At 47.6% G+C, this 70,259-nt stretch overlaps 5 protein-coding genes across 10 annotated transcripts; 3 read left to right on the top strand and 2 right to left on the bottom strand.

The window, feature by feature from the left end:
- Positions 1–24,274: 24,274 nt before the first annotated feature.
- On the bottom strand, positions 24,275–25,487 carry LOC131210217 (regucalcin-like). The gene is made up of 4 exons (XM_058203429.1): positions 25,325–25,487; positions 24,826–25,251; positions 24,620–24,758; positions 24,275–24,542 (listed from the first exon to the last, which is right to left on the bottom strand). The coding sequence occupies exons 1-4, from the start codon at positions 25,485–25,487 to the stop codon at positions 24,338–24,340; spliced, it is 933 nt and encodes a 310-aa protein (XP_058059412.1). The 3' UTR covers positions 24,275–24,337.
- Positions 25,488–26,025: 538 nt separating this feature from the next.
- Positions 26,026–27,480, top strand: LOC131210855 (regucalcin-like). The gene is made up of 4 exons (XM_058204161.1): positions 26,026–26,188; positions 26,274–26,702; positions 26,765–26,903; positions 27,244–27,480. Exons 1-4 carry the CDS (start codon positions 26,026–26,028, stop codon positions 27,470–27,472), a joined length of 960 nt encoding a protein of 319 aa, XP_058060144.1. The 3' UTR covers positions 27,473–27,480.
- Positions 27,481–37,685: 10,205 nt separating this feature from the next.
- On the top strand, positions 37,686–40,346 carry LOC131209286 (uncharacterized). 3 transcript variants are annotated; one of them, XM_058202319.1, is made up of 5 exons: positions 37,686–38,452; positions 38,646–38,912; positions 39,016–39,210; positions 39,429–39,612; positions 39,745–40,346. In XM_058202319.1, the coding sequence occupies exons 1-5, from the start codon at positions 37,732–37,734 to the stop codon at positions 40,118–40,120; spliced, it is 1,743 nt and encodes a 580-aa protein (XP_058058302.1). In that variant the 5' UTR covers positions 37,686–37,731; the 3' UTR covers positions 40,121–40,346. The 3 variants fall into 3 exon arrangements, with proteins under 3 accessions (XP_058058302.1, XP_058058301.1, XP_058058303.1); XM_058202318.1 differs by having other exon boundaries at positions 39,016–39,237; positions 39,745–40,345; XM_058202320.1 differs by having other exon boundaries at positions 39,016–39,237; positions 39,429–39,607; positions 39,745–40,075.
- An 890-nt stretch (positions 40,347–41,236) lies between these two features.
- On the bottom strand, positions 41,237–46,124 carry LOC131212760 (endothelin-converting enzyme homolog). Of its 4 annotated transcripts, XM_058206764.1 has the most exons (6): positions 44,914–45,016; positions 44,704–44,795; positions 44,341–44,617; positions 43,732–44,249; positions 43,248–43,666; positions 41,237–43,186 (listed from the first exon to the last, which is right to left on the bottom strand). In XM_058206764.1, the coding sequence occupies exons 3-6, from the start codon at positions 44,615–44,617 to the stop codon at positions 42,031–42,033; spliced, it is 2,370 nt and encodes a 789-aa protein (XP_058062747.1). In that variant the 5' UTR covers positions 44,704–44,795; positions 44,914–45,016; the 3' UTR covers positions 41,237–42,030. The 4 variants fall into 4 exon arrangements, with proteins under 4 accessions (XP_058062747.1, XP_058062745.1, XP_058062748.1 ...); XM_058206762.1 differs by lacking the exons at positions 44,704–44,795; positions 44,914–45,016 and adding an exon at positions 46,015–46,124; XM_058206765.1 differs by lacking the exons at positions 44,704–44,795; positions 44,914–45,016 and adding an exon at positions 46,015–46,124 and having other exon boundaries at positions 44,353–44,617.
- A 13,011-nt stretch (positions 46,125–59,135) lies between these two features.
- On the top strand, positions 59,136–60,650 carry LOC131207834 (putative odorant receptor 83c). The gene is made up of 6 exons (XM_058200464.1): positions 59,136–59,423; positions 59,489–60,006; positions 60,068–60,158; positions 60,216–60,320; positions 60,391–60,543; positions 60,600–60,650. Exons 1-6 carry the CDS (start codon positions 59,136–59,138, stop codon positions 60,648–60,650), a joined length of 1,206 nt encoding a protein of 401 aa, XP_058056447.1.
- The last annotated feature ends 9,609 nt before the right edge of the window (positions 60,651–70,259 follow it).

The following is a 70,259-nucleotide window of genomic DNA, read 5'->3' as shown; positions in this document are numbered from 1 at the left end:
CAGTCCGCCGAGGCTGTTGGTGTTTGTGCGCAAAGTGCTACAAATTCGCCGTCCAAACCCGGTTCCGTCCGGCTCCTCCGGTAATATCAATTACCGGGTCATAAATTCGAGCAGTGCACATTAGTGCCAGGAAAAAAACAACGGGGTGCCGCCCAGAGGGTGTAGGAAATTTGGCCACTTCCAGAAATTCAATTGCAGCATCACCGCCACCGTTTAGCTGCAGAAAAGGACCGCCCGGAGCACGGGGTAGAGTTGAAGAATTTCCCTTGGGCTCACTTCCGGCGGCTCCTTCGTGTGGAGGAGCTTTTCCTTGTGCTCCATTGTTTTTTTTGTTCGCCATCGTACCATTGTTGCAAGTCTATTCTTTTCCTCTTTTCGGGACACTTGATTGCTCGTGTCTAGAATGCTCCGGAGATGCACCTCGAATGAATGAGCAAAACCACCGAACCTCATGAATATTGCGACGGTAGCCATGCCAAACATTTAAGTCCCTTATGGGCCAAGCGAATGTCGCCTATAATAACCTCCTGCAAAAAAAAACGGCCGGCTGCCATCGGTGGGCCGTGCACCCATCTCCCTGGGTGATTGAGAATGAAGTGAAAATGCCGCTCGCATGTCGAGCGAGAACACTAGACCGGTAGCACTTTGTCGAAAGTATCCTTTAAGAGCCCTTTGCCTTTTTCCTTTGCTAGGCCGGGACCGGTCGCCAACAGCTGCTGCTGATGGTGAGTTTTGGCCCAGCACTGCCAAGACGGCCGATGCATGCACCGAAACTGCTTGCAGATGAAGAGATCGCAACCTGGACACCGAGAGGCGAGCACACTTTTTAACTTTTCGAGCACTCCCTTCTGGCCGACGAAGCCCACGCCGCTGAAGTACCTCTCTCAATTTCCCATTAACTTGCTGTCGCGGAAGAAAAAACAGGGAAGAAACTAAAACAACGGTGTTCAATCTGAGCCCCTAGAATCTCTGCTAAGCGGCTTGGGCTGGAGCCTTCGCCGTTGCCGCAACCGAGCTAAGCGTTCCGGCGAGGCGACTTTTTTCCTGTGCCGCTTCATCACGCTGCTTCCCAACGGGTAATCGGGTAAATGAGTCATTTTAGAGTAAACGACTTCTTGCCACCGTCTGGCCACCATTCGGAAAAGCAGTGGAAACCGGTTAGCGAGTGGGAAAGTTTTCAACCCTAAAAAAATAGTTGTGCGTCACGAAGCATATTAGGAGCAGAAAGTTCTCGAAAACGACTACATAACTCATGCCCACAACGACTGACTAAATGAATCCAGCGCGTGCGGCTCAGGTTTGCTGTGCTTCTTTCGGTTAACTATTGTTCTATAAATGTTGAGAAAGCAGTTGTTTTTGAAACCTTTTTTCCAAACAACTCCATTAATTGTGCTTAATCTGGACCATTCATCTATTTTTTATCACAGATGTTGGATTATGTTATTTTCGGTTGTGGTTACTATTTGATTCTATCACTACAATGCTTTTCTTTGCTACTGCCACTTGCTATCAGCTCAACATAAATTGTTACAATAGTAAAACTGGCACCATTATAAAGCATATTTAATTCAAAGGATATTCGTAACATATGGTACTAATTTTGGCCCATTTTTGCTATTTACCCCGATTTAGTGAATCTTTCTCGTCAGCATCCCTTGACGCGACTTAATTCAACGGAACAACCTAAAGAGCGATTTTGGCCGCGGAATCAAATCCAAAGCTTCTGTCCTTCTAGGTCGGAGCCGGAACAAAGAACGGCGGAAAGCTCTCCCCATAAACCAGGCTATAACGGTGGTGTACTTACACAATCATAATCGAGGCCTTGGTTGCCTCCGCGCTGTTTGCTTTAATCCGACAGGAAATCAACACCACGCTGGTCGGTGGTTTCGTCGGAAAAACGCCAACAACAAGCGTCCACTAGTCAGCGGCTGCAGGACCGCTTTGAGCACCCTGGGACTGTCGGTGGGCCTCGCCCTGCTCACGGTGCACTCGGGAGACGAACGAAAGGGAGATTTATTATCCTTGGTGGCCGCGACACCGTGTCGCTTCACCGTCGCCCCGTACCAGCCCGCGCACTATCCTCGGGCTGATGATGGCTGATGAAAGAATAATATTTTCAAGTAATCCTTTTCAGCTCTTCGCCGATCCGTTTTCTTTCTCACTGTTATTTTCTGTTTCTTTATCCGGTTTCACTGTACGAAGCGCTGCGCACTCGATGTTGCAAAAATCTGCTTCAACCATACACCCGCACACACCCCGGCACACACTTTGTAGGAAACTCTATCCGTTTCGTTTGTTTTCGTTTCAATTTTCAATTTATTCGCGGCTTCTTCTATTCACCGTTGCACTGTTTCGGCTTTTCTTTTTCGGAAAAGGGATTTAATTTTTCTTGCGAAACGAAACGCTTTCTGGTTTCTGCTGCTCGGCCACAGCACGTCGTAACGTCGTGTGGATGTGACTAAAGTTACGCGAAACACAATCCGGGGCGCGCTTGTCGCCCGGAACCGAAAACAAGGCTCACCTTAATTGCACCAAACTTAAGCCTTTTTTGGGACAAATTTTTCAACACTTGTGTGTTGGGTTGCACCACCACAAAACTGGCGTTTTAGCGTTGCCTACTAATTGAATTATGCACTTTCCAGGCGAACGGCGCCTGAAAACTACTTTGACGCGCGCACTGACAGTAGCAAACCGACACCCAGGCCGAGCAGGCTGGGCGAACCTTCTTCACCACTATGTACTGGCCGCCGGATTATCCTGTTAATTGGAGATTAGTGGGCCCACGCCGCGAACAGACAGGTCGATCGACCTTCACCGAAAAACGAAAATTCCCACGAAAACGCACGAAAACTCCTTGGGCCAGCTTACGCTTATTGGACACGGCACGGTAAATTCCTTCACTCGGCAGACACACCAACTATCGACAGCAGCGTCGGCGGTGGGACCTTGCCACCGGTCCCCAATTTAATGGTCACTGGCCACGCAACGATTTATGGAAATGGTGTCTCGCTCGGCCGCGGAAGGCCAGACTGGCGGGACCCACTTCTGAGGCTCGGGGCACCGTTAACGTTGTCTAGTTAGAGCGGCTCGCTCGGGTTATGGATGAGCCCGCGGTGCGTGCGCCGGTATCCTTTCCGTCGAGCGCCTTCTTTGTTCGCCTGCCCCCCGGCCACAATGCGTCATTCCCCGCTTCGGGGCCGACGAGTACTTCTTCGTCTTCGCCTGACGGTTGAAATCACTGCGCGTTTTAGTAATTGGATTGCAGGCAGACCCGGTTCACTTCTTGTCACGATGGCGGGCCCCACGACGAGTAGGCGATGACATTTCAATTTCTCACCACTCCGTCACACACTTCCACCCTTCTTGGGCAAACTCTCTTGTGCACCACACTGCGTAAAGCAAGGCTCTTTGCCTGTGTTTTCTTGGCTTTCCCGACGGTACGGAAACGGTTTGTAACTACCACACTGCGATTGGTTGCTGGCTGGCCGTAGACACACACGTGCACCGGTGCAGAGCTCACCGGGGACCGGAAAAAATGCCCGACAACCCGACGGTTCCGTGTTCCGCGTACGAATGCCGAGCGCCCCGTCCGAAAGTGTCCTCGGAAGCGGCTCCCGAACGGCGCCCGAAGCCGTGCGGTCCGAACCGGAACCGAGCGAACCGATGGCCGGCGAAGGGCCGAAAAAGGGGAATCACCAACTGAGCTACACAGCATAAATATGCTTATGCTGGTCGGCCTCGGGAAGAGAGCCGAATTGGAGATTTGAGCTATTTTCTCTCCCCGTAGCGCGTAGGAAGGGGAATTTTATGCTGCTTCGAGGCATGAGTTACCGCGCGACAGGCACCCAAAGATGCACTTTGAAGCCGGCAAAAGCATATGCAAGAGAGCGATAGTTATGATCGTGCAGTCGATGCAGCTGCATCCGTGCTGCGTCCTTCTTGAAAGATTTGAGCATATTTTCTGCATGTTTCGCTAGCAGATAATGGAGTTTGCCAAAGAGTTGGCAGTTTTATATTTCTTCACTGCTTTTTAAATGGCATTTCTCTTTTTTACAATTTTTCATTTTGAATTTTCGGATCATTTTGGGTTATTCTTAGATTTCTGATTTTTAAGCTATTTCGAATGATGAAACACTGTTAAATAGTAATTGGGAGAATTGGTAAAATAAATTCTGGGAATTTATAACAAAATGTTATACCAGTTCATTAAAGTGCATTAAGTAGGTTGACAGCTTGATGTTTAGCACTTCAAAGATTAACGTTTCAGCTCCAAAAATCAAACAAATTTGAGTAGAATCACAGCAATCTGCTTGATAATCGAGAGATTTTCTTGTCTTGTTCGTGACATTGGAACTATTTATCGATATTCATTGTAGCACAGGAAAGCAGGACACCTGCTCAACTGTCGTTCGGTGCAAGACTGATTAAATTCCTGTTTATGTTCTGCATCAATTTATGTACTAACCCATTCTAACCTGTTGGCCTGCCTTAGTTTGAAAATGCCAACAACTACGCGCCTCACAACAAATCGTGCAGCCAATGCACGCCGACGCGTAAAATTAAAACACAACTCACCGTCACCGTCGAAGCCGTCATCCCTTTCGGTCTTATTTTCCCCGAAACGGCTAATAAACAATCAGCATGGTAATGATGTTGGATGAGGTTTTAGCGCTGGGCCCTGCACGCTCCCCGATAAATTGTTACGATCGTCAACGGGCCAGCTGTCACCTCTCGACGACGATGGCTGCTGGCTGGCTGTGCGCGAATCGGTTTGTTGGGGTCCCGAAGCCATTGCCTCGACCCAATCAAGCAACAAATGTTCCCCGGTTGCGCCGTGATGAGGTGCATCCCCCGGATGGCCGGGCTGCCGGTCGATCCCCAGTGGAGCGAAATTTATTGAGGAGGGCGTTCGATTGCTTTTTAACCTTCCTTTTTATGTTGCATCCGTCAACCGAGGCCGCCGGTTCGTCCGCATTCGCGGTTATGTCAACCAACGGGAGGACCCGGGTTCAAAAGGGCGCATCAAAGAAGGCCCCAAGCGCCCCGCCAACATATTCTCGGCATAGCGGCGATAATTTATCGTGATCATTAATTACCGGAATATTCCGGCGAGCGCATCGGACGCTCCGAGGCGCTGGGCTGCAGCATATTTCACTCACATTGGCTAATTAATCCAAACATACGCGCCGACAGAAACATGTGGCCAAAATTTGGGCCAAACCTGTGAAAAACATACCGGGCATCGGGATTTAGGTGGTCTCTTTCCGTCACCAAGCGACGGACCAAACGGCGAACGTCAAACGCAAGCTGACAATGATGTTCCGAGCAAATGCACCGTTCGTTTGGTGGGTTATTAGAATGATTATTGATTTGTCTATCCGAAAACGAGAGCAGTGGAATGCGCTAATGCTCTAACGTTTAATAAGAACTCAATTTGGGGATCGAACGGTTTTCGATAACGAACCATACGCAAAATATTTGGTTATTATGAAAACTCTAATAACTCAATTGGAATAACTATAATGTCTCCGTTTTCTTCACTGTATGAAAGCAATTTATTGAAATAAAAGTTTCGTAATCGCAAAGGAAACATCCTACACCTCTCCATCATACCAAAGAAAGGAAGCACCTTTAACAGGATTAACTTTAACAATAATCCTGTTCTACCAAATTATGATCATTTTTAAAATACTTTTAAAGCCAGACAGTTACTTTTGTTATGGAACGGGATGTGCTACAGCTTTTTACTGGCATTTGCTAAAAAACCTCTTTCATTTCCTGTTGAAATTGGAACGAGTGAAAAATTTAAAGCATTACTTCTGGCATCAGGCAGTTTGTTCGCACGCTCTGAGAGCAGAACTGTCGTTGGCAGAACGGCCAGAAGCATTGTAAGAGCCTGTTACAAGGATTTAAAATCAATAAAAGAAGGGCACGTTGTAGTGAAATTAATGGCGGCCACTTAAATTGCCTTCGCCTTCGATCGAGCGCCGGCAAATATCCCGGAAGATGGTCGCCAAAGCCGCCAAACTTCTTAAACGGGCCCGCGCATGGTTGCATATCGCGGAACCGAAACGGAACCATAACTAGAGCAGACCTAGCCCGGCTCGCCGGTCCGCAGCGTGGGAACTTTTCGACGGATGGAAAGTTAATTTTTATTACACTCATAAATAATGGTGCAATCAGTTTGCACGAACAGCTTCACACACTTTTAGGTGTTGCAGGGAGAGACCGCCATTGCAGGTTGTCGCTGGTCGCAGGTTTTCAGGAAACAAGATGCAGAACGGAACGCTAAGGCGCCCGACGCGGGTGTGAACCGGTTCTAGAAGACCGGGCAAGTTTATAAAGTGATACTTTCAAGTGATGCTCTGTGTCTGGGGTTTTAAATCCGACGTCTTGTGAACTTCGTCCATGTTCGTTGGTTGAAAAGTTTGAGTAAGGTACAGCACCCAAGCGAACCGTTACTAGAACTGTAATTTGGAACAATCTTGGACAATAAAGAAATTTTCTAATACGACATAGAGTAAATTGCTCTTTGGGTGGATTTGATAAGACTGCTTAAAAGAAGTTCGAAGTCGTTGTGGTAGTCGAAAGATTTCAATTAAAGCCCATAAGATTTTAAGCAAAATATAGCACACACAATAAAAAAATTGAATGCAAAGCAAATTAAAACCTATAGAAACTTTTAAAAAGAAGAAAATTTTCACAATAACACAGTACAAAAATCACATTTGTGGGAAAAGGGCACTTTTCACAAATGCGTTGTATCATGAAATGGAGAACCTAAAAGTATAATTCAAAAACTAAATCAACCCACACTTTAAACCCCACAAACCAATCATACTCTGCAGAAACTGCGCGCAACATCCATTAATTGCCTGTTCCGGAAAGATAAATTGTTTTCCGCTGGTCCTTTTTTTATCAATCATACCGCAATTCCACTTCGAACCATATGGTTTTCTTTTCCTGCTTTATGTGTCGGGCGAACAAAGTGGATGGTAAACTTTCCGCTTCGTTTCGTAAGACAAACATTCTGCACAAACTTGCTGCCACGTGCTTAAGGTGCCGCGAGCCAGCGCGACGCTGAAGATAAAGTTTGGGCGCACATAAGGATGCACTTTCGTGGTGAGTGTAACGATAATTTAAAATTATTGGATTCCACGGCAGCGTATCGAAACATACGCCGTGGCCCAAAAAGTGTAAAAAAGTGAAATCAAATCTAAAACAATAAGAAAACGATCCTGTCGTTCGTTGTGCGCTGGCAGGCAATTGTCGCGAAAGAGTAGTGCGAAAAACGGTCGACTTGCAAGTACGGCCATTTATTTTATTTCTGGGAAATTCCTTTTCTAGTAGGAAATTCCCGAAACGGAGCCATTTTCCCGATGACAAGCAACCAGCAAGGAAAGTGTAATATGGCCTGTCAAAATCGGAACCAATGCCAAGGAGCAGGGAAGGCGCACAAGTAGAACGCCAGGTTAACCCACAGCACCATGTTCCGTGGGTTCTCAACAAGGGCCATTTGTTGTTCAACTTTTCTCCAAAGTTCCTTAATCATTTCTATCAATTGTCATGCTTTGTGACAGTCGCCAATTGCGCTACTCGCATTCGACAACACACTGGTCTTGACGGTAAACGACTTAATTCGCCATGTCAAGCGCTTCCTTTACCCTAAATGAAAAATAAACCGATTTCTTTCACTAGTTTCGGGAAGAGTGAAACATTACTCAAACCGTGAAAATGGTGCCACAATTCGCGCGCTTGCCCATCAAAGTCGAGACCAACAACCCGTCAAGTGCGCGGCAATAGGAACCTTGATAAACGATAAACCACAAGCGGGCCAACCACAAACCTTAACACCACGCACGTGGCTGTGGCTGTGAGTGGGAAAAGCGTGAAGCCGCCGGATTGGATCGGAATGAAAAATGGAGCTTCGAACAATGCGAACCGAAGGGCCGTTACTTGTTTCCACCCGTTCGGCCGTTCGGTCAGGAAGAATGTGGCCGAAAGAAAGAGAAAAAAAGCAACAGTAAGCAATGTTTGCGCGAAAGAGAATGAAAAACTCGTCCGAAAGATGTCTTCAGTTCGCACTTCGCAAGTTTAGAAGAAAAATAACGAAACAAAAAAAAACAAACAGGCAGGAAAAATGAAGAAGAAAATTAGAGGAAAAAGTACGTATGAAACGGGCCACCTAACGAAGGAACAAAAACTACCACGAAAGGCAACTAACGGCTGCAAAGTGATGGCGAACGGTTCCGGAAAGTGTGAGCGTGGCAATTCAGGTCGATTTTTCTGGCTCGGCTTAGTTTGGTTGTTTCCTTTTTTTCGACTTGTGTTTATTTTCATTTTACTTTGACACAGTTAGTTCTTTTTTCTTCGGTGCTCCACTGGACTCTTTTTCTCGCCCGTCCTGCTCTTAGAAGCCAGGAACGGTGAAACTAAATCATAGCCGCACACGAGCGGTGCACCCGCGCGCGAGAAGTAGATAGGAAAACTGCCATCGACGGGGCCGTGCCACACCGGGCAAGGATACGGGGCTGGGTTTCTTCTGCACAGAAGGCCCAACGCCCGATGCCAAACACCGACGCCGCTCTGCAGATGTTCCAGATTGTTGTGCCCGGATTGGACTGTCCGGTCCCGCGTACGTAACCGATTGCAATTGCAGTTGCATTTCGCTATTTTACGGGCATCGGTTGTCGAGTAATTTTAACTTCCTTCCCGTTTCGCCGCAATAGCAATAGCCGCGCATACGTCCTTTCCGGAGCACGACGTCGGTGTTGAGTAATATTTTTGGATTAATGGAGCATCATCCTGGACGCTTTCGAGCCGGTCCCTGTTTATTTTTGAGCCCCGAGGTTCTCGCGTAACGGCTGCCAGATTGGTAAACGGTGTGTCCTGATGAAAAACGGTATGTCCTCGATGCCCGGCAGGAGGACAATTAGTGGACGCTGTGTGTAAATAGGGACATGCTCCGGAAGCTCTCTATGAATAGAAGAACATCTTTCGCGTTTCGAACCGACGATATCCATTTTTTGTAGAAAATGGGACTGTGACCCTTTTATTATTTTTTAACGTTTCCAGTTTTTGCTGGATTGTGGACCATATATAGACACATATGTATTCGAATTTTCGCACAATAATCGCTTAGCAATACAATTTATGTTTTCACTTGCTGAAGGCCTCTAAGAGGTTTGGCGATAAGAACTTAGTCGGTTGGAGGACCATAATTCTACGCCTTGGCCACCAGTACGCTATTGCCTTCGTCAGCACCACTTTTGTTGCTTTTGCTGACATAAAATATTTATTCCAATCTGCCTATGAATTAAATCAACACAATAATTTTAATTGCTTTTTTCAACCACAAAAACTGTTATTTATGCAACTGAAACGAACAGCAACAATGTGTTTTTTTTCGCGTTCAATCCGAAATTTGTAAAGCATTTCTTGGCTTTAAAACTGATCAACGACTCGGATACTCGGAGGGTCGAGAATTGTTTAGCTGGCTTTAACGCTGCCATTTGTTCGTTGTTTCTTGACTTTCAAATCTTCTTGCGCAATTGCTCCTAATCAAACAAAACCCCTGACAGCGCCGCTGTCTTATCGTACGAAATCATAAAAATGCTCCCTAAACCCACGACGCACGACGATAACAAAATGGCAACATTAAAGTTACACAAAAGAAAAACAATGAAAAGTACGCAAAAGTATGTATTCCAAAACCGCCGAAAAGTACACGTCGTCCTTGGGTGAAACAGACAGGGAACTAGAAGACCGGGACTGACCGCCGCCGCCGGTGGGGTGAACATTGTGACTGAATTATGCTAATTAGCATAATTATTTCGCGCGATAACAGTCATTACGAGGTGTAATGGTAATGAAAATAAATGAAGATTTTGTGTCTCCCGTTGGTGTCCTGCCGCACGGGCGTCGCGGGCCGGTGGGTTAGGATGTAAATTCGGACCTCAAACCAGCTGCGAAGAAAGTAGGAATTATGGAAATTGAGTCCACCACGGTCGCCACGGAATTGAATAATTGCAAACGCAAGTGTGGAAGAGAATTCGGTCAAAACTTCGTCGTTTGGCTTTCTCCTCCACGAGAAAAAGAGGCAAATTTCGGCCAGAGACCCGCGAGCATGGACGTCAGCGAAGCTTGCAGCCATTATCACTGGTCGCCGCTGGTGTGTTGACACCGCCCATCGGACGTCAAACATCATCAACATCAGCGGTACGTTGCACTATCGCTGGGTGCAAGTGGTGAAGGTTGTTTGGCCCGAAACCGGGATTGGGGTGATTGGACATCCCAAATTGACAGCTTGTCAAGTGACGAAAGGCAAGGCAACGCGGAACAGAAAGCGGCCCCGATTGGCATGTGGTATGCTCGTGAAGCATAACCGTGCGCAGTGCATGCGCACCCACTATTCACCCGGACGGGCGGGCTTTATTTAATTAACTGTCGAAAGTCATTTCCGTATAATTTTACGATCAAACTTTACGATCTCTGCTCCAATCTAGCTCCCAACACGCAAGCCGGCTTATGGTCCGGTTCCCGTAGAATCTAGATTCTATTTTCCTCCTTTTATTTCTTAGAGTCCCTTCGCGTAAGAAACTACAACCAATCTTCCTCCCGGTGGAACGGCTCGGCTCGGAGTCGAGGTCGGGCCAACACGAAATCTGGAGTACGATCAATATCTGTCAACCGGATTCTCCGTATTTTTAGTCAGAATGCCGTTCTTTCCCGTTGCCTCTCGAATCGAAACACAGTTTCACAGCTCGTTTGGCACCGGTGTTGACACTGGTTGTGCACCGTAGGTACGGGGTTCTCTCATTTAACATAATCCGAGGACACAACAATGTTGCATTAGTGTTCGGCCTCAAGCCTCGTACAGCTTCGAGAAAATGATTCTTGTCCTGTTGGTTTCCAATCGGTGTTGGCACGATACGAACGGTATGTTATCAGATCCGAGACGGAAAGAGAGTGAGTCGTTGCCGACATTGTTCATTGTCAGCAATGATGTTTGGGCATCAACGTCGGGCCGTCAAGATTCAAGAAACGATCACTTTCAATTCAACAACCGAAGCTTGACACCTGACAATGAGTCAGGTGTTCCCGTGCCAGCATCGAAAGCAGCCTACAGAGCAGGAACAAAAACATTCGATTTGCTTAAATCGAAAATCATAACAGATTGTTTATGCATCCTTCCGAGCTTCTCGAGTGCTTCAGAATAATGTAGATATTGTCCCATAGCACTATTGTTTTTTTTTTTTAGTTCATCGCACTGAGACATGAGATATGAGCTTCATTATTTGGCACAATTTATGATTTCATGCTTTTAGCCATGTGTGGATCATAAATGACAGATGATCGCATTCTTTGCCGCTGAAATGTGTAATGAGTCCGAACTACAAAGAAAAATAAATATCCTTTGGCAAACGGGGTACTCTCTGTTCGACTATCGCATGCCACGTCCAGCTGCACTTAGTCCTTCGTGATAAATTTGCCGGACACTACCATGGGCTGACCATTATGTGGACAGTCGGCCAGATTGGCCTTCACAGTTTGGCCGGCACTGTCCACTGCACCATTCATCAACTTTTAAATTGGATTATTTGATTTAAAACGAAGCATTTACTTGCCATTCAAAGAACAATAACAACGTCGTGAGCCAGCCGGATGAGTGTAGCGAGGTCCAGTGGCTCTGGATTGTGCCCCAAGCATGTGGAACCGACCGTGGCGAAGTTTAAAAATTCACTCATTCAAATTGCTCATTAAACCTATTAATGACCACCATTAAGATGATTGATAGCTGGGTAGTGGCACGGGGAAAACAAGTACAACCCACCTCCCAACAGCCACGATCCTGGCCACGGGTTCCGGTAGGCCAGAGACATGTCGTCACCCCGGATTGTGTTGCTGCCGTGACTGGGACTAAAAGTCGATGATTTGTTTGCCTATGTCCGTGTCACGACACTGGCCATCTCATCATTGTCTCCTCGTTAGTTACGTTCCGCATTAAAAGAGCAGTCCCGAAGAGGTGCAAAAGATGCCGCGAGCACATTAAGGTCTAATTGTCATCGAAGCGGAACTGTCGTTAACAAACGAAAATTAATTACTAACGGCTAACTGAAATGCTCCACGGAATGGATGATTTATTGAACAACTTCGATGTCAAATCCAATCTGATTTTGGAAACCTAACGAATGCAATCAATGAAGTAGAGTGTACCCTGAGGGAAGTACTAACATTTTTTACTTTTAGAATAAAACATTTTCTCGAAAGAAGTATTGTGACAGTATTATTTTTAACGTTGCAATAATTAAAAACACTTTAAGACAATGCATCCACAAACTCATTAACATTAATCGTTTAAAGGTAATACGAAACCACTTCTATAAACTTTACGATTTGCAATTTGGCAGCAATCAGTGCGCTTTCATCAAATAATTATATCTAATTGGAAGTAGCCCAACGCCGAGGTTAATTACATTTCCACATAAAAGATGACAGCAAACTATAAAACAATCAACAGACATGTCACGGAACGCAACAATAAATGAGCAATATAAAAAACATATACTGATTAATATTATTGTAGACTTTACTCATTCGCCAAGAATCTACATTTTTATTGTTACATAATGATGAAAGACCGAACCTATGGATCCATTTTAATCACTTATTTTTGTTTCTAGACAAACAACGCATAAGTGTACCATTCTGACGAGAGTTTTACAAGCTTTGACCAAACTTATAATTTCCAAAACATTCCGAACCGTTTTTCTTTGTCCTACACGTTTGATAACTTACCTTTCTCAGCCAGCCGTCAGCAGCGACATTCCCTATGGTCTGTGGAATGGTTTTTATAACTTGCCCAGCCAACCCGCTCCGTCGTGAGTTTTGGAACCGTTTTTGGTCAATCGAGGCATTTTATGATGTGCAGTTGAATTTTATTACCTTCCGCCTAACCCGCCGCCGGCGGCGACGACATCGACGCGGATCAAACCGACTCCAGAATTAACAAGAAAAAAATGCCGAAAAAGACAAACGCCTATCGCCCCGATACGACACGACACGGTTTATGCTTAAGCATAGATGATTGATTGCCGAATTATGGTAAAACTGAGCCACGCCTCGTGTTTCGCATCCCGTGACAGATTCCGACGCATCGCCGGCCGTCAATGATCCTCGCTGGCGTTGATCCGGTTTCCTATCCCGGGGCCCCAGGAGCCGGAAAACTCGGATGTAAACTTTACCATTCACCGGTCGGGGGTTTCTTTTTTATGTAATTTCTTTTCTATCCCGCCCGGACGGATGCTGTTCTATTTAAAAGAAGGGCTCAGCCAACGGCAGTAACGGATGGTCTCCTATGTTTTACAATCATCCCACGAGATACGCTAATACCATCGTTATGCGTGGCCAGCGATGGGTTTGGAAGGTTTCGGAATTTCCTATTTGACAGTTGCTGCCGTTCGGGTGGCCTGAAGTGAAGATATTGCTCGTCAAGCGTGTTACGAATAATAAATAAATAAATAAATAAATAAATAAATATTGTTCGATGGATGGGATCCTAAAGGTAATTGAATGATTTATGCGCTTCTATCAAAATCATCCGCTACAGCTGATGCAGGGGACACTCTTATTTAAAATGCAATAACCAGCAAGATACGTTGCTAAACTGTTATTCAAAATACAAGAAAATAGGAAATGTTAGGAAATGAAACAAGAATTTCACAACTCAAAACATTTGGGTGTTTAAAAATGAAAGCGTTTGCTCCCTTCATATTATCAGAACAACAAAACCAATTTGAATTAGCAGTGTTTTTTTTAAATCAGTGTTCTTGATGTACCAAAAACTAAAGACTGTATAATAATATAAAAACGGTTCAACCGATAACTTAAAATTGCATCGTAAGCTTGTCTCAACCGTACATAGTGTCAAACGTATCCATGTTTTGAGTGTGCCGTAAACTTACATGGAAGAAAAATGTTGAATTTATCAAGTTTCCAGAAACCAAACAAAACTGAAACTAGGACTGAAAAGTGTCTCTGCTGTATGCTTTCGCGTGCATTCACCATCTCTCATAAATGTCGTGTCCTTCGCGCTAACCATTCCTGAGCGAAACACCAAAAGAGCGAACTTCAAACGGCATCCTTAAAGCTTGATGAACAGGAGCCAGGTAACCGCATTCAAGATGAGGCTTTCGTGATTTTTCTCTTTTAGAAAGATAGAAAGACAATTTTTATGCTAAGCAGATGAGTCCAACCGATCTGCACGCGGTCCGTGTGCTTCTCATAATAACCAACCAGATTCAAGGATCTTAAAGTTCGGTGTTGTCAAACGCGTGAATGAATGAATAGGAACTCGTTCTCTGTTTCAGAGAAGCTTTCAATACCATCATATGGGTTGCAGTTGGGTGCTCGTAAGTGATGGCCGTTTTGTTTAATTTTTTAGCACTAAAGAATATTCTGATCTAAAATAACATCTCACTTGTATTCGCATGTTGTGAGAGTTGTTCGACATTTCAGGCCTATCGGGTGCAAAACGTAACTATAGACAAGAATATCTTCATGACCATTCAATTCATTGATTCAGTTTTTGGTGCATGAACCGATTCAAGAGATCAATTATGCTTTAGATTCAACCTATGCAAGATAAAGTGATAATACTCTACACCATTTATACCTAATGCAATTCCTAACGTGGCATTCTTCCCAAAACATGAATGTAGTAAATCCTTAAATAATGATTTGTTGATTCCATTCGCCGCACTAAGTGTGACTTGAGATTTTCACAGTTCTAGACTTAAGTCTAGACCACAAACCCCACAGTGACTCACCGCGAATCAGCCCCGGTGTTGTTAGACCAAACGAAGATTCATTTCCGAAACGTCCATAACATTTGTCTACCCATTTACCTCCCATGATCGGCAGCCCATGCGGAGTCGTTCGATTCGTTCGAATATCAATTTCCAGGCACAGCAACGATAAGTAGCCATTTCTATCTTCATCCGGAAAGCACGAGCTAGCATTAGAAGCATGGATTCCTTCGGACGTGACACTGTTGATAGCATCAGAGCCGCTTCTTCTCCGAGCCCTCCAAGATGAATGACTAATACCCGGCCGCAGCTTCTTCGGATCTTCGGTCTATTTCATTTTAATGAACGATCCGAAACAGAAAACAAACCCACCGACGACGACGGCGACGGCGATGGGTAATTAAACTATCTTGTCCATTTCTCCAATTTCACCCGCCCCAGACGACTCATAAGAATGCCCGGACCCACCGACGCGGCCGTCGGATTTATGTTGGGCCCTCTTCCCAGTGGGGCCCTTAAGTCAACATTCGATTCCGGCCGTGACTGAGTGACTGATCGATAAATTTAGAAGTTTTATTCTCATCCATTTTTCAACTTCTCGTTCGTTGACTGCACTTTCCGGTCGCCGCCGTTGGGTGCGTTTCGGTGCACCGGAGACCCACCACCTTCTCGCGGCGGGACAGGTTCTAACCCTTCCGTGCCCGGACGTGTGTGATCTGCTGTGAAATATGCTTTTTTTAGTCTTGTTTTTCCCTTTGTTTTACATTTCTCGCCTTCCTTCTTTCGATCGTCACAGTTTTTCTTTCACACCAATAAACATCGATTTTTCGGAATGGAAGCGTTCTGGAGGGTCCGCGTAGAAAAAAAAAATGCAAATGGCCATTCCGTAGCGTACGGTCGTCGAACAGATGGTAGATGATTTTTCGTCGTTTGCTCGTCGGTCAACATTGACCATCGATAAGTGAGATGTTCCGAAAGATTTACCGCCGCACACGGCGTAAGATAAGCAGCCGTAAAATCTGATATGCAAGCCAAGAATTAACGGCTAGTTGAAAGGAAAATGTGACCAAAACTTTCCCTTTCCCAATCTTGATCAAATCGATCGGGAATGGAACATATTTCTCCATCTCAGTTTTATGATTAATCCAAATTGTAAAGGAACATTCATTAAACCATGTTACAGTTATAGTTCGTTTCATATACCACCCTTTTTCGGTTATAGCTACAGTAATGGAACACCTGTGCTTTATGAGATATTAATAAAATACAATCATATTTACCAGCAACAATCCAACAGCTAACTTCTGCTCCTAAAAGGAAATTAACTTTAGTGTAATACAATAAAATCACTTTTTTGGCTTTTGATTGATCTCAATTTTAATTTTCGAATTTTGAAATAATCTTCAAAATAGTTCACCATGTTACATATCAAGTGTGGTTTTGTGGATTTTATTTGTTGTGTCTTTCCCAGTAGCTTGCCCTGCCGTAGACATGAAATTTACATTTCATACATCCTCGCGGGATTGTCTGTCAAGCCACTTGAAATGTGTACGTCCAAATCGTCCAATTCTGAGAATGTGGATTGCCGCTACTCGCACTCGGTGGCGGAATAGGACCATAATTGCGCGATGCCACCACTCGGTGCGGATCATACGCTTCGGCGCTAAGTTTTTTCCGTCTCATAACGGCTGACACACTAATTAAGTATTCAGTGCAATAATAAACTTCCACTAACCGACACGATGCAATCCGACGAGTTTCGGGCCGAATGATTCCAAAAGAACTTTTTGGCAACTGGCGAGCTTCTGTGGCAACCGGCTGGTGCTGTGGAAACCCCGGCCACGGCTGCAGTGTTTCGCGCTGCCGTACGTTTTTTTTTCGTCCCTTTCTACTCCGAACGCTCCGTTCGCTTCCTTTCACCGCGAATTATTTACTGCGAGTACATAAAACTTACAGCCGATCGCCTTTATTCGCTCGCAAAGGTTCGCTATCGTAACTTTGCACATAAACCATGTAAAACCCGTTCCTCATCTCCTGCTCTTGCGTGACGGCTGCTCCGAGCGCGAGGGTTTGTAGTTGGTGGCCAGTGGCCCCCCTTCATTTCATATATAATACAATTCCAGGACCTTTGTCCGGGTGAATTTCATTTCATACCATCGACACTCTGGAGAGTTTAAGGGACAGGCGAAAGTTTCGGTCGCCCCGCTGGTGAGCCAACGAAACGTGATGGGAACCGGTTACAGCAAAGGCGCAGTTTATTTGTCGCTTGCAGTCTAAATTTATTGCTCCAGCAACGCCTAAGCTAGGGGCAGAAAAGTATGGTTTATAAAAACCGAACTGGCCACGAAGTCCCAAAGCAGAACTCACCAGCAAACAGTAGTGTATTAGTGGGTCAAGCGTTAACACGCTAACAGTCAATTTCCAATCATGACACGCGGACATCAAGCATCCACTAAGGAGCAGTGCATAGTTTCTATCTTCTTAATTAAATGTTGAAAATAGCTGTCTAGCACTTCAAAGGATGATTTGATCGCGGAAAATTATTATGAACGTTGCGAACTGCAAGAGCATTGAAAGTGCAGCACTGCCCAAAACTCAGCTTCAATTTTGCTTCAGTCCAAACTCATTTCCTAACGACTGTTCGCAGGTTCATCCGTGGGTTTTTTACACAGTTTCTCTCTCAATCCTGTACGACGTTGCTTGCCGACTCCCGTGCCTGGCAAGCAAAACCTTCCTATCGATAACAAATGTTTCACTCATTTTAAGATTTCTAAGCAAACTTCATTATTTAAAACAAGTAAATACGTGTAAAAAAATTATATCCCTTTATAATAAATTTGCATATGTGTATTGTACCTCTGAAAGGATTGTCAACACAGACATCCAACAACACTCGGCTATCGCTAACCATTAATCCATGTAGTATTTATTTTGATTATTACAAAAAACCGTACAAAAGCGTTCAACACTACTCCGGGTACATGTTGTAACAATACGGGGATGCCGTTACAACTTCCCTCTCTGCTGATCTTTCGCCGATCTTGCCCGCTGGTGGTACGTACGCACACCAAGGCAGGACCGTCGGCAGGACCGTTGCCAAAAACCAATTTCCGAATTACGCAGGGTTATCGGATGATATGAACAAGTAATATTTTATTAACTACTGCAACATTCACAACATTCACTTCACGGCAACGGGCAAGTGTAACGCAACGGACAACGGGCGCCAGCAGCGCCGCTGGTTCGGGAGAGGAGCAATGGAGACAGGCTTTTGGCGCCTTGGGTGGGCCACGAAAAGGGATTTCCTTTTTCTGTGTTTTTTTGTTGTTGTGCGAACCGTGCAGGTTCCTGTAAAATGCGTTGCCAAAAGCTTACGACCACTGGGAAGTTTAAAACTTGGCGATACCAACACTCCAGGCGCCCCAGCTTGCCGCCTGTGCCATTGCCGTGCCGCTGAGCAAATATGGCAAGAAATGAGGCAAGAAACGGGAACGGCAGCCAGTTCGTGATAAACCAGAAGCTTTACAGCTTGTGTCCATATAAATCAACACGCAAAATAATTCCCTGCATAAATTTTGCCCAACCGGCGTCCCCGGGTTGTAACTTGCCCCCCCCAGCAGTAGGTCCAGTTTTTCCTCTCGACCCCGCGGCCGGCGTGGTCTGGGCGAGTGTGGGGCCTTGGCGGCTGATAATTATGACCCCCGCTTGGTGGTCCACGGTTGAATGGTTGCACAATTTATTGCCCTCATTCAAAGTTACAACTAAACCCATCAGGAGGTAAGCTCCCTGTGCCGAAGATGCAGCGGCTGAGAAGTCCCGAGGACGGACTGCAAGCGGTTTTCGGTGCATAAATCTTACATGGACGGAGAACGGTTGAACCTGCGGCCGGTCAAACTTCACCGATTAACCATCATAGGGGCTCGGGGGCCAAGCTACTGTTTGGTCACCTCCTGAGGATGCTCTCCGGGTTCGTTCTTTTAACGTTCCGCCGCTCATTAGGTTGCAGGTCGTCACCTACCTGGGCGACGGCAGCGGCCTTGGAACGGAGCGCACGACCATCATCTTTGCTGTCAAACCTGCCCACTGAACACCCGACAGCTTCCGGTGCCGGTTCGTGAGATTTATGCGAATTTATCTTTTACCACCGACCGGCACCCGAAGGATTTCCGGTTGAAACAGGTGGGCAAACTCTACCAGCTAGCCACACGGAACCCAGCCACCCAGAGGCCCTAGGGAGCTTCAAGGAGAGAAGCGCTACGAGGAACCACCGGTAAGACCTGCGAACACATCCTGAGCACCATCCTCAGGGAACTGACCTGGCGTGAGTGTCGGTTACTTTCCATAATTTCCAAGCTACCCTCCCGGAAGGCATCGTTTTGACTAGCCAGCGGACGTGGAGTAGTGGAACTCATTTGCAAGCCACACTGGAGAATTTCGGTGATAAGCAAGACCATCAGCATTACGCGGCCACATGAGCGAGGCGTTCGATTCGTGGGGTGCTTGATAAGTTTTGAGAACGGCATATTTTCAAAGAGCTTACAGGATGCCTTTACATCAATCTATGCGGCTGTCTCTAATAGACTTAACATCAGCTGGACTAGTGGACCTCAAATTGTGACAACCATAGTTTGAACGAAGCGCAATAATGGCTTGTCACTATGAAGCTCCATCAACACATATCGCTTGTTTTATTTCCAAAGTAACAAAAGCATGGCGTATTAAATTCAAATCGTAGAACCTCCATCAAACTCTCCTAGAAAGTTATCCGGTCGCATCGCGCATAAAAACAACCGAAACCGCGTGTTGTTTTGTTAAGCTCCTGGGAAAATCCGTAATTTTTGAGCACTGCATCCGGTCCACCCATTCAAATGAGCCGGACCCGGAGGATTTGCTGCGCACAACTGCAGCGTCCGTTCCCATCGTCGGTGCGGTTGTACGCTTAAATATTGTTTTTAAATTTTGAGCTACCACCCCAAAGCGCTCCGATATTCCTCCGTTTTTATTGCATTTAGCAACATCCATCGCGACTCAGCTATCCGTTCCCGCCGGTTCCGTTCCGCGGGAAGTGTGTTTATATTATGCGAAGTGTATGCAAATGCTGCCATCGGGTAATTAATAAAACATTGCTCAGGTATTACATACGCCGCGGTGCGGGCGCATTGACTGGCCCGAGGTGGGACCAGATTATGGTGCTATCGTTCCATTCTGGGAAACCTTTGCTTTCCGGGTGATAGTCAGCACCGAAAAACTGGTGCCTTTCAGAAGAATTATTAAAATATCAATAATGCGATTCGATATGTTTGCCTTTCCGTAATGCAGTCGCGCGGTACGGAACGTGAGTGAAGTGAGTCCATTTAAGGGTTTTATTTATTTTGTTGACACTGGTGGTGCAAAAGAAATCGCTTCGAAAACTGCACGTTGAAGGCAAATAATATTTTTATATAAATTGTAGTGAGTAAAAATATGGCAAATATTGGTTGGGATGATAATAAAAAATCTTTAAGAATATAAAATAATTATCGAACAGTTCTTTAACATGTGAATTTTCTTATGTAGATCTGAAACATCGTGGCACATAGGTATTTTCCGAATTTTCAAGTTTTTGTTAATTTCAAAACACTTGATTTGTGTTTCTAATTTAGTTCTAATTGACCGACCAATGAACCTATACTCAAAAACATTAGGTCAAAACCCATTTCTTTATTCCGCGACACGCGAAAATCGACACGCAGGAGTGCTTCTTGATGCCTTCGAGAGCATGACAATCTGTCTCGCTTCCATTGAAGAGACATGAATAAATGAAGAAGAAAAGCGTTTGCGGGTCCCGGTCTCGCCGACAAATTTTCTGGCCCAGATATTCGTAATGGCCTGCAACCGTAACGATCTAGGGTTTCTGGGAGCACCCGGTTCATCCCGCCATTTGCCCGCGTAAAGTAAATGAAGCGTCTGTTTCTTAATGTGCTTACAGCTTATAAATAATTTACACATAATAAGATATAAATGTTTACAACATAAATTTTTCACGCTCATCCCGTGACAGTACATCGACGAGACCTCCGACGACCCACGATGACGGCGCACTGACACCCTCGCGCTCGTTCGACACTCGGCGACGGTGACGGCTGTTCTGCCAAAACGCTCCGAAGGATCGCAGCCTTCCCTGTGGTCGGAAGAAAAATGGCGCAAAAATGAATAATAACCTTCAATGAAGGCAACTTTCATCATTCATTTCCTCTGCGCTGCGCTCTCGCGAGTCCGCGGGAGGACATACTTAGCTTCCGTGGACGAGCAGTCGCTTCGCAACTCGGATCAACCGAATGGGTAAGCTGGGTCCTCAGAGTGGGACAAGGCGCGCGCGGTGGTGGATGATGATGATGATGGGGCGATGGCGATGCCAACGGTAAAGACAAGACACCGATTGTCAGGCTAAAAGATGTGATGAGATTAAAAAGATAAACACATTTTTCGTCCTCGTCCTTTCGGGATTTTCGGGCAGTAAGGAAGCAACGAAGAAAAAAGTCAGACCCCACCTCGAAGTGACTGGCAGCGTGATGCGTTATAAAGCGATCAATTACGTGCCCGGAAATGGTAATTTGCTGAGGGAAATTTATCACCTCACTAATACCGCAGTACTTAAGTCAATGATCGTGATCGCCCACTGCCGGTGTGGGGTGTGATTTTGGATTGTTTACACTTTTGTTGGGTTTATGATAAGTGGTTCCCCCAATAGGTATGATAAGAAATTGTTAAACGCTCGTTCGAGCGTGTGGGATGCCCGTAATCGCATGCAGCAGAGATCGACAGGGAACGACAGAGAGCAGAAGTACGCTTTTATAGAAAACCTCAAAAGAAGTTTATTAAATGTACTCTCACTTCGTCGTTGATTAAAATTTCCCGTTAACTGCCTTCAGCGGACACATCAATCTTAATTTAGTAATGATAAATTATACGGAATGAACAACAACAAAAAATAAATGGATACATTATTTTTAAGAACATTGCATTTCTTTGATAGAAACGTGCAAATATTATGTTAATATTAAATAATAAAACCGTTAAATAAACGAAACATCAATCATCCGAAACTGAACATTCATTCAACGTGTATCGTTGGCACGTTCGTGAGCCATCTAGATCACCCATGATGCCATCTAGATCAATCAGAACATAAAAAGAATGTTTCCATCTCACTAGACGCAGAATCTCGATTTTGAAAAATTGTGCACCCACGACTGCGCTCTCATTACTCGTTACTATCATTCCAATCGAAGTAAGAGTAAGCGAATGTCAGTGCTCAGTGCCCGGGTATTACTTCGTACAACCTGATTTATCAGCTGCAGAAGACCAAGCTGTGCAAACCGAACCACGCAACAAAAAAACCAGTGAGACCAGAATTCAGTTACGTCAATATTCGGAAGCGACCGATAAAGGACGGCAAACAGTTTAAAGGGCTCCATTTTGGCTCCCTTACAAAGTATCCTTTTGACATCCCGTCCCCGTTACTACCGTCAGGGGCGCTGGGTGGCCACGCAGGGCGACGCGACAGACGCCGACGATTTGTTCGCCGTTCGAACCGAGAGCACTAGAAGGCGACGGACACAAAACACAAACGTTATGTTGTGCATACTTTGTCCCCCACCCGGGAAAGGAAGATGGATTTCGATTTGCAAAACGCAGAAAAGCACTGGACTGGACGGCGACGATGTCGGGTGGAGAAGGTGAGACTGGCTCCTGTGTGTTAATCCTGGCTACCGATGGGAACCCATTAAAGCGGATTGAAATCCTGTGACCTTCGTCTCCGTTGCTGGATTTATCATCCAACCGGGCGCAGTAACGGAGCCGGCACGCAAGTGCAGGCCAACTACGGCGGCCACGGAAGGCCGTGATGGAAGAGCATTTAGCCGGCGCCCTAACCTTATAAGTTTCGTCGGGACCATAAATCAACGGAAACTACTCAGCAACTGCTTAGCCAGTTGCAGTCCGTGCAGTAAATCATATCGCCCGAGCCCGGACCCTGCAGGAGCTGGAGGCAAATATTTGTCCAATGAACACGCTTGACAGCGCTCATTGTCGTCGAGGACGAGCGTTGGGCTGGGCGATAAAAAAGGGCTCCCGGTCCTTGTCGGGTGCTTTCCTATCGGAAAACCATAACCACCGCACATGATTCATTGCGACCACTACGCCCGGAACGTGTGTCTCGTACGCGCGACGGGGCCAATTACTTTGACTACTTTTCCGGATGGATCAGCTTACGCTCCCGGCGCCACCAGTGTCTACCTTTTCGAAGTGGATCCCCGACAGAACGAAGTATTGTTCGCATTAGTTACATGGCCATTGTTGTTTTCCGCTGCCACAAAGAACCCTTAAAGCGAGTTCGAAAACCAAAGGGAAAAAAAATTACTGCGAAAAGAATAAAAAATCGGACAAGTTTTGACAGTTGACATAGGCTCCGTGATAGGCTCCCACTGTGAGCCACCGACAAAGTCAACCATTTTTCAATCTCGATCACAAAGGGAAGATTTTGAAGCTTTGTAAACACTGAAAATGGTGGAAAATTGTTGGAAAAGGTACTGCATGATTTATTCGTTGAATAGGCTTTGTCCTTTCTCGATTTTGCGGTTTGTTTTGTTCAATCCTTCAAAAAGGTGAAAGCTAAATATTCGAAGACTGGGTTCGAGATTTTTCAGGTGCCGCACACATCTATTACTGACCAGAAACCTGTGGGAATTGGTGATTTCGGGGTCAATAATGAACTGCCAACTGTTCATAGGTCAAACATTGGGTTTATTGCATCCCATTAATTGCATTGCATTAAAGTTTATTGTTATCAACTCAATAATGATTTCCGGAACTATCCACCTCAAATATTATGTTTCATTTCAAATTTTTCGAAACTATCAAGATATTATTTTGATCAGCCTATTTCGGCCTCCGAATATACGATTCTCCTAAGAATTGAACTCTTAGCTAATAATCTTAGCCTTCAATCTCCGAATTACCCGCCAGCTCTAAGTGCTCAATGACATACTTCATTAGAAAATGTGTCCTAGTTTAGCAGTCATACTGGGAAGTGAAGGGAATGGCATCACGAGTATCGCCAACACTATCTTTGGCCTTCCGTTTGTCGGTGCTGTTCATAAATCATCCGAAGTTTTTATTATTCATTACCGGCACCATTACTGTCAGGACGAAGATGAATCCGCCTCTGCGCCCGTAGTGGAATCCTGACCTACGAATAATGAGTCTCCCGTCTCGATGCTTGAATATTACCATCCATAGTCAAGGGACGGAGCCCATGAAACTAATGAAAGAAAGTCATAAACTAAACTACTCTCCAGTTAGGACAGAAAGCCAGAGTCTGTGTAAAAATGTCCTTCAAACTTAAGCTGATGGCCTTCGCTGGCGCGATTGTAGAAGCAGCCCGACACAAGGGGAGCTAATTTTTGCACCATTTTCCTTCAAACCAAAATGGATGAAATACAGATGAATTGACAGTTTTTTATTTCAATCAATCACCTTCATGTTCATCCTCACAGTTCCAGAACCACCTCATTCATCGGGAGCCCTTTCACGCCCAGGCCGGTGATTCTGAACAGGGCTCCGGCTGGATCTTTCTGCGGCTCTCGAACCAGCTTCGCAGCCGTAGTTACGAACAGCTCGTCCAAATTTGGACCTCCAAACGCTACCGATGTCACCTGCTGGGCCGGGATCTTGATTTCCTGTAGGATCTTTTTCCTGTAACGCCAAGCGAGAACCAAGCAAAACATTAGAGAGCTCTGTTCGCCCCCAGCGACGCACGCAACGCTTCATACTCTGGTGAAATTTTGAGCACTTTGTAGTAGTCGAACATTGCGACGTACAGGTTGCCCTCGACATCAATCGTCATGCCGTCGCAGAAGTAGCCCGGACTTTTGCCATTGACCTTGAAGTCGTACCAAGTTTTTCCGTTGGCTGCGGGAGGGGTTTGAAGGGCGTTAGAACCACTGGACCTTCCACTGGACCGACGGCGGATACTTACTAAAGTTGCCCTCCAAATCGATGTCGTACTCCTTGATCTCGTTGGCGCCCGAATCGACGAAGTAGAACTTATTCGTCTGCCGGTTCCACGCCAGACCGTTGGAGATGAAGAGGTTGCGCTCCTGTTCCACCAGCTTCTTCGTTCGGTCACAGTACCGGTACAGGTGGCCGGTGCCCTTCGTAAACGGATCGCCCAGCTGCTCCTTCAGCATCGTCCCGAAGTAGAGCCGTCCCCACGGGTCCGCCTTGCCATCGTTGAGGCGATTGTGGGCTACCTTCGGGTCAGTTGTCACCAGTTCACGCCACACTGCCGCCTTCCCGGAACGGCCATCCCAGCGGATCACGGTGACCCGATTCATGTCACCGACCACGAAACATTCACGATGTCCCTTCACCGGGATGATGAAGCTCGCCTCCTGGACTCCATCTGTCGAGGGGAAGTCGGACCATCAGCTTCACGCGAAACCGAGGGTTCATCCCGAAGCGGCCGTGTGACTCACCGATTGATGCACCGTACACCTTCTGCTCCGCGTAATCCCACCGGTAGATCAAGCCGTTGCTGAGGCTTACGTAGTACAGACTCTGGGTCGCAATGTCCCAGTGCGGCCCTTCGCCGAGCTCGGTGAATGGCGGTATAGTTTCCACTTGATATCGCTCGCCCATAATCGGTAATGCGTTACGGATGACAGTTACGACGATATTTTATACACCACGGCCAGGCACTCTATCGTTGTCGCAGGTCACTGCAGTTTGCCTGGCACCTTGTTTGCACTGTGATTGCCCCGAAGAGTGTGTCTGTGTGCGCGTTTGGTGGATAAATAGAAGGACGCGTCAACACTTCATCGATGCGCCTTTTCTGCATTCGCATAATCGGCCTCGAGGAATACGCCAAACGGATACAGAATGCGATGGAGGGTTGACCTTAAAGCATGCAAACCTCAGCTTGAGGTTCTTCTTATGTAGGTTATTTAAACATTTCTACGAATACGTCACGTTACTGTTGTGAGGTAACGATAGCATTACGACCCTTTTTTATCATTATTAAATCCCAACTCGATGGCGATAATGATGGCCCTCGTCAGATTTTGATAGTAGACCTTCTATCAGCATCGAGTAATTAACCGATAAGGGCTTATTCCAGCTGATTTCTTCGAGCTTCGTGGTTCTTGGACCGAAATTGGGCTGCGGAAAGCGAAAAACGATGTCGAACGCAAAGGTCGAGGTACTGCCCGGTCCGTTTCTGCAGCTCGGAGAAGGCCCACACTGGGACGCCGAGTCGCAGAGTCTGTACTATGTGTGCATTCTGAGCGCCACCCTGCACCGGTACGACTGGCGAGAAGCCAAAACGTACTCGGCCCCTCTCGGTAAGTGGGTAGCTAAGGTGGGAGCTTCCGGCAGAATCCGCCTCTAATCTCCGGCGTGATCACACTTCCTACCAACCGGTCGCAGAGGGCGCTACGTATGCATCGTTCATCATCCCTGTGCAGCGTCGCCGCGGTGAGTTCGTGGTCGGCTCCGGCACCCGGCTGCTGCTAGTCAGCTGGGATGGTCGGTCTCCGAAAGCATCCGTCAGCCAAGTGTTGGCCGATCTCGGCTCAGACGCCGCGGATCATCGGTTCAACGATGGCAAGGTGGACCCGCAGGGTCGTCTGTACGCCGGCACCATGCTGGCGGAAGATTCTCGCAACCACTTCGAGATGGACGATGGCAAGCTGTACCGCTATGAGGCTGGCGCCGCGGGCCGGATGGTGCCGCTCAAGAGTAAGGTACACATCTCGAACGGGCTCACGTGGAGTGCGCGAACAAACAGGTTCTACTACATCGATTCGTTCGCGTTCGACATCAAAGAGTACGCGATCGACGCGGACGGCAATCTGGGTGAGTGAGGCCACATTTACCTTGTGACGGTGCTCAACAACAGTTACGTGTTATCGCCGCAGCCGAGGAGAGAGTGCTGATACGGCTGAAGGATGACGAAGCAGCTACCGAGTTCATCGCGGACGGAATGACCAGCGATGCCGACGGCAACCTGTACGTGGCCCTCTTTGCCGGTTCCAAAATCGTCAAGATTGACCCACAGTAAGTAGGGTAAGCACTGTTGCTTCGGAAGTTTAGGAAATCAAAGCCCTTTGAATGCAGGGCCGAAGAAGGCATCCTGACGCAACGCGTCATAACGTTCGTTTTGGGTCTAAGTAGAAATGAAGACACCTTCCAATCAATGAACTTTGTACCTTGGTAATATCGTATGTGACTTTGGGCCTTTCTCCTTTAATAACTCTATCTATATCTCCTCTTATATTAATAACTCTATCTATATAATATCTCCTTTAATAACTCTAAGGCAGAATTCCTTTTTCTTCTGAAACACAACATTTCGACGGCTCCTTCAGACTGACCGTTTCCTACATTTCTTTCCCAGGGTGGCCCAGATTGTGCAGGAGATTCCGCTACCGGTCTCCCAAGTCACCTCCGTCGCCTTCGGAGGCCCCGATCTGGACATTCTTTTCGCCACGACCGCTGCCAAGGAACTGTCCACGCCTCAGGAACCGCCGGCTGGGGCGGTCCTAACAATATCCGGACTGGCGGTGCGGGGCACTCGCATGAACGAATTTGTCCTCCCGGGTACCAGCGCATCCCCGCCGTCTTAACTGTCCCTCGGAGTGCCCGGTGCTCTGACTCCAGTTGCCCTCCGCCTTGGTAATCGTTTCAATTTCCACTCGATGGCTCCGGCGCAGTTTAAAAGTGTCGCATGTTTCTATTGCGTTGCCGACCGGAGTCCGGCCGTGGGTCGTCTAGCCGTCGGTCTAGTCCTGGCGCGCTACGATTTGATCACAATAACAATAAGTGCACCAATTTCGACTAAATGTTGAATAAATAAGGGATTTACATACCCAGGCTGTGAGCGTCAGTGGACAGTGGGACGTGTGTGATCAGAGGGGCCAACGGACTCCCCAGAGCGGCAGGACTCGCGCCGAAGCCATCGAGCCAAGCCCAAGCTGCCAGACAATGTGGCGCTGCAGCGTTCGGAAGCATTTTTATAATGTTCGCAATTCGGCAAAACTTAAGGCAAACTCTTCCGCGCAGCTCCAGCGGTTCGGGGGACTTGTTTTAAATGGAGATAAATTTATGTTTTATAAATGCAGATGAGCAATTGTAGTGGATCCCCGCCGGTTCCCACTACGCACACGCTGGCTGTGCGGTGCCGAAGCTGGAAGGACTCCGAAAGTTGTCCGAACGCCATTTCACTTTTAGGCAACTTCGGGTCTTCGGGCCATCAAAAACGATTATCATCATCGTCCCGGCCACGGCACGACGCCAGGATGTCCGGGCGTAACGGGCACCTGACCCGATAATCCCCCCGGTGAAAAGGCATTCCCGCACAAAGTGACCAACCGAGAAGTCGGGGCATTATGTCAATCAAAATGGCAGCAGCGCGCCATTGTGGGGCTCGTCGGAAGGAATTCGCGCTTCGTCTGGGTCGCGCGCCCCACCAGAAGGTCCTTCCAGTGGATCCCACGGTGGTTAGCTCACTTCAACTCGGTGGCGGAGTGCCCCTCCAGCGGAGACCACACGGCGGAAGTTGGCAACGAAAATAATTAGAACTTTCGTGCCCTCTACCGCCGTGGAGTCAAGTTGCCGGGTCTGCATGCGAGAACCGCCGGCAAAAGGATTAGGTGAGATTACATTAAATTTAATCTTATTAGCCAAAGCAGATACCATGATAACACACGTAATCGTAATTGTTAACGATGCCATAAGTGTACGTGGCGGTAGGCACGGCTCGGCACGGCTCGGCACGGCTCGGCTCGGCGGTCTGCAAAGCCCAAAGCCCTTTCGGCTGGCCTTTTCGTTTTCCGGCACGTTCGTTCAATTTCTCTCCGCCCGCTTTGGCCACTTTGGCTACGGCACGCTCCGCGTTTTCCTGCGAGGCAGTTGAACGCAGTCCTAGAAACGGAGCATTTTGCATACGAGTCGTCCGGGTCTGACACCCATTCCCGTTGATTAGCTGACTCGAAACTTGTTCCACGCGAGATAGAGTGGCCTTTTTCCTGTTTCCTGCCCAGGGGTATCGTCTAGATCTTCTGCCGGCATATATTCGGTCAGCAGGCAGTCAGTTTGCTCATGCTAATTCTACGTTTCAGTAGAACAATTCATTATGTGAAATATTTTACGAATATAATCAAAACGATGAGTATACGCGATAGCAAGACTCCAAAAAGATTGTTAACATCGATTCAGTATTTTATTATAATTAAAGAAAGGCTATAAAATCTGAATCTTTAAAGTAATGTTTGAATGCAAAAGCAAAATTGACACAATTTATATAAAAAAAGTGGCAGACCTGCCATCCTAAAGATCAAACATTCTCTTATACCTCATCGATTAATTTTTCTTTAGTTCGAAAAACGTAAACAAATGTTTAATAGGCAGAAAGAACAAAATTGTGAAATGAGCATCCTCTTTTTCATGGATAACATTAAAATAAAACTTCTGGCCACTCAAAGATGAGTTCGCAAACTGCAGCACCCTGAAGCGCTATACGTCCTTAAACCGCTTCGTAAACGCCAGCAGCCCATAACAAAGAGAATAACCGACCCAGAAAGGGGTTCCAGTACTTTCCAGAACTAGCGAAAGGGTTCCCAGAAGGACACACCAAAGATGATGCAATGCAACGTGCGAAAGAAAGTTCCGCATTCCGACGACTCGACACCCAATTTGGCAGCGACGGGCTGCTGCTATTCTCGCAAACTTTTTGATCTGATAAAAAGGAACGTAACGTAACATCGATAACATTTTAGCTGTTGGCAAGTGGAAACAGTGGATGTGTAACGGAATGTTTCGCCCGTAGCACCGTGAAGTAACTGACTTTTGCAGTACCGACCTCGTCCAGTTTCATTATCATCCGGGGTGCGAAACAGAATCCGAGCAGTGGCCCGAGAGGACTCACCACCAAGGACGTGCCTCCCCCAAGTGGTGTACTATGACATGCTGATGCTAAACTTACTTTTGCGGAACGTTGCCCACAGGTCGCCCTCGCCAGAAGTTTCGGTGCACGAGAGAGGAACTCGCCGGTAGAAACGAAACCAAAAACAACAACACAATTTGGCGAAACTTTCAAACGCTTCCGGGAAAAAGTGGCAGAACAAGTGAGATCATGTGCACCGTTTATTGGTTCACTGTTTAGTTGTGCTACGGTGCCGGGCGATTTACGACGATTTTATCGATGTTCACTCATTTGTTTCGGCATCTTTTTTCCATGCCAGTGATCGGTTGGCTTGTCACATGTGCCTATTATTGCGTCAAAGTTTCATCACTGCCGCACTTTGTGTTTATTCGTGTGGAATAGCTGATCTGCAAAACTCTTAACTTGATAAGTTGTCGGCATCGGTCGCGTTAGTAAAGCATAAGATATTCGAATATTTGACAAAAACACCAAACAACGCAGTCTTCAAGCTCAGGTTCAGGGTTGATGTCTTGTTTTGGGGGTTTAAAGCCCTCTATAAACGACGAGAAATGTTCAACCGTTGAGCCTTCCTTCGAACCGGTAAAAGGCCCGGTTCCGTAGTTCGTAGAAGAACGAAAAACCGAGACCGTAGATGCGTAACGACTTTTCCCCTAATTTTGCCCGCTTCCTAAATATCGCCCACGGCCCAGGGAAACCCCAATTTTCATCTCAATCCTTTCGCCCGGGGCCCGTGGAAAACTCCATTATGGTGCGCGATCGTTTGCGAATAAATGCGAATGCGTTTTGGAAGATGATTTGTCTAGCGCGGCTTCACCGGGCGGCTCGACCTCATCATGCCAATGCCCGGCAAACTTGGCTACGAAGCCGAACCGACCGAGGCTCTACGCAGCCTTCGGAGGCCCCGGACATTTCCACCGGAGAAAGCACCAAAAGTGCTCGGCCAAACATCACCATTGGCCGAGTGATGAAGGTTTTTATTTTCACGTTTCCGTTCCCACCGAACCGGAGAGAGCCCACGCTTTCCGCCGCCGCTGTCACCGCCGTCGCCGTCGCCGCCACCGCTGGCGGTGGAAGATTGATCGAAGGAAAATTTCAATTTTCGGTCCGATATTAAAAATAATGACAAGCATTTATCCTTTGCCACGCGGAACCAGACGGTCCGCGCCTTGGTGGCGTTGCTGGCTGGCTGGCCGCTAATGCAGCCTTCTGTTTCCGCCGCCGGCGCGGGAAGCGGCGGATATTCTCTGAGTGTTTGTGGGTTTTCCGTCCAGGGCCACGGGTGCGAACGGAAGATGAGGATGAGTTTTCCCGGCTGTTGAAACATAAAAAAGGACGATGATCGCCAAGGATGGGCGGAGAGGATAAATATGAAAATCGAAACTCGAGTGGTAAATGAAAAACACATTTCCCGCAACACGACGGGTGGACGAGGTACCAACCTCGGGCATTCTCCGTCCGATGCGCGACAGGACGTTGTTTTCGGGGAGGTAACGAGTGATCTTCATCAACAACCTACAGTCGACTTCTAACTACGTAGAAAAACGAAATGCTCTACTTATATTGCACTTTGAACAAATACATAGATAATTAATCCGTCCGTCCGTCTGACTTAATTCGTACTGGTTAAATGAACCATTACCTAATTTAGATTACCGAAATTAAAGATATGAGGCATAAGCTGGATCTAGCATCTATAACCATAAACCAGATAAACTATACGTAAAGGTACCTGGAGTTAACTTGAGTTATCTAAAGTTTTGTAACTAGCCAGTCTGAGAATTTATCATTGATGGCCACAAAACATAGATGAGCAGATTTTTGTAATTAAATATTGAAGTAGTCAAGTTTTCGCAAACATTTCAACAAACGGATTTTGTTTCCGTTTTACTTAAGAGGTATGTTTATAAATTTTTTTTGGAACAAAGTCAGTGTGCAAAAGTGCAACAAAGAGTGCAAAACTTGGTGCTTAATAGGGCTCTGTCCGTCCTAATAATAATACATAGTAATAATAATCATAGTTACATAAATTTTTAAATTACTTTATTAAACCTGAGTGGAAGTTCCGATTGGTACAAGCAAATGCTACAAAAGAGTTACAAACTCAAAAGTGTTGAAGTACAGTTCAGAAATATCGTCCTTCGTCGGAATTCAATATTCATTTAACAAATCTACAGTTGAGAAAAAGTTCAGCTTCCAGGGAGAGAACAAAAAATAGATAGAAACTGAGATTCACATCCCCCGTTTGGAAGTAAAACCCATCTGCGATCTACTAAAGGACTAAACAGTAGCTACAGTGAGCGTTTAAAGGCAAAAAGTGGACCAAGCAACAAACGGACACCAACCGGCACCGTTTCGCGTTTTGGTAAATTGTTTAATTTGTGACAAAGCAAAAACATTTGAATTGTTAAACCTGATTCCGTGGCTACCGATTTCAGTAGCGCGGGTTGAAGTTTTGTCGATTGTATCAACACGACGAGTGCACGTGGCCCAGCTCCGCAGGCCACATCCTGATGGTTTCTGACGGTAAATGGGATTGGCCAGATCAATCTCCAACGTTTCGGCACATCGTGCCCCGCCGGTGCCTCCCAAACAGATGCAAGGGATTTGCTTTGGGCAATGCCTATCGACCGCAAACCAATGGCCTCACCGATGTCATCATGCCGGCAAGTGGAATGCGGAAATGGGTTTGTAGCACAAAATCAAACACATCTTGAACTCGGGACGGACACACAGGCACTCCTGGCTTAACCACACGCTATAGGCCCCGTCGTCGTCATGAAGCATCATTTAATGGATTGAATGTGGTTTGCGTCAACCGGTCGTTGCATTGCTGTCACCTATATTCCCTCTCGGTCTCATTTTTCTCTCTTCTTTTCTCTCTTTCTCTCTCGTTCATATCATACTGTCCCTTTGCTCGCCCTTCAGCAGCCCTGGGCTATGTTATTCTAAACGTGAATAAATGTGGAAAAAATGGCTCGCCACCGGAACCAGTTTGCTCCTTGCTGGTCCGAGGGAAGTCCTGTGTCCAGCGTGGATCGTTGCACAGGATGCACTTTCGGGAGCCGTACCTGAAAGCTGTAAGCCCCAAATTCGTACCGGGAATCGGCTCAATTACGGTACGATTTGCCTGAACGTTTTCGAGGGCCCCTTCATGCAGGACGACCATGCGGGCTTCCCATTAACGAGTGCGGCCGGAAGTGGGCGACCCGTACCGAACCATCGCAAAGTCACCGATCCTGCCATTGACCGACGGATGGCAACGGATGAGATTGCTGGTTGCGTAGTCCGACCGTGGTCACCGTGTCCGATTGCTATCAGAACGGGGCCAGTCCGGCGTTCGGAACCAATATTTGGGTGATCCCTGCGCACACGGGAAGTGGTTCCATTATTGTTGTTGTGGCAATGGAATGTGGCAATTTTCGTAAATGTGGTTCTCCCGATACGCGTTATTTGCATATTAAAATAAACAAACCACGGTACCGGTGAGCAGCGAAACGTGATGGCCAATTGCAACCGTCCTTTCGGAAGGAAGCTTTACGGCTATCCCATGCGCTTGATGCTGCCCATCATGTAGCGTGTATTTCATTACAAAAGGAAAACTTGGTTTAACGTTTTTCCGTCGTAATGTTAGTTAGTCACCTATCATGAGAGTAAACCGAAAGTTAAGCACGTGACATCATCAAAATATGTGATCTAACATATTTAGTTACAGTTACATATTTAGTTTAGTTACATATTTTATTAGTCTTGTTTTTCTGACAAACGCCTCATATTTACCTCCAAGATTTAAAACTAGATTTATCAGGTTCTGTTTGGTATTTTCGTATAAGTTTAAAGACTGATGGTTTTTGCTCAAGCTAGTTCGACTTCAGCGTCTGACTTTAGCGTTCGCCATAAGTGGTTTAGCAAAAAATATGCTTCGCGTGAAACACACCAAAAGAATGCTTCTTAGATTTATGCTTTACGGCTTTATTTTGCCCCAACGCGTTTCAGTGAGACGAAAGATTAATTTGGTTCGGTTATTTCAGCATCATGTCGAACCTAACGCAGTATCATGCGCTGCCAGAAACAAGGGTTCGCTCGCTTCGCATTCTAACCGATACCACCTCATAGAAAGGCACCCCTGGCTGGGCACCCCTCAGCCCGTCCAACCCAGCCAAATTGTGACATATTTATGACCGTTATTAAAATTCCCGTCAAAAACCTGTCCATCTCGAGTGATCGAAAATGGGGCCCCGGCTGCGTGGAGCGAGAAAAATGAAGCTAAATTGGTTGTAATGCCGCGATGAAAAACAACCACCCTTACATGCGCCCGACGGGCCCCCGGTCCCTGTCCCGGTCGATGCAACAGGCGAAAGAATGCACACGCAAGGATGCAACGATGCCACCGACGCTGTCCGGACCGCGCAACAACTACATTAGCCAATGGAGTTTCGCTCGCCCGCCACGGATTCGGGAGCCATCTGCGGCCGTGGAACCCGTTCCGCGGCTGCAATTTATGATGTCGGCACGATATTATGCTAATAGACTCATTAAAGCATGCCAGCATGAAATTAACATGATAAAAAACAGTAAACAAAAGTTTTGCAAACGCGCAACATCACGATGGTGCTTACACCGTCGTGGCCCCTCAGCTCGTGCCTTTTGCCAGCTCCACCCAGTCGGTCGGTTCGGTTTGGCATTCTTTCGCATCCTCAAGCATCTGTGGTGTCAGCATAAAAGCGTTACGCGCTCTTGCATTCGCTATTTAGAAGAAAATTGTTTGAAATTTCGCCGACTTGGCAGCTATCCTGCACTAATTTTACGATGCAAGAAATATTTAAAGTATTCAACAATCTTGATAGATAATGAAAAAAAAATAAACTAAAGTTCTAGTATAACTATTTAAGGTAAGGTTAATATTTTTAATAAGGTAATTTTAAGATTTTAAGAAATTTATAAAACTCCAAATGCAATGGGAATACGAAATTTTACTTCATATAGCCAACGCGCTAACTAAAAATCAAGAAAAACAATAAATTTCGTATGGTTTTGCAGTGTTCAGCATGATATAAACAACATTAAAACGCCGTTCCCATGGTTCAGTATTGTTCGGGTTCCACAAGTGCCCCATCACTCGCTGCACACGAATTATGCTCCCGAAACCGATCACTCATTGTCGGCATGTAAACGATCCGATGATGAATTTGCTGCACCGCTGCATCGACTCGAAAGCTCCTCGCGGGCATCAAACCGGACAAAAAAACGGCATCTTCAAACTGGCGCTATAATTTATGCTTCGTTTTTCTTCGCCTCGCGATCCCCACGGGCCCTCCAAACCATCGGCCCCGTGTATCGCGCTGTCCGGGTGCCGCAGGAATGTTCGCATCTCATGCCTTGTCTTGACTGTGACCGAACATCGTCGGGAACAAGTTCAACTTTGCACATCAAAGCGAAGTGATTCATCATCGGTTCACGGTGGCAATTTTGATGCTAATGGGAAGTAATAAAACAAAATCTCTTACACGACGCCACCTGTAGGGAACGGCGATCGCTACCCTGGCGTTGGAAGCGCAATGTGATGTTTGATAAAATTTACACCAAACCCCGAAGTGCAAGGCCCTGTTCCAGCAACAAGCAGCATACACTCGAAGGAGCAACTTTGTAATCAGCGTTCCAGGGCCAGAGCATTCCTGGTCGGGTCTTCGGGCTATTTTTCAAAATTATTGTCATCTTCGATGCGGTAGGTTTCGGGGCCGCCGGAATGGCGATGGGCTTGCTTCTGCTGTTTATTTATGTGGCAGCCACCACCCCGACGATGGTCGATTTTCAATTTACATTGCGCTTAAATCTTTCGCACACCTGTGGGAAGGTGTTTTCAATTTACCGAATATTTTACCGGCCAATTTCGTATTCTCGGACCGATACTTATAACGTACCCAATTGAATGATAATTACATTGTCAAAATCCATAAGCTTTAATTAAAAATTTCTTTATTTTTACAAAAAGATTATGATGAATCAAATTTAGGCAAACTAAAAGAAACCTTTGTTTAAAAAAGCAAACATTTGAAATGTATGTTCAGTTTTATTTTATCATGGTTCCAGCTTTCGAAAATAAACCGACCGAACCGGTGTTGATAAATTTAATGAATGAATCAATTAAAGTCATTCACTGTTGAAAGGGTTTCGATGTTCCATTTTAATCGCAGAATTCAATGCTTCTACACACAACACGAGCCGCGAGTAAAACCATACCACGTCGTCTGTCGTCTTCAGTTCAACTTCTAACGCTTCTAATCTGAAATGCGCTTACACGGGTAGCACTGACTGCACCATAAATCTGTTACAGCCTTTGGCAAACGCTTGGCCAGCCTTCTGGCACTGCTCGCTACTGCGGAACTATCAAATTCCGCCCCAATCCCGTACGTCGACCCAAGCCGACAAGGTAACCACCGGTGGTAGTAAAAATAAATCGAATCGAATCGTAACTATTGATTGCAAGCTGTTCGTTAGTTAAATTTGAAATTGATAGATAATCCACCCAGGTTCGGCCCTGCAATCTGTTCCTGGTGCAGTGCAGCGCATCGAAAACCACGAATCATCGTGTACCGGGTTTCGGTTTTCCGGCGACTGCACGGTAAAGGTGTTTACTGGATTTTTCTCTTCCCGCACCGGAACCGGGTACCGAGCGGGCACCTAACCATATTCGGATCCAACTTCACCGGCGGTCGACTCTAATGAAGAGGAAATCGCCAATGATAACCGACAAGAAAACCGAATCACTCCCTCATGTAATCCTCCTATCGGACCGCCGTCCCGGTCCGTTAGGTGGTGATTTTTCAGAAATAAAAACCCTCCAGCAGGAAGCTGGAAGCTGCGCTTCGTAGCTCCAACGGGTCCCGGAAGGACGTCGAACGCCCTTCCCAATCCTTCCCAGCGGACAACAAATTGTTGCACGTACCATTCCGGTCGGATTCCCAATTCGACCGAATGCTACGGTCCAGTCGCCGCAGCCACCAAATCACGGCCACGGCAACTCCACTCCAGAGGGATCTGCTTCCGACCAGGTGGTGGTTTATCAGCGAAACGTGAGAAAATTACCGAACCGGGACCGGGACCACTGGCTGGCCAAACGCAAACTGACAACCGGGAATCGGATTGTAAACAAATTTATTTTCATTCTCCCATTCCACGCCGCTGACGTTGACGTCGGGTGATCCGGAGACACGGTCCGTTAGTCACACCGAGTGCAAGGTTGCAAGTGGCCACCGGAATCGATCGCTGCTTCGATGTTTTCTTTGCCCTTTGCGGCGTCGAAGATCGCGATGTGCGGTTATCAATCCACTTTCTGCTGACGATGTGCCGGAAGACGGTTCGGTCGAAGTGGAATCGAATAATTACCCATTCCTGTGGAGTGGTTCGCACTGGAATTGGGGATGGTTTTAATTGATGAAATTATTTCTCCAGCGCCAACGGACACTCTGACACGCTTTTGGAGAAAACAACCTTTGCCAATGATCCAGTTCCGTCGAGTGACTATGATTCGCGTTCGGAACTAGAGTTCGAGGAGTACTGCAGTCAAGATTGCTACAGCATGGAGGTCTATAAAACATCCGTAGTGTCGTCGACATTGAGTGCCTTTCCTGGTTTTGTACACAAAAAGTACGACGAAGTATTTTCGGATTACTTTTCTCGATCGATCGAATTACATCTTCAAGTTCTCAGCCACAGCTTCTTGTTCAATTTCGGAAACGTAGATTTATAGAAATCTAGAATAGAAATAAGGATTCCGATTCCCGGTTACTTTACGTATCACCTCCCGGTGCGACGTGTATTTACGATGCTCCGGGAATTCTACGACGGCCCACTAGGCCTCTGGTCGAAGATGTCAGTCAAACTGTGCGCTCGATCGATGTGCGTGGATTGCTTCCGTCCGCAGCAAGGTCGGCTGTCAGTGTCATGAGGGCGACCGATGATAGTGTGGGCATCGCCGTCGTGCTGCTGCTCCTAGCGCTAGGTCTTCTCCCGGGACCCATCAGCGCCGATGGCTCCCACGGCGGCGTCCGTGGCCAACCGTTCCGCTGCGGCCAGCGACCTATTGGGGCGCCGGGCTCCATCACCAGTGGCACCGCCAGCTGGCCGGGTCAGTTTCCCTGGCATGTGGCCCTTTGGCACCACGCAGTGCAACAGCTGGCGACCATTGCCTACGCCTGTGGCGGGTTCATCGTGGGGCCCCGAGCCATCATCACGGCCGCCCATTGCGTAACGAGCCGGAGCGGGTATCAGATGGCCGCCAACGAGTTGACGGTTCGCGTGGGCCTGTACGAGCTGCTGGCCATGGCCCGTCACTCCCAGGAGCACCGAGTACAAAGCGTCCACCGGCACGGTAACTACTCCAGTGGGTCCCCACGGCACGATCTGGCGATGCTCACCCTGCGGACGGTGCTCGAGTTTGACGAGTTCGTGCAGCCAGTTTGCCTGTCAACTGGACCCGGACCCGGAAGTGAGCGGATATATGGGTTCGTTTCGGGTTGGGGCCTCACGGAGGGCGATGTCCTTCCGCGGACTCTCCAATTCGCGGCTATGCCCGTGGTAAGCCCCCTTCAGTGCCTGGCAAGCGATCCGCCTCTCTTCAGCCAAGTGTTGTACGAAGGAATGTTTTGTGCCGGTTGGGAAAACGGTAAGTCGCTTCTGCCATCATTTATTCCAAAATTGGTATATCTTGTAGGAATTTTGCGGTTCCGATTTGGACGATATAATAAGCGATTAAAATCTACAACAAATTAAGCTAGGAAGCAACATAAACGAGAACCAACGCTTTATTAGCTCCAAAGATCAAAATAAAAATACTAATTTCCAGCCACGTGTTCCAGGAACCAATGTTTGCAATGGCGACAGCGGAGGAGCGTTTGTGGCCAGCATAAACGGGAGCTGGACCGCCCTGGGCGTCGTTTCGTTCACCGGGCTCCGGGAGGACTCACCGGCTTCTCAGACAACCGCTCGGTGCAACACCAGAAGTCTCGCTGGGTTCATCAGCATTGCGAGGTATTTAGACTGGATCGAGACCACCGCACGCACGGAAGCCGTAGAACTCACCGCACAAGCCACCACCACGGCAATTGAAAGGATTAGCGAACGAAGTAAGTGACGCTCACAGTGCCCGATTTGGATATCCACCGCCGATCGGTAATTGAAAATTATTTTTGCCGCCTCCCAAAACACCTCATCGAACGCGCCGCCAAGTGTGCCGCCGATACCGCCGGGCATGTGGCGATGAGGAGTTCTCATATCTGGCGTACGTGGCGAGATCCGCGGATCGCGTGGCGGATCGGGTGAACCCTCGGAACCCGCGCTTTCGCCCGGTCGTGATTGATTGCTACGCCGTGCTGATAAGTGACCGATTTTTGCTAGCCCCGGCCAGCTGCTCCGGAGTAAATGGTTCACGCTCACCGGACAATGGCGCAGGTAATACTCATCCGACGGCCCATCGACGACCACACAGTGGGGGTGATGTACGATGTCCCGGGATGGCGATCCACTCCGGACCGCAACATAATAAATCGACCAATCTCAAATAAATCACCTTCGACTGTGTGCGGGGCACGGGCACCACGGACACACAAGTCACCGTTTCTTGCTCACCCGAAAACTCACAGGCCCTACGAAGGAGCAATTCATTATCGTCGAGGCCGCCGGCCGGGCAGTGGACCATCGTATAAAGATATTCCATCAACACCCGAACTTTGTCAACAACAATCCGCCAGCTCACGACGGCATCGGCCGGGAGGCACCCAAGGAGCAGAGCAATCTCGCACTAATCGAACTGGAACGGAAGGTATCGTAAGTATCGCTCACCGGGTTTTTTGGGGGGTCACCCAGAGAAGTGGGGCCCACCCGACCCGGCCATCACGGTTGCCGGAATTGATTTGTTTTTCTTTTTGTCCGGCTGAAAATTGAAACGATATTTCTCAGGCTGTCCACCTGTCAGTTTGCGTGCCTCTGGTGGCCGAGTGCCGACGGCGATCTGAGCCAAATCTTTCTCTACTCGGCCGTGAACGTGTCCGGCGACGGGGCGTCGGAAGGCGAGCCCCCGGAGCAGGGGTCACGGGAAAGCCCGATGGCCAGTGCCAGAACGGGCGTAAACGTATGCTACGATGAGCTGCTGGCACCCATGGTCATGGCCCGGGTCCCGGGTGGGGAGACCGAGAGCGACCGAGGGGACCATTATCGATTGGTGGGTATTGTCCTGCACCGGACCTGTGCCAGGGTACGGTTTATCCGAGTCGCGCCCTTCCTCGAGTGGATCGAGTGGATCGTGTGGGACCGGCGGACCGCCAGCGTTCAATAGAGCCCGAACCCGACGTGATACCTTCATTTAGCATAATGCCCGATGGGGAGCTTATGCTTCTGATGGACGCCGAACCCTTCGAACGGACTCGTATCAATAAATCACCATGCATTTCTGCAACATTTACAAAGCAGCAATACCTTATCACGGCAATTGTCTGATCCGAGCAAATACCGGATTTTTAGTGGATGTCCGAACAAATACCGATTATATCAGGATTCCAAGATCCAGAACAGTTTTAGGAGTGAAGTAAAACATCCTTTTTGCATGAGAATCAAAGAGTGGACTTTTGTTACTAGAGAGAAAAATTGGAACTAATGATTATTTGGCATCTTTAAATCTTTAGAAAATAACGTTTATGAATAGTTTTAGGGGTTGCTCCCAAAAAGCTCCATTCAAAATAGATAGCACGTTAAAAAAGATATTCTCAGCTCTCACTGCCAGAAAATTAGTAGAGAAGTCTTCACATCCGTCGCATCAGTGTAGTGTTGAACATCAACAACCGGATTTCTTACGCGACTTTTTTTCTATGTAAATTCTCTCGTTTTATCCAAATTCTGACTCCATTTTCTAGAGAACCTCAGGGTCTAAATGTGATCCGAAACAGTATATTCGGCTGAGTTTAATCTGTAATACCTACGCTCTCAGCAATACCTAGATGTCCACTCAACCAATGTCTCGACGTGGAAAAAATCAAACTTCTGTGGCTAAATCTCTTCGATTTGAAGTATCTACTTTTGTAATTAATTCTTACTTCTGCACTGCTCATCGGATCGGATGTTTGCTGGACATCGAGTCAGATATCCCGATGGAACGAAGAAGGCAGAATCGTATCTCTGGCGCAACGGAAACAAAGACTTAAAACAACACGTAGTAGTCAAAGGTAGTAAAACCCCGGAACGAATAAAAAATGTTTAAATTGTATGTGACCACCGCATGGCATTAGGATTCCCAACAACCCTTTTTGAGCTTAAGCTGTAAAGCTAAAAACGTTGGCCAATAACTGTAATGAGACATAAAGTTCGTTTTCATACTTACATTTTATCAGTGGTAATAAATTACAAAACATTTCTCAAAGCCAAATTCAACACCCATTCGTGTGAACAGTTGTACATTCTAAGATAAGTATTATTTCATTTTTGGTTTCCCTCGTGAATGTATAAATTGTTACACTGTCGTCTAATAGGAATTGATTTAATTTTAAACGTTGCAAGTACGTCACCCTACAGCACGACTCCGTGTTCTCCCGCTTCGGACCCATCCTTAGATTACATATTTCTTTTGGTTTCGCTCATTTAAGATACCATCACAATTAATTAATCTTACGCACACTAGAAGTTTGTAGCTGTTCCGGGTTTTGCAAAGATCGAATAACGATATAAAATAAGGTAAAAATGCCCGCCGTGCCACAATCGTACCGTCGCCGATCGTGCCGCACTCGAAGGATAGAAAAATCGTTAATAAAATAGTGGAACTTTCGGGTTGTCCGCTTGTCGTGTTTGGCTTTTGACATCCGGCATCTGCTTAACCTACAAAACTTACATCGAACAGCGAAGGATGGGAACCTCCGCGAAGACTTGCTCCGACGGCCTTAATTGATATCGACGCAGTGGTTTGACCACTGCAAAACACCAACTGCCTCCTGTTTCCGCGGCCAGAGTGCTGTCCTATCCTATGCTTTGTGTGTGACTGTGTATAATTTGGCTTGCAGGAGATGAAATCTTCTTCTAACGCCGACCCGGCCACGTGTCAAGCGTAAAGTAAAAGCATCACAAAAAAGAGGCGCGCTCCCATAAAAGAGACCACCGAGCGGCGGGACGAGAAAGAACGGAAAAGTTTGTACCACCACGTGCGCTTCGTAGTCCTGGTCAACCGTATCGGGCAGGCGTTTAAAACGCACCCGAACCTCCCTACCAGACCTCACACTTCTCCACCGGATTCATGCCCGTGCCTGCCGGGCAGTTGAAGGTTTCCGAGAACTCTCGCAGGTTCGACAGGGGCCCTATCACGCGGAACTTTGGCGGTGAGTGCGAGTCCTTCTCGATCTGCAGCGTGGTCGTCTCGTCGGTGACGGCCGAGCACCAGACTTGGGCAAAGGACACGAAGAACAGTTGCCGGTGGGTCATGTTAACGCCCGGCAGGGGCAGCGTGTCCGTGTCGGTGTAGCTGCTCTTCTCGTTGTTGATGTACGCGTGGAACGCCGCCTTCAGACCGCCGTTGTCGGCGATGTTCTCGCCCATCGTCTGCTTGCCGTTAATGTTCTTGCCGTTGATCTTGTACGCACCGTACTGCTGGTTGAAGCACTCGGTCTGGTTCTTGAACCGCTCGATCGTCCGATTGTTCCACCACTGGTGCAGGTTACCGACCTTATCGTACTCCCGGCCCTGGTCGTCGAAGGCGTGCGTCAGCTCGTGCCCCATCACCACGCCAATCGCTCCATAGTTGAGGCTCTTCGAGCTCTTTATGTCGAAGAATGGGTTCTGCAGAATGCCGGCCGGAAAGACGATCTGGTTCTTCGTCGGGGTATAGTACGCGTTGACCGTCGGTGGAGTCATACCCCACCGCGTCTTTTTGACCGGTTGATCGAGCTTCTCCAGGTTCTTCTTCAGGCTGTAGATGTTGTAGTTGATGTTGTTGTCGAAGTACGTCTTCGGGTCAATGTTCAGCTCCTGGTACTTCCGGTCCAGCTCCTCCGGATTCAGAATGTAATCCGGGAAACCGATCATATCGCTTATGGCGTCCGCCTTCTCCACCGCCAACCGGCGCGTCTCCGTGTCCATCCAGTTCAGGTTTTTAAAGTTTCCCTTAAACGCATCCCGCACCTGGTTGATCATGTCTTCGGCCTGCGGCTTCGAATCACCGTGAAACACGTCCCGCACGAACATGGCACCGACGGCGAAACCCAGCACATTGCTCGTATCGGACACACAGTATCGCCAGAGCTCTTCGCCACCATCCGATCCCATCAGGGCCTTTCGGAGACCCTTGTACGCATCGCGGAACGCTTTCGTCAGGCACGCCGTTAGCGATCGTACCGTTTGCCACACCAGATAGTTGTTGAGGATGCTAGAACAGAACGTCAGATCGGATCAGATCGAAGCCATAACCTACCCCACCGTCGACTTACATCTTCTTTTCGTCCGTTGCCGTGTACTCCTTCATGAGCAGGTTCAACTTCTCCAGGTACTCCGGTGCGTAGACGACGACCTTCTCCTTTTCGGTGATCTTCCGGCGCACCAGCCGGAACGCTTCCTCGAAGTGCTCCTGCCAGTTGATGAACGGCGCTTTCTCCTGCAGCACGGCCAGCGTCATCAGATGGTAGAGTGTCTCCTCGTCCCGGCGCATATCCTGCGGTGTGGTGATGTTCGCGAGCCGCGTCTCAAACTCTATCACGTCCTGCATCTGCCGACGGGCATCGGTTTCGTCGGCCCCCAGCAACACCGACACCTTCGTCATGTAGTCCAGGTAGGCAGTCAGAATCTTGACGTTCGCCGTTTTGTTCAAGTAGTTGTCTCTCGACGGGAGCGTCAATCCACCTTGGTCAATCTGGAAAGTGAGGAGAAACGGGTTATCAACCAGCGGCTCTCAATCAGCTACCGTTAGCCGCTTACCTGTATGATATGCTTGCTAGAGTTCCTATCGTCCTCACCGACGGCCCACCCGAACAGACCGCCCATGTTGTACTTGATCTGAAGCGTTTGTAGCGTCCGTTGCAGGGACCACTTCTGCACGTCGAACCCACTCGCGTTGGCCGTCACATTCCAACCGCCGATCTGCTTCAGCAGCTTCTGGAGCGGTTCCGCCCCGAGCTTCTCCATCGTTTCGTCCTCGTCCAAACACGACTGGTAGTAGAGTTTCGCTTTCTTCTCCGCCTTCGACTTGAACTCGGAAAGTGGCCGCTCGAGAGCGTTCTTCAACACCAGCTGATTCTGTTGCTCCAGCTTCCCGAACAGTCCCCACATGGACTTACCCTCCGGGATCGGGTTGTTCTTGATCCACTGATTGCAGGAAAAGGCGTAGAAGTCGTCGCACGGGTTTACCGACCAGTCGATCGAGTGTAGTATCTCGCTGGCCGCAAAAATGCAGTGATGGTTCAGGCAGGGCATTTGCTCGTCGACACCGTACGCATCTAGAACACGAAACAGCGTAGAAGTCGTTATTTACATTGTCCCGATTGTTGACACTAAAAATAGACGTCCGCCTCACGAGCGCCGCCGTACCTTTATCTTTACCGTTGCCGACGTGCGGCCGAACGTGCAGAATCCGTGTGCTGTCGTTCGCCAGCAGACTGCTCAGCACCACTATTAGCACGATCGCAAACATCAGCAGCAAGATCAGCACCTTCTCCAGCTTGCTCCGGGCGTTCCACAGGGACGTGCCCCGGGCCGCATGGTACCGGATGTGCATCGTTGGGCTGCGGGTGGTTTCGTTGATCTGTATCGACCCAACACTGCTACTGTCCTCGTCGGCAAACTGGGCCTGCTTATATCTGGTCATCTGGTGGAGAGAAGCGAAATGCGCGTGATCAATGAATCGCGATCGGGACAGTTGATGATGGGCACTTCGTGAAGCACGATCGCTACCTCACAACTCAATTTCACTAATTCATCACCCGACAGCTCGATACGCTAACGACGAACTTGGACTTGACTCGGAGCATCATTCTACTACACTTCTGCAAAATAATGCTTTGACGTTTTCAACACGACCTCCGAGCGACCACTTCTCTCGCCCAACCGTCGTAACGAACTGATCGGTCCGACTCTAACCCTCGCGACCACAACCATACTCACGAGAGATCGTGTGCCGCGCAATGACGCACTCGCCCGACGGACTCGGCGGCCGAGAGCGCCCCACACCCGCTGGCCACCGGTGCTGGCGTTCGAACCGCCGGGCAATTTGTCTAAACGGGCCAAAGTCAACGATTACGTAGTGCTTAATTCGCGGTATTTCTCTATCGCGGACCGGCGAGGTTCGCGGTGAACTCTATATCAACGATTAGCGGCGAGGGAATACACCAACATGTACGCAGCTGCCCTGTGCCCAACCCTATTACGGATTTCGCATCTAGCACCGCTCCCCCATGGCTGTCGTGTTTGTGGCGGAATTTGAATCTAAACAACTCGCGGACCCCGCTTCGGCAATTCCCTGCTTCCCTCCCACCGGGAGGGGCTGACCTGTTTAGTAGAGGCGTCTTGACTTCGAAGCGGGATGATGTAAATAGACACCTTAATTTACTAGCCACGGCCTAATGGACGGTCGGTACGTGCCGTCGCAATTTGGCTTCAGTTCCGCGGAGTGATGGACGATCCAAGCCGCATTCCTCGTGGAACATTCCTAGCGAATCCAGGGATCGCAGTGCAATAGCATTAAGCAATTCTAAATATTTTAACACGTGTGGTGTGCTTTTCGCAAAGCACTGGCATTCACGTCAAATGTGTTGAAACTTTACAGTTTTGATAGCACCGAATCGTTATTGGTTAACTCGTTTTTAAAATGTAAAGGATTCCAAAGGGAGGGATTTGTTTCCCAGTTATTCTGAATTAATGACTGTCAAAGCTACAACTTCCGTGCAAAGCTACAATTAGTTAGGTTTATTAACTATTAATTAACTTTACACAGGCAGGCAGAAGTGACTCAACAGAGCAACAAAAAAAGATTCTCCCGCTGGCTCACGGCTCACCTTATCAGTAACAACACACATATGCACGTGTTTCAGTACGGAACGCAAAACGTGGCCCCTGGTCGGGAGGTTTTTGGTCATTCGAATCACGTACTACTTAATTCTAGTCTAAGCGACAGAGTCACCAACAGACATTTTGACGCTGAGCTCTAATGTAGTATCATCTGTTGAGAGGAACTTTTGGGAAGAGGCCTTTCATCGCCACACTCACCTGGACAGACATTGTGGAATGAATTCAATATCCTCCGGACAGTAGCTGGATGAGTGAGTCTGATAAGCAGATGGGGTGTGTGCTATCGCTGGCTGGTTGTCCTGTTCCCTATCGATCGGCACAGCTCCGCTCAGCTTTTCAGTAGTCCGCAGGGGTTCTATCACTGAGCATATGGCATCGGAATGCTTATCTTACGGAACACTGATTAGAGCCACCAATCGAGGGCCTACCATATTGCACTCGCTGTGGTCCCGAAGGCGCAACTGCACCGGTCCACTATCTGGTTTCCGGAAATTAGATTTGTTCAGTAGCTAAGTGCATCGTCCTCTTGGACACCACTAGCTAGCAATAGTTCACTTTACGTCTCACTGCCGCGGACACGCAGCATCACTACGTTCACGCGAGGTGGTCTTCACGTGCACCCGTTCTCCATGTCCACCATGGTCGATGGCACGTTTCCTGTACCCAAACACTGGCACCTATGGACGTTCCTGTCGGTGGCAATTACTTTCCAGGAAACGCCGTATTCGCTAAAATCTAATCTTTCCCTAAACAACACCACTGGCACTGGAGGCTGTTTTCGGCCAGTCCGAGGTCGTCCGCAGCAGCGTTTGTGTTTGGATGGGGCCGATGAAAATAGTTTGCAACGGGCATGCGCCACTACCGTCATCCGTACGGCGGCTGCGTCCGGTTCGAGCTGTCAGTTCGAGCGGCATCGCCGGAGCGGAGGGAAAAGAAAATCGCGTCAAAGGCCACACACGCCACAGTGCCGGGAAAACGGTGAACCAAAACAAACCCGGCCTCACCGCGGACCCACGGCCACTCCCCATCCCGCGGTCTGAGCTGTCAGTTCCGAGCGTCAGTTCATAATCAGCTGGAACGGGACCATTTTCGAGCGGAAAAGGATCAATGTTGTGAAGGGTTTTATTTTGAAGGTACGGATTCAAACCGAAAATAGACTCTCAGTTCGTGCCACGCTTTCGACAAAACATCCGTTGACCTTTCGCAATTGCTATTTGTATAATTAAAGGAAAGCGAATTTGTATATTGGATCTCTTGAACACGAAACGGCAAATATTGTCTTCACAAACGTGTTTAGTACATCAAGGAAAAAGTGTTTTAATAGCTATTATTGATTTTTTTCATATTTCTATGCTTTATATAATAATATTAATTTTATGTGTTTCAATTTAGATAAATTTTTGACTTTGATGAAAACGACAGAATTTTATAGATAGTCTTATTCTCATTTGCAATTTAGTTTATGAGTGGTAACCCCTGTCTTTATTTATTCATAGTGCCACTTGAAATTCTTATAAGAATTTAGTTTTCATTTATGAGTTTATTGATAGCTTTGCTTTGGTCGTATATTTTATTTAATAATAACTCCACAACTACTTTTGTGAATAAAATATTGCTCATTGATAAGAATTATGTTCCTAAATTATTTTTTTTTAGATATATAAGACCCTGTAGACTATTTCTACAAACTTAGTTCATTCTAAACTAACTGCTAAGTCCAAAACTGAATAACTATTGAATGTTTACAAATTTAAACGATTGATGCATAAACAGCTGAAATGATAAGAAAGTATTTCATTCTCCTTATTAAACGTTTAGGTAGACTTTAGACGTGTTACAGACATCATTTGGTTCCGATGGCCATGTGCCCCGATACCCCTCAATCGTGGCACTCACACATCAGCGAGTCCTTCGAGTTCCGCTCTGACGAAGTGAGTTGTAGCTCAAAATGTTTGGCGGGGAAAATGGTGTCCACTCTCGCTCGTTCGCTCGCTCGCGCTTCCGTTTGCTACCGAACTTCATCCGAGCAAAATTCAAGCTCCACGAAATCACGATTCGCGAAAACGATTCGAGCAATCCGCTCCGGCGTAACTTCGGATGTCCTGAGACATTGGCGCGCGGCGTGGTTCCTCCAATTTGCAAACGCCGCGATTACGTATCTTTCGCCACCGTCGTCGTCGCCGAGAACATGAAACTAGGACAACCCTACTACTACTACTACTACTACTACTACTACTACTACTACTCAACCTACTACTTGCCACTACAGCGCGTACTACAATGCTCTATTGCAAGTTGGGCCAGCTTTTTTACCGGCTATCTTGAATTCCTCGCACTTTTTGGGCCACTTTGACTTCTCCGCGCTCAGCCTTCAGCGAAGCTCGCCCGTCACGCTCCAGCAACTGGCCACCGTGGGCGGCTGTACATTTATATTCCTCTTTCCGGAATGTGGGGTGCAGTATTTTTTACGGTTTGGCCTACCAACTACTTCCGTTCGGGTTTCTGTGCCAACGCCAACCCCTTTCGGTGGGAGGCACTTGCAACGTAATGCACCATTGTGCACGGTCGCTGCACATTCATGCTGCAGTCGCCGAGAGTGCCCGGTTGCAGCGCCGGCACCGGCGTGAAGATGCAATTCAGTATTCAGGTATTCATAAAATCCAATAATGTCTGATGACACCACTCGCCTCGATGCTATTTGTTTCAGTTCGCTCTTCATGTTCTGCACCTCGCATGGTCCATTACAGTGGACATAACTTTGGACCGACCGAAGGCATGTTTGAAATAAATATTTATTATATTTATAACTAGGATGCGTTATCCACCGTGTTTTGTGATACTTTAAACTGTAAATGTATCATTCAAGAAGATAGCAAATTGTTTTCGATCAGTTTTATGTCGAAATTGGAAACTAGGAATTTAAAATTGGGGTTTTTCAGAAAAAAACCATTAATACAATTAATTTTAGAAAATTTACAGTTAAATGAAAACAAAATCTCTGTTAAGCAGGTGGTAAAAATGAAACAATTTTAACAATGGGATTTATTTCGTCTGTCTATGAATGTTAAAATATTGTAAAAAATTGCAGAAAGTATTTCAGAATGTATTTTAAAGAGTAAGAATTTACCTTCCGAGCGGATAGGTAGTAATACATTTTGCGATCTACTCCTGTGGTCTACTACTGAGTTCCTTAATTCCGAAATTGATGAGGAAAACCCATCAAATTTTATTAAAAAAAAGTCGATGTTGCTTGTTGATCCTTACCATGGCAAGAGAGCTTCACGAATCGCATCGGTCTGGCCCCGTGTTTAGAAATCTGATTACCAATAGTTTTGATTGTTGCAGAATCTCTGAAAATAACTTGTAAAGGCGTTTAAGCATTAACGTCACTTACTGTCTTGTAGAATTTTTTATTTAATTTTAGAATGAAATAATAGTACCAAATAAGCATGATAGAAATGGTGTTGAAATAAAGAAAACCTTGCCTTCGAAAAATGGAAAAATATATATATGGGGGCTGCATCAATCGTTGCCAGCAGTACGTGACCTCCACCATTGAACCGGATTCCGCAGTTGCCTCCGTTCTATGAGGAGTCCTTTATGTTTTGGCGCAGATTTTAATAGGAAGTCAAAAATCAATGTGACACCCCGCGGTGTCATCACGTGCGTCACAATACATCATCAATGCGGCTCCACGAATAGCGATCCGTTCCAGATCCAGAACCGTTCGCATCGAGCTGCGAGCGGCCAAATCTAAATCATGGACAAAAAAACTCTTCAAGGCAGAAGCCGAAGCCGAGCCGATGGGATCCAGCTTCGACGATCCTGAAACGCAATACTCTCGACGCGTGCAGCACTCTCCAGAGTGCGTTCAGACTTTTGATTATATGTTGTACGGCCGTGCCCTTCTGCCGGCATGCTGGCGCTACTGGACACGCTCTGTCCAGCCAGTGACTGCCCGGCCATCGAAGCGCAGCGCTAGCAGGTCCGGTATGCGGCCAACCGTCGCAACCGACCTGGACGACGCCAGCCGGCGGGAAGCTGTCGGGCCACGGGGATGCAATTCCGGTTCCGCAGCCTCACGTTTCCGGTTCACAAACGTCGCACCAACGGGCCGAGTGCCGGGCCGAGGCCCGGGGTGGGAAAAGAAAGGCCATAAAGGACTCGGGCCGGCTCTCGGACCGCAGTTGCCGCGCGCAGCGCACTGCGAATGCGGCGCGAGCGGAGCACGGGTTTGATGACCTAAATATAAAGTCAAATAAAAGCCGGCAAAAGCTTTTTCTTGTGCCCTTCGCTTCCGGTCGCAAAACTCGAAACTCAATTATACGATGCATTGTACAGTCAAATTCGAACTGTTAGCTTACCGCCAGCCACCGGCCGGCCGGGAACGGAACGGGACCCCTCCCGAAGAGCCCAAAGTCCTTCCGCTTTCGGTTTGCTCATCTGTGCAAAGCTTCGCGCGGCCTGTCGAGTGACAGGAACTGTCGCCCCTTTCTCTCGCGAACGGCGGAAGTGACGACGTTTTGCGCCGATGTGTGTGCCCAGCCCCACTCTCCGGGGTTCCCTTCCTGCCTTCGAAGGACCTCCACTATTTTGCGACGGACCGGCCGAAATCGTGGAAGTGGCGATCCGGCTGGCGGGCCGGGTGACCCAAACCACGGATCGTGTTGCACACGTAGAGTTTCGTCGAGGGTGCGGCCAGCCCAAAACGTCGGTGATGTTGCTTGACGTATGCTCGAGGTTCCCGCAGGCCGCTGCAGACCGGAACCAGCAGCAGCAGCAGCAGCATCAGCACCATTAGCCAGGTCTGCACCGCCCGCCAGGAAAACTCCAATCACGGCAGCTGATTAGTTTGTACATGAGCGCCAAACCCGCAGGCTCGCGCTCGGTTGGGGTTTGCGGAAACTTGCAGTTAGTTTCAAACTAAACGCGGTCAGCTGCAGCATTTCTGGGCCCCCCCGGTGGTGAAGCATCGCGTCACGCGGCAAGGATAAAGCCAATCGCACGCCCGCACCGTGCGTTTATCGTGCCCGTTCCCGTGTGTGGCGAGGCTTTCGGCGGAACTTCCTACGACGAAGCTGAGAGAAATTACTGTAAACTGTCTGTTTTGGAAAGTCACCGGTTTTGGTTCGGCAAAAAATGATCACGTCGAATTCGGTGGCAACACTGTGCCTTCGGAAGCAGTAGCATTTAAAATCATTTCACCTTTCCACGGGGGCTATTTAATAGCTAGAACTAAGGCGTGTTGTGCATGGCTTCTTCGTAAAGTTAACCTTTATGTGGCACTTTGATTTCTTAAAAAATCCTCAATTACGCCTGAAGGTATGCAATGAGAAATACTACAGGGTATTTCGTTAACGATGCATGATTTCATTCTGGTTGCAGAAAATTGTGAAATATGAAAAATGTATTTCTAAGGTGGTAGGTCGTCAACTCATTCGTCAAAAGCACATTTCATTGAAGCTTATTTCCACCTCAGTGGCTATGTTAATAATCAATATTGTGGTTCTGAAAACCCACAGATCGTGTAGGAGAAGCCAATTCACCCACAACGAGTGACTGTTTTTGCGCGGATGTGGATTTTGGCTGATTGGTTCTTGGGCAAAATTGAAGCTGAGAACTTGGACGGCACTACGTGCCATACTGTGACAGCCACAATCGATATTATTTTATGCAAACAAATCAGCAACTATTGACACCCTCAAGACCCACATTTAAGTTGTTATTGCCGAAATAGGACCAGCAACAATAGAAAATGTACTCAAAAATAGGTCGACCGAATGAGCTACTGCCAAGTCAATCAGGCTAAACATTTCACCAAAATTGTTTTTCACAAAAAATGGACCATCAACCATTAAAAATATTCAGCTGTTTTTGTTTTATAATCAAATAAAACCATGCATCGTTAATGAAACACCCTGTATATTATTGCTTTCTAGGTTTTTATGTTAACTTTTATAAATGTGAGCCACAAAGCTGTAGATGACGACTCTATCGCCAAGCTTCCACAGAGCAGATCCATTCCTTATTGATCGACATTTAATTACTGTACCTTAGCGAGAGATTTCACTTTATTCCATGCATCGAAATGAATTAATGAAACGACTGTCCCGAAATGCCGATCATACCTGAAGTAAATCCCTGTGCAGTCGTGTGCACACACTTACCGACAGCCACTAGGAAACTCGGAGCCATTTCTCGAGTGCTGGTCAATATTATCGAACAGTTACTTCACAAACCAACCTTACGGATTGGTATCTACTTTTGTCCGCTGGTTACAGTAACAGTCACGGGCAAGACGTTCTGTCACAGTTCACAATTCCTAAGCCACTTGGGTTGCATTTTCGGCAGAAGTTTTAGTTGCGGACCCGGCAAAGCGATGAAGCTGTCGGACCGCGACGGGTTTCGCTCGCCGATGGTGAGAGTAATTTGCATTCAAAAGGGGCCGGATCGTTGAATTATTTAATCGGCATCGATTTTCTTCCATTGGTTGATGACAGTCAAACTTAGCAGTGCTGGACGGAGCCATTAGCAAGCGCGACTTATTCGTTTCTTCGTCGGATGTTCTATTATTTGCCATTGGTGAGTAAACGGGTGTAATTGAAGCGATTGTATTAAGCGTGTAGACGGCTCGGATCGGATTGTAAAAACTATCCAAAGTTACTGTTAAAAATCAAATAACAAACGCTCTGTTAGGAGTGCTCTACTACGTAACATTAAACCGCATATTGGTGGACCTCAAGCAAACCGGAAACGGCGAGCCGAGCTGATGGCCGAAATCAACACCACGCGCATGATTCATTCGCTTCATCTTTTTCTGATGAACTGCGCCGAGCTTCGTTGGCCGTTTCGAGCATCGCGGTTCGTCAGGCGTCCTGTGCGATCCTTAGCCCGTACCGTCCCTGCAACTTTCTCTTCATTCTAATTATGAAATATTCACACAAAACAAAAGGGCATATTAAATTTCTGCCAGTCCCACGTTATTTATTCATGGGCATGAGTGAGCCCCCATCCGGCGGCCGCTGGCTGACACTGTGCTTCCGTTCCGCGGATACCGCCAGTCGGTCACCGGACCACGTGCACCACGTGTGCCCGGTGACCATGCGCCTCCACCGATTTGATCCGCTCAACACTCGATGGTTTATGCGATGCCGGGACGCAGGTGGCCTGCCATCGGTCAACACTCGAATCAAATGCTACTTTCCTGCAGCCGCCCCGACCGGCCAGGTGCTGGATGGATGTGTGTAATTCATGAAGTTTGTGATTGTTTTTCTTTCTTTCATTCCTTTGCATAAACAAACAGTCACCGGGAAAGTCAATTTCGCGACTGGTACGGTAACTGATGGCTGTGGATGACAATGCACGATTTGCAAACCCGCAGATAGTGGGACTCTTTTAATTTCCCTATTCAAGGATTTAAAGCTACGGACCAGCAGATCGGATTGACAATGAAAAGTGCGTACAATAAGCTGTGATTTGTGAAGTAATGTTTACATGCACATGATTTTCTATTGGGAAATTCTATTTTCCAGCTTCTATTTGCAAGTTTCATAATTTTTAGTTCGGCGTGTTAACCCGTCCAACTCTGTAGCAGTAAGATAAATAAATAACTGCCAAACGCTTAGCTTTGTATTGAAGCCCTAATTTTCTTTTTCTGATTTCCTGGGGTCCACAGTTCAGGGCACATTTTGCACACCGAAGACCCTTCAGACGCTTTTTGCTAAAGAATAACATTACTACGGCACCGATTCGCCCCGCTTTCGACCCGTTTGGCCATTTAGCCAGAACGCTGCAAACTGCCAAACTGCACCAAAAAAAAATCGAACCCAAACCGTGACACAGGGCCGCCTGGCGGCACACATGTCCTCCGCACGAACAAATGAATAAAGTTTGCATATTTTTGGTGGGACCGGACCCAAAAGGAGACCCTCCGCCCCCGGACAATCCACCCGGGCTGCAGTCCTCGGGCGCGTGTGCGGGTGTGTCGCACTAGACGCACCGAGTGTCCTCGGCGTCGGGGTGCAGCCTTTCAGTGGCACTGCACGGAGAGTGCTCAACCCAATCTCCTTCAACGGGCGGCTCCCGAAAGTGCCATTTATCAGTCGCGACACTATGTAACGAAGCCGAAGACAAGCCGCCCCCAATAGCAGCACCTCCTTCTAGGGGCCCCGTCGGCTCTGGCAAGGAGCGGTTCCCCGCCTTGGGCGTTACCCCCGCAGCGGAACGTTCGCAAAACCCGCCCGGCAATCGGTAAGGATTAGCATTACAACATGCAAAACTGCTGTTGCTGGCGAAATGGGTGCGACGATTCTTTTTCTGCCTCTGTTTGTCTTTTAATCTTTCTTCTTTTCTGGGGACTGCGCCACGTGCCACGTGGCATCTTGCCCGACCGTGCCGAGTCACTGCCATCTGGTACTTGGACGAGCTTCTGACAAGCAGCCGGACCCGTTACTTGCCGATTGGGAATGGCACAGAAAAACTGACACCACCCTGCCCCGGTAGTGTCCGGGAAAATTGGGCACCGCGTCCTCCGTAAGTTAAAATTAAATATTTCAATCGTTGAACTACTAATAATCGCAACGATTAGTAACATCCCAAAACTGCTCAAAGCAGTTCGATGAACTTCCTTCCCGTGACAGCAACCGTCGGCCGTACCGGAAACATGCTGACGTGGCCACGGACCTCCACATCATCGTTATCATCATCGGCCACGTGTAGACATCAAATGGTGGGGCATTTAATCGCGATGGCCCGATGGCGACCCTAGGCCGCTGGGGCCATTGTTGCCCATCGCAGCTTCCGACACTATCGTGACACACTATCGTCGGATTCGTTTCCAATTCCGTATCGTGAGCATCCCCGCCGATAGCGCAGGGCCGAACGATTGAAGGGTGCCAACTCATCTACATTTGATCGAGAACCGAGACCGCGGGCAGCCCGTGAGAAGTCATCGCAAGGACACCGACCACGCAGCCCACGAGTGAACCGAGTGGCTGCCGTTGCCGTGAAGATTGGCGTGAAGAAAGCATGTTCGGGGCAGGGGGGACCTAGCCGACCACCGCTAGACAGTTAGAGTGAGAGAGAGAGAGAGGGTCGGTCGAGTAGATTCTGCTGATCTTGAAAGGCGACATCGAGTCTGCCTACATTAGCCATATTATTGTATTATTCTTTATGTAACTCAGGCGTCGAGGCTCCTCACCCGGACCGGGCTCCGTAGCCGTTTCCCCGTCCTGGTTGCTGGTGAAAGTGCTGACTGCCCGGCGGACGGCTGACGAAGTTGGGACGGTGGGAGGCGAAACGCAAGATAGCACTGACGCTCTCCGACTGCTTGCCGACTCCTCAGTCGCGCCCAGTCCCGCCGCCCGCGGACCAATGGAAGCTCTCCGATCCCTGGGCCGACCGGGACCGAAGTGTCGGCAATGACTCGGAGCTTTTCCGTTTCCTTTCCTACGCACGCCGGGTTGATTAATATGCGCCAGACTGCCGGGGCCACGAGGCCACGGTGGGTAAAGAGTTTAGGCTTTTGGGTGGTAGAAGCGCAACGAAAGCGAACCAAAACGAGCCCCAAAACTGGAAAACGGCGACCACACCGAATCGGGCCTATTGTCTACCCGGCGGTGGTCCAATGGAACACCCCCGGAACTACTTCGTGCCGGCCATGGGCCCTTGAAGGGCGCAGATGTTCAAATACCCACGGTCTAAGACACTGACTGTAGCGATTCTGGGAAAGTGTGCCTTTTTAATTTGTTCCTAAATCCGCAAATAAAAGAGACGGGGACAGTGGAGCACAGCGGCACCAAAGTCACCCGAAGCAGGGGACAGTAAATTAAGGCGGACTCATTTTTATACAACAAGCTCGATGATCCATTATACTAAACACTAGTCTAGCAGATAAGGCAATTTTTGATACGGTAATAATACTATTCGAAATAAATATGTAATGAAATTATCCGAAATCCCAAGAAATAAAATGTTTAAAGCGATTTTCGTTTAACAATGAAGATTATTGAAGGAAATCGAACCAAACAAAAACCGAGATAACATGAAAAAAACATGTAAAGATAGAAAATACTAAGATAGCTTTTAAGTTTATCCACTTGATGATGAACCAATAATTATGTTCATTGGCTTGTAGTAAACAGATGCTTGATTGATTGATGAACAATGTTTCATTTATAGAATTTTTAGTAAACTATGTTTTACCATCTATTTTTACTTTCAGTACTTTTTAAATTGATTTTCAGTACCCTTCATAGTTTTATTGGTAGTTTGTTAACTTTATGAAGGTGAAACTTCTGCTGTTTATTTTAGAACTTATTTGAAAGATTTTTTCTGAAGTGGCTTTGCAATAGTAAAAGCAGCAACAGTAATGGAATATTTAATCATGTCATGATTTACATAATTTGATTTAATAATTAACGTTTCAGATAAGCCTATAAGCATAGCTTTTTCTCATTACATTAGGAAAATTGACCCAATTCGGAAGACACTTTGAAATATAATTACACTAAATGCGACCTCGTTAATCAACTTGTCTTCTATCAAAAAGAGTCAGTAACAATTTAAAAAAAGGGATGAATGGACACTGACAACGGACAACAAACAATCCAAACCTGCTAGGAGTTATGTCTGTTAAGAATTAGCACTGGACCTCTCCCAAATCGGCCATTCGTGTAACGATGGCGGACGATGGTTCCTGCTTCGATCGAAACTTCAGCATGTACGAAGATACGGCCGAATCACGGCCAAATCACGCTTCGCGAGACTCCCGTCGCCCGCTCGTTGCGGGCAAAGCATTAATGGGTAAGATGTGTCTACCTCAGATCATAAAAGGCCGCCAAACGCAACAGATAGGCTCGGGTATCAAATTTAATCATACATTTCGAGGCGCAGTGCCGGGACGAGTGTGAACCTCGGACACGGGTCGCGGATACGCAACACCAACCCACACACGAGCAGCGCGTGACCCACGAAATCGTTGCGATAAAGAAAACCCACGGAACGCCGTGAACCGATCGCTGCGATCGCAACTTGTTTAATTGAATGTAAAATCTCTTAATAATACGTTACCGGCCGCCAGCCGGCATCGTGATCTGCGGGGTTTTTATTTTGTGTAGGGCAAAACACAGGCCAGCCCCGAGATGGCGTTACGTCTGAAGACACTCGTAACGACACCTCCTCGACAAACGGCGATGCGTTGCGTTCGGTTATTGGTAATTGAATTATTTCCACATTCATTCGGCCGATCGAAATGCATCGTGATCGGCCATCGTAAATCTTTATCGCATCTTCGCCCTCCGTTGCGCAATGGCGGCGCGTGTGAATTCTTCGCCGACTTGAACCCCTTTTTATGCTGGGAAATGCTATACCTCGGTTGTTGGGGAAATCAAACCAACACACCACCGGCGGACGACGTCTTTTTCCTTCCCTCCCGGTAGGGGAGGCCATTAATTTGCGCAACTCGCACGGATGCGGCTCCAAGTGCACCTCGGCGATGCACCGCAGCGGTGCTTGCTTGTAATTTAATTTCCAAAACTCTTCCGAGAGGGTGCTGCCCGAGTAATGCCTGTGGTTAAAAGTGAATTTATAAACAATAAATAACATCACAATTAAGCCAACAAAGCCCACGCCGGGGTTCGGTGGTGCCCGCGAGAGCGAACGAGAAGCTGGGTCTCTAGAGCGCTTCATCAGGAACCACTTGGACGGCCGTGCCGGAACCGGTGCCGAACCGGTGCCGGCTCCGTGCCGGATGATAAACGATCCGCGCTGGATCGTGAAAATGGCATGAAAAATTGATTTGGATGTAAGTTGCCTCCCATCGAGCGGGCTCGGTAATTGAAGCCCTCGAATTCGTGGCCCCTGCCGAAACGGATCTAATGCTCCGCGCGCGCACGGGGACCCCTCGGAATGCCTGCGGGCGGAATTTGCATTTTCACCCGCTCCCGTGGGCAGCTCCTTATTACTATCATTATGCGCAGTGCGGTGCACGGAGGCTGAGATTTCGGCGGCAGTCGACCGGGGGTGCCAACGGGGAACGTGAACGTCAATTTTGATGCATGACTAAGTGCTTCATTTAGCGTGATCGTCGCTCGGACGCTAATGCATCCGTGTTCTGCGGACTGCAGGAATGTTACATTTTTAACCTGACTGGTAATCTCTCATCGAGCGCTGCCTTCCATTATGGATGCCCAAGTGGATGCGCGGTCTTCGCGGCACAAGAAAACTCAGAGCACGGGTAAATGATTTATCATCAACTGCTGCAACAATCGATGGTTGCCAATTCTTCACAGTTTTCACTTCCAATCACCAATAAGTAATTGAACTGTAACTAGACTAGTAATTCATTTGAAACCATTTTAAATATATCTGCATGAGTCGCACTGTTTCCAGATTTTCGGCCTTCAATATGTACCTGCGACAAGGATTACCAAAAACTCTTGGGTTAGAAGAAAACTATTTTCCGCGAAACTCTTGTACTCTTGTCAATCATGGCCATTTTACTTTTAAATACTGAATCATTAATAATCCAATTTCTTAAATTCTAGGTAAGTAAGTGTAAGTTCTAGTTGTAGTAAGTGGATTACGACTGCAAGTGAAAGTTTGCAACTAACAGGATGAATCCGAAGAGTCAGCATTAAACCGATCCGTGAAGGGGTCCGTCACATTAACCTAACAGAAAAACGAGTTAGCCCCGGATAAAGCTATTCTGAAGTGGAGGAAGTGCCAAATAGTGTTTAAGATAATCTTGTTAATCTTGTTAAGTTAGATTAAGTTAAATTAATAAATACGGCTCGATCCGTTCTTCTAAGATTAAAAAAAACCTAACAAAAACTGTAACCTATATGAGGTAATTATACTTTGTAACCATAATGAATTACACAAAAATGGTGCCAGGTTGTATGCTTTCTGAACATAGTGCAGAAATTAAAACAGCACTGGAAGTATTTTAATTAATTAAATTTTTAATACTGAAAGCCTTTTAACACTTTCGCCAGAGTTGCCTTCGCCGTGGGATCTCCGCTGCTATGCTGTAAATAATTTCTATTAAAGGGTTCTTTAATTATGCCTTTGATGGTTTCCGACGAAGAGTGCAAGGTTTTCTGTAACTCCTGTTAGTTTGTTATTCCGCATCGACTGTGAAGACGGCGTCAGGTGTGCAGAACCCAGTGAGTGGATCACTTATTCATCAGTATTGTTTCATGGATTCTCCTTCAACACCTCCTGCAGTTGTCTGGTTAGGGAATGAATCGTAATCCTTTCAAATAAATAGTTCACGCTTTGCCACAAGCGAATCAGTGTCTTTGAAACCTGTGATCAAAATGAAGTTCTGGAATCGCTACCTAAAACGCAAGGAAATTCTACTTCGGAACCAGTACAAAACTCCGGCAGACCTTTTCGACAGTTCGAATCGTTTGCTGATCAAGTTCTTCGCCATCTGCGGTGCGGAGCGGATGCTGCCCGAATACACGCGCAAAAATGCACGTCTAATCTTTCTGGTGATGGACCTGATCCTATATCTGTTCGTTAACATCTACTCGATCGCAAACGTGTGGGGATCACTGATGGACGTCGTTTTCTGCCTCGTGACCCTCGGTATAGCCATCCAGGTGAGCGTCTGAAAGACCAACACGCGAGGAGACTCTAACGTAGAACGATCTCGGGACGTCTGCAGGGCTTTGCCAAGATCGCAGCATTCACCTCGCCGGGCCTCTACGACTTGCATATGTACAACCTAGATCGCTTCACGGCTCCGCCACTGTATCCGGAGGTAACGGACTCTCTCTACCACACCGCCACTCTGTGTAAGGTGTTTATCAGGATCCTCATGATCATGTTTTCGGGCCTATTATTCGGATTCTTCTTCTATGCAATCACCATGCCGATCGTGAAGCGTGAGCTGGTCCTCTTGTTCGGGTTCACGCTACCCTTTATCGACTCCAAGACTTCGGTGGGGTTCGCAGTTAACTGTTTGTACCAGTTGTTGCAGGTGTTCGAGGCCGTCGTGGGTCTGATGGCCTGCGACGTGTGTCTTTTATTCCTGATCGTCAATGCAACCGGCCAGATGGACTTGATCATCATCTACTTGCGGCGCCTCACCGAACTGGTGAACACCGACCTCAACGGCAATAACGCCAAAGAAATCGCCGATCTCATTAAAGAAATTGTGCTCAAACATTTGGAACACACCAAGTGAGATTTTCTTTAGGATGCAATATTAAGACAAAGTTTAACTGCGCTTCGTTTTACTCAGGCATATCACCGACATGGATAAGCTGTTTAAGAAGCAGTTCTTCGTTAACTTTGGTTGCCTAATCTTTGAGCTTGTCGCTTCGCTCGCCATCGTTGTCAGGGTACGCTGCGGATCGCTTTAGATTTCAGTTCTTTCGATCTCAGCACAGAATCGATCTTTTCAGGTCCCTTGGCTCCCGGGAATGGCCGTCATCGGGATCTGCACCATTCAACTATTTGTGAACTGCGCTCTGGGAACGTTTCTGTCTATAAAGGCAACTACCCACCCGTTTGGCGATTGGTTATTGGTATTATGAAACAAGTGCTTTTGTTTTACTATTTTAGAACGACAGGCTCATCAACGAGATATACGCCGTCAACTGGTACGGGTTATCAACGAACCATCAAAAAACGCTCCAGCAGGTTCTACGAAAGGCACAGTTGCCGGTCGTGCTGTCCGATGGTTTCACTGCGATCGATTTGCTTAACTTTGTAGAGGTACGCTTGACGTGTCCTTACCCGATTTAGTGCCTAATGTTTGACATATTTTCTAGATTTACAAGAAAATTTACTCATACTTGATGGTGCTGCAGAACATGGGTTGATATAGACGATTGAGAAAACCATTCTATTGGCTTGCACACCCATCTCTAAGAGCAAAACCCAACCGATTGCATTTTCATTGGACAATTATTTTTTTAAATAAGTTCTTTTTATATGTGTAGAAATTATCAAACTTCCTTTATTTTATATTCGTGATTAGCCGCTACCTATATTATAGAGGATGTCAATTTTTAAACAATTTGTTGGCTAACAAAGAAATTAAATTACTTCGTAACGCTACCGCTATAAAATTACGTCTTGTACTAAGCAAAACCCGTTAGTTTTTCAGCTTCGATGACTTTTATTATGTGCCTGTTATTAAATGGATTTAAATTAATGGTTTCTGCCCCAAGTAATCATAATGTTAATGTTGTGTTCATGTTCAAGTTTATCTGTTTCTTTTTAAATAAGTTCTTAGAGAGTCTCTTCACTGCTGTAATGTAATAAATAAAAAAACTCGGTTGTCTTCTCAAGGAAAGCGTCGAGATTCTACCGATTCAGTAGCAACAAAGCGTAAATTTAACACGAACATTTCCATATGACATTCACAGCCGAGGTTTATACACACAACACAGAAATGAACACCTCGCCAATTCCATTTCCCTGCGACGATGCTGTTGGTTATTCTAAAGACGGTTCTATTTGTTTTTTCCTGTAAAAACTACATTTCTGGCAGCTAAAATGAGCATGCATGCCCCGCTGAAGAATCAATATTTACTCGAAGCCAACTCCAAGAGGTTTCACAGGCGAAGAAAACGATCCAAGCCAAGAAAGATAAAGAACAAAACTTCCCAAGGAGAGGGCTGCCGGCCGAGAAAGATCAAACAGACCTCAAAAACACATCGAGCCCTTCATAAACTCGTCTTTCGCAGAAGGACTGATGGCGGGCGCTGGGGTGTGCGACTTGCAAATCTTGTTTTATTTTTCATTCGTTTTCGTATCGTTTAACACTCCTGTATCGATTCCGCCGAAAGAAGCCGGCGCAACACATAACGAACCATAAATCCCACGCATTGACTACGTCGTGTTGAGGCACGCCAAGTTATCGGAAGAAACAACGTGAGCAAATATAGAAACGCCCTCAAGCCTCGAGAACGAGGAAATGAAGCTTCAACGGCGCAGCGCAAAAGCAAGACAAAGTACAGCGAAGGAACTTTGGCCTCTGCCGTCTGGATCGGCCGCCTTTGCCGATCCCTGTGGACCCTGCGGTTTCGCCCGTCAAAAGGATTCAGATTTGGAGGGCAAACGCAGTGCTCCGAAACCTGGCCGAATACGACACAATCAACAGTTTCACCACGGCACCAACTCAGTTGATTATATGGGTTAAAATGTTAGTTCATAATAAATCCTCTGGCTCTGGTCCTAAATCTGGACGCACCGCGTGTCGGTGGCTGCCCCTACAATTAACGGGAATGAATTGGAAATAACAATTTCACCGCTTCATTTCGACACGACGCCCGTCGCTTTTCGCGCCCTCAACGCCCTGTGAGGCACTTTCCTCGAACGCGCCGATTTCGGTAGTTGGTGTGTGAACCGTGTGCTGCCAACAGTTTGACGGCACCCGGAATGTGCTCCACGCGGCACAAAGGCTGACCAGCGATAAATTAGCCCGCTCCGTGACACGAGCCGGCGCCGGGACGATGATTTCCGCGGCCAATAATTAGTCTGCTCGTTCTAAATCAAAAGCGCTGTTATCGCCCTCCGCTGTCCGATGGGCTGTGTCTGATGAGTCCGGGAATATGGGAAATAATTTATGAATCACCGGCTGCCTGATGGCGGTGCCATGAGTGCGTGGCATCGCCGCTCACATTCTGTCCCGCCTGAAACGGCCTGGCTTCAGCAGCGAGTCGTGATTTTAATTGTTTAAACGTATCCCTAACTCAAGGGCTCCACTTTAACGGCACGAATTGGAAGGCTTCGGGATTGGTCCTGCTACTGTGCATCAGGTGTGGTAAATGAAGCACCTACACCTGTTCAGCTCTTAACTTTCAGTGTTTGAATTGATGAAGCTTTAATTAACGAGGTGAAGAGTTTCATTTTTGCGGTGCCATTTCGAGCCAAGCCCTGTTGCGTATGCTATTTTGGAAACTATGCGTGAGCGCATATACGTTCGATGCATGGCTGTCATCATTTAGTCATCATGATGATTGATTTGAACAGCGGGAATGATTGTCCGGACAGCCCCAAATTTGAGATCCAGATTTCGGTGCCAGATCGGTGAATGTGGATCTTTCTATTGCCAATAGGATTATGGTGTCATATTTATTGTAATATGTATGTTTATTGTAAGTAATATACAGCTGGTGCTGGTGGAATCGTTCGTCTCTGCCGTGTGGCGCGTGTCAATTTAATTTAATCTACTTAATGCGCACAGTTTCACATTTCCCGCCTTACGATAACCGACTCATTCGAATATGCGCCCATATATGGCCATAATGCTGCGACAGATAACGAAAAACAGCATGAAATTGTTCATTTCATTTTGAAATGAACAATAAAAAAGAAATAAAACCCAATTTATTAAATAAAACGCACAGTTTTATTGCACGAAAAGTTTCATATCGAATTCATTTTATTACATGCAGAGCAGCACTGAGGTGCATCCCTGGAAACCCACAAACAGCGCAAATCCCTTTCACGGTTCACGCCAGGTTGTGGCATCGTTCGAGCCGTAAGCTATGCCATGTTTACACATCAACACCTTTCCGAGCATCCGACTTCACTCTCCCGATTCTACGCTTCCAGGAAGATAACTCAGGGATTGCACTAAAGCGGGGTCTGAACTCCAACACCACCGGAGTGCTTGACTTCCATGCTGCTATCTGACTGTAGCACACACAAAAAAACATCCTTCCCGCTTCTTGGTATCATTGTTATCGGTGCGAACGACACTCACGAGGATAACGAAGCAATTTGATGCACCGAACCGCACGACCCAGTTCCTGCACCAACACCGCACAGTCGACACAGAGTGTCCTTGGGTTGCGCGGAAACCGCGAAACAAATTGCCTCGGTGATGATGACAGCCACGGTAAGAGCATCAACCGCTTGACGCCCGCTAGCAATGCTCTTCCTGGACCAGGACCAAAATCAAGGACGTCGTTCTAGCAACTGTTGTTTTTGGTGACTCTGACGGTGTTCTCAATCAACGGAAACTAGGTAAACGGGGCTGCCAAAGACGACCTATTGATGGAATACATCTCCCGAATACAACGGAGTACACCTTGCCAGATAGTTCACTAGAGCACCCGGGTTGGTGCCAGCAGCTTCTGGGTGACCTTTCGCGACTACACAAGACACGGAAAAGACCAACTTGGGACGACCAATGTTCACGGTTCCCCGGTAATGGCCACCCCGGCCGCCAGCGGTCGAAGAAGTTTCAATCTTGCCATTTCGAGTGGCCAACTACACACCCAAGTTACGAAAACCCTAATTAAATCAGGTCAAAGCCATACCGCACCAGGAAGCACCAGCGACCGGGCCACGGTAATTGACTTTATGCATTTGATTTACTGCCAACCGACGGCTGGGTTGGCGCATCGCCTCCGACCCATTACCGAGACCATATTGGCGGAGGCTGGCGGATTGGACAGCGTCCGGGCAGCCCTCGTCGCGGTGTCCTGTGCTGTGCCGATCAACCGGGACGCTCCCTCGGCCCAGTGCCATGTGGTGTTTAGTTTTGTGTGGGCCGAACTTTGTGTCATTTACTTTATTGATTATTTAGTGTCCATAAAACCGGAAGTGGCGGTCCGAGTGTTCCGCCGCGACGCAAGTTTTATCACACCTCCGCACCCGTGCTGGGCCTTGGAGTAATTTGCCGCAACCCATTTTCAACTTGCGGCTGATGGATCGAAAATAGATCGGGTGTGGAGAATTCCTTGCGCTCGTAACTCGTAAAACACCACCAACGTTGTGGTGAAAGTTTAGCACACTTTTATTGGCCATAGTTTAGCCGAGCGTTGCCTCGACGGGCGAGGTGTTACAATAGTATGTAACTTTAATTTAGTTTGACTAGTGCTGTCGTCTTTTGTTATGGTTATGGTACGACCGTACGGGACACGGCACTTTATCGCCCGATAAGGAAACAGTAGTGATAGTGATGGGGTGAGGACGTTAAGTATCCCGTTCTACACAGAATAAGCTAAACCGAGAGGACTTACGTGGGGACGTTTGGCGTACAGTGTTAAAACACGTTCGGGTTCAACTGACCAAAACAGGTCCCAATAAACAGTTTCTTTTGCTTAAAGTTTCTTAAAGTTTCCCTTAACTAAAGTTGAAGCTGTATTGTCGCTTGTATCACCAACCTACTTGAAGATTTAGGATTCCACGGTTAACATTGTAGAATTATATGATCCCGATCGGTTTCATAAGTTTGAAGAATTCAAGGGACAAATCGGACGTCTGTGCGGAGTCACTCCCCGACAGTTCGCATGACAGTGCAGTTCCACAAAGTTCCGACGTGTACGTTGTAGGAGCTCCTGGCGAACTCTAGCGATTATTATTAAACTGATCAACAACGTAATAGATTCCACATAGACGGTGCGCCATAACCTCACCATCGCACTTTAACGAATCCTCATCTGATCGTACGATGCACAATTTACGGCACACCGAAACTACCCAATTGAGCGTTCGTTGCCGCCTTGTGTGTCCTTGTGTAAACAGAGCTTAAACCATAAATGGTAGCTGTTCAATATATCGACGATCACTATCGAAATTGAGTCGTAAAGCACCAGACTCCCAGAACCTGGCCACGGCACTCTGCAGCTTTGTTAAAAGATGAGCGAACGGTGGAGTCGCGCCAAGTCGCCTGGAGACCATGTTTGTGGTCAGCTTTCGGAGCCTGGCACGAACCTTCCACCTTCCACCTCAAAATGGCCGCTAGCGTGGGAGCTACAATTGGTCTAGCTGTTACCAATTTTAATGACTTGTTTATTTCAATTTCAACCATCGAGCAGTGGCAGCGTCGACCACTCTCACGTGGCCCTTAAGCACCCACAGCGAACGCCAATGCGTGGCATAATCGAAGCCATCCACCCGCAAGAGTCCCGGCAAGGGCGTCGTCGATACGAAGGGCGCGCGTATCGCTTCTGTCAACTTGCTTCGGGACCATCAAACGAATGGCTTCTGTCTGGCCGTCTGGTCGTCTCCGGGCGCCCCTCCCCTCGTGCCACACAGACACCGACGGCCAGCAGAGCAGAGTCTGCGAGACGAGACACTGGCCGCAGATAACGGAACTACACCACGCAGCCACGCAAACGATGGCATTGGTTTGCGGTCCCATAAATCGACGCACTACGCACATTGACGCCGGTAGCGGGAGCCCCGCTAATTCCCGATTTCCCGGCGCTGTCAAAATTAACGCAAGGTTTTTACTATTTTACTACCAATTTGTGTCCAACACATTGCACCCGGCCACCCACAGTCGAACAGTGGCACATTTCGGGGTCAAAGCTCTAATGGTTGGTGAATACCTTAAGGATATCGACCGCGTAACTGAACAGGAAGTGCCAGATACGGGAATGCTAAGGTACTGCCGTTTCGGGCATACCTCCAACCTGGAAGTGCTGGCTCGTATTTCACTCCTCTGGAAGGATGTTCCACCACCTTGGCGGTCACTCTCCGTATGCCAAACGATCTAGGGCACGGCGGCTTCCTATACGGGAGGGGAAAAAACCGGGCCGACGTTTCAGAGTTTATGGACTTCCCGTAGCCACACTGCTGAAAGCTACTGCCAAAAGGGTTTCCCGCTGGCTCGGACAATCTGGCCGGGCTTGATGGACGGGAAAACCCACCAGAAGCGAAATCCCCGGACCAACAGGCTTCTCGCTCTCGACCCCGTTTGATCTGATATAATTGACACATGACACCAAATTATCCTTCCGACACAGCAGCAGCAGCAGCAGTGGCGGCGGCCCCACAATTAACATTAGCAGTCGGATCGCACCGCACCGCACCGCCCAGCGGGCTCCGGGACCAGCACCCTAGCTCGGAAGGCTCACCGTGTACACCGGTTCCAGGAATCTTTTTCCATCCCATTCTCGGAACCGAATGAAATGTTTACGTCGAATGCATCTGAGCCTGATGTATTTAACGGGTGCCCGCGCCGACATCAAGCAGGACATGGGTCCTATTTGCCAACGCCGAGCTTAGGAGTGATTGTATGGGTGTGTCTGAAGCATTCAACGCCAGTGCTATGGAGGATGTTAGAGAAATGGGGTAATCTTAGCAGGCCGTGCCGAACTTTGTGTGCATCCAATCTTGTCTGTTACGAATTGCATCTTGTGTTTCTCGCCACCGGAAAAGGTAGCTGAGGGTCTAATACGTGTCTGAAGAATCGGTGTACTTTGTTCAGTTTTAAGGATTTGACATGCTGCACGAACGTCATCAATATTTAATGCGGTTATTGACTTACGTCATCAGTTGAAAGAACCCTTTCGAAAGGGCGACTTCAATAGCTTGCTTCGTTTTTATCATAAAACAGTTGATAACATGTCTGGGAAAAGGCTAACACAGGATTCACTTGAATAGACTTAATCTTTTAGATTGAAGCCTCTTTTGTTAACACAGATAACGCAGTCACAAGAAGCGATCCCTCCTTGAAACACTGGCAACAACTTTACTCCACAGCTCCATGGCTCTCCCCATCCGATTCCCGATCACTGCGATTAGTCCGGAGAAACTGCAACTTCACCAATGCAGGAACAAAGCAACGTCACAGAGCTTGTAAGTTGCTGGTCGTAAATAAGTCTATAATTTATTTCTCATTTGTGTAAACCATTCGAAAACCGAATGCAATCCCAGACGTTGCTTGGCTGGACGCTTTCAGCAGTAAGTAATTTCCTGGACCACCCGGTCAGCGATCGGGGTTAGGGCGATTCCAGACACCACTCTCTGACTCTCTGGCCCGTGTCAATGGGCCTACCTCAAAATTCCGAGATTTCTGGTACGTCCCCAGCTGGCCATTGCTATGGATGGTCCCCAAGAGCAGGTAAATCCTTCTCGAAGCAACGACACTGGAAGATGAATCTGCAACGTGTTTAATTAATTATCTGCCAGAACTCAGCTCTGCCCACACACCGAGCTGTGGTTCGCACAGGTCGATACCGTGTTAACAAGTGGTACTTACACTGACCCCGGGATCCTGCTGGTCCCCATCCGCCCATTATTGCTGCCCGTGACATATATATTTTCAAATATTCACCACGTGGCTCCCCGCGCGGAACGCAACGGAGGCTCATCGACGTCCGAAGGATGTCCACTTTCGCCCACTCAACACACTTTTTGTCCACCTCGGACCACTCTGAACGCCACTTGAGCCTACCCGGTGTTCCTCGCAATCCTAGAACACTGGACTCCAGCGTGTGTTCCTGTAGCTCCGACTGCTCTCCCGTCTGGACGCGCCGGTCCAATGGCGTGTCGCGTTGAAGTGCGCGCATAATTAATCATCTTCCGAAGGCCCCTCCGAAGACCCGGCGGCAGACGAAACGCAGCACATAATTGTGGCGCTCGAAGTAGTAATAATGGTAATTTGCGCGAAACATTTATCATTCGTCAGACGCGACCCGGACCCGGGCCCAGAGTAAATGGTCGCGCCATCTTTGCGCGCTTGTTCCGCCCGTGTGCGTATGAAGGAACGGGTCAAGAAGCAATAGACGGCGGGCAGCGAGAAAGTGAATCGAAGCGAGAGTTGGCCACCATGCTGTTCGCTTCGCCGAGGATTCGCCGAGTGTCCCACAGACGGAGACGATTATCTTATAAGGTCGATGGTGGGTTATTGGTTTCTTTCGGGACGAGAACCAAAAAGGAACCCCCCGGCGTGGTGCCCGCGGGGTGGGAAAGTGGGGAAATGAAATATTAGTGAGAATTAGGTTGCAAATTTCGATTCGATCTCCTCGGGCGGACGGTCCCGGGCCCGCCGATCCGATCTGCGGCACGTGTTCCGCCGAGCACCGAAACCCCGAAACCGAAGACTTCATCCATCTTAATGGCGTCGAACAAATGGTTCTTGTCAGCGGAGCAATTAGACTGGAAAATTAATTTGCATTGTGATACAATTTGGTGGCGTTTTTTTCCTCCTTTTGTGCGGGCGACGAATAAGTGTTTGACAGGGTGGGTCCGAAAGTTGCGACACTTTTCTGCAGTTCCCACAACTTTATCGCGTCGTTTTTGTATACAAAATTTTACAATCTGCTACACTTTCCACAACCCAACGAATGGTTAGTGAATTGTTTTATACTTTTTTGTGGCATCTTAAGGATGTATACATTTTGCAAACCAAAAAATGTTTCAAAATCCCGTTAATTGTAACACAACAAATTTAAATGTCTAAGGTGTAAAATTTCCCTTCACTGTCTTTGACCAATCATCGGCAGCGGATTATTTTCCAAGTCCTGCCTCATCAGTCTCGACCGCAATTCGTCGACTATCGTGAGCCTCTGCCGAAGTGAGTTGGAGTTGAACTAAAACTGAGGCCACTTCCTTTCGATGCCAGGCGTCAAGATCAATATCATCGAGCATGCGACCGACCGCGGTCAACATTTCTGTTCCCTCTCACAGACCGTGGGCACCCTGTTGCCCGCCCGGTGCCTTCCTGCGGGCACACCTAGCGGCCGCTAAACGCCAGCCGACTTGGTCGATCACACCCAACCCCGCAATCGCCACAGTTGTCCGCAGTGCCAAAACCCGATAGGAACGAGCCCCCGACGACGAAGACAACGCCACCGAAGACGACGCGGATCCCCGGCGGAAGACAATCCACCCGAGCGCCCCGGGTTGTTGGCGGTGGTGGTGAAGACGGTATCCTGTGGCCCCTGCCCACCACCCCGTGCCGGTGGCGTCCACGATGATAAATAATATACCGTTTTTTGGCAAATATTCCCAGACGAAAAGAGATAAAATATTATAGAAATAGAACTAATGTGGCGCCGCGGTTCTTGACTGTTTGTACGGATTCAGTTTTATCTTCATGATGCCGCTGCCGCTGCTGCTGCTGCCGATGTCTCTGCAACGACGGGACTCCACGCCTTCCGCCCCGAGAGACTTGCGTATTCTCACCCTGGGCCACCCGGGGACCCCTTCTGATGACTCCTCCGACTCTTGTCCTCCTGGTCTACCCGTCTCTTTCACGCAACCATCCTTGGACCGACACGCACACACGCGCGCACAACGGTACCAATCGCAGAAAAATGGCAGAAAACGGACCTCTCGGCCGACGGCAATGTGTTGTGGGCAGCCAAAACGGAGACTGGGTCGCTTCCTGGCGGAATGTGCGATGATTCGCATTCGCAGGCACGCAAGGACGAAGCCACACCGGCTGCCACGCCACGGCATTTTCGCTCTCCTTTTCTCTGTCTCCGTCCCATTCTCTCTTGCGTTGCGCGTTGGACAGAGAACGGCACATCGTATCGCCATCTTCTTCAAGCTTGCGTCTGCGGTCTGTAACGGTTAGGGACCCGTTTTTTCTACGTCCGCTTTCGGTAGATTTCGGTTTTGAACCGGACCCCTAATCGCTGTAACTGTGAGTCCTGTTCCTGCCGCTGCCTCGAACTTGTCCAACCGACGGATGAATGACGCGAGCTGGGTTTCAATTATCGCGGAGATCGTAATTT

The sequence above is a fragment of the Anopheles bellator genome, chromosome 2 (assembly GCF_943735745.2).
Source record: "Anopheles bellator chromosome 2, idAnoBellAS_SP24_06.2, whole genome shotgun sequence".
NCBI classification, from domain to species: domain Eukaryota; kingdom Metazoa; phylum Arthropoda; class Insecta; order Diptera; family Culicidae; genus Anopheles; species Anopheles bellator.
The sequence above is the reverse complement of the archived record's forward strand: the minus strand, read 5'-3'. Positions and strand labels throughout refer to the sequence as shown.

Excerpts from the sequence above, each read along its gene's own strand:
- LOC131207834 (XM_058200464.1), top strand. The coding sequence starts at position 59,136 with ATGAAGTTCTGGAATCGCTACCTAAAACGCAAGGAAATTCTACTTCGG. Across the intron at positions 60,007-60,067 it reads AAACATTTGGAACACACCAA|GCATATCACCGACATGGATA; the intron begins GTGAGATTTTCT and ends CGTTTTACTCAG. Across the intron at positions 60,544-60,599 it reads ATTTGCTTAACTTTGTAGAG|ATTTACAAGAAAATTTACTC; the intron begins GTACGCTTGACG and ends CATATTTTCTAG.
- LOC131209286 (XM_058202318.1), top strand. The coding sequence starts at position 37,732 with ATGAGGGCGACCGATGATAGTGTGGGCATCGCCGTCGTGCTGCTGCTC. Across the intron at positions 38,453-38,645 it reads TTGTGCCGGTTGGGAAAACG|GAACCAATGTTTGCAATGGC; the intron begins GTAAGTCGCTTC and ends CACGTGTTCCAG. Across the intron at positions 39,238-39,428 it reads CTCACCGGACAATGGCGCAG|GCCCTACGAAGGAGCAATTC; the intron begins GTAATACTCATC and ends GAAAACTCACAG.
- LOC131212760 (XM_058206762.1), bottom strand. Across the intron at positions 44,250-44,340 it reads CGGCAACGGTAAAGATAAAG|ATGCGTACGGTGTCGACGAG; the intron begins GTACGGCGGCGC and ends TTCGTGTTCTAG. Across the intron at positions 43,187-43,247 it reads GCAACGGACGAAAAGAAGAT|CATCCTCAACAACTATCTGG; the intron begins GTAAGTCGACGG and ends GTTCTGTTCTAG.
- LOC131210217 (XM_058203429.1), bottom strand. The coding sequence starts at position 25,487 with ATGGGCGAGCGATATCAAGTGGAAACTATACCGCCATTCACCGAGCTC. Across the intron at positions 25,252-25,324 it reads GGTGTACGGTGCATCAATCG|ATGGAGTCCAGGAGGCGAGC; the intron begins GTGAGTCACACG and ends TCCCCTCGACAG. Across the intron at positions 24,543-24,619 it reads GTGCTCAAAATTTCACCAGA|GAAAAAGATCCTACAGGAAA; the intron begins GTATGAAGCGTT and ends TTGGCGTTACAG.
- LOC131210855 (XM_058204161.1), top strand. The coding sequence starts at position 26,026 with ATGTCGAACGCAAAGGTCGAGGTACTGCCCGGTCCGTTTCTGCAGCTC. Across the intron at positions 26,189-26,273 it reads AACGTACTCGGCCCCTCTCG|AGGGCGCTACGTATGCATCG; the intron begins GTAAGTGGGTAG and ends AACCGGTCGCAG. Across the intron at positions 26,904-27,243 it reads ATCGTCAAGATTGACCCACA|GGTGGCCCAGATTGTGCAGG; the intron begins GTAAGTAGGGTA and ends TTTCTTTCCCAG.